Source organism: Salvelinus alpinus, chromosome 9, assembly GCF_045679555.1.
Source record: "Salvelinus alpinus chromosome 9, SLU_Salpinus.1, whole genome shotgun sequence".
NCBI classification, from domain to species: domain Eukaryota; kingdom Metazoa; phylum Chordata; class Actinopteri; order Salmoniformes; family Salmonidae; genus Salvelinus; species Salvelinus alpinus.
The window spans coordinates 81,755,136-81,816,083 of NC_092094.1; the positions used below are offsets into that span (position 1 = coordinate 81,755,136).

A 60,948-nucleotide genomic window follows, 5' to 3' on the forward strand; every position below is an offset into this window, starting at 1 on the left:
TATTGGGGTGTTATCTGATCATAGATTTCTCTCTGACTGTAAGAGTACATGAGATGGACAGGTCACTCTCAGAACACCAGAGGATCACAATTAACTCAATTTCCAAAGTTCTGCCATACTAGACAACAAATTTAAACATTTTATTTCCTCGTCTCCTAGAAAACTAAATTCGATGACCAAGTGATCGTGTCCAAACTGACGTCTGGGGTGTACAAGTTCCAGCTGACCGTCACAGACTCCAGCGGGAAGTCCGATCAAACCCAGATCACCGTCCTGGTGCTCACCCCTGAGCAGTCTGAGGGTGAGTATGCTATAGTCTATGTGAAACACCTGCAGAACTCACCTAGCTACACAGTTTAACACAGCTGTGTTGGGGGTGAAGGGAAATTCATGCTGTATATTGAATTTCAATGCACTTCTACACAGTAAGTTGCATGTGTAGGAAATCAAACTAAAGTGAAAATTATGTCTTATAGCAGAGAAATGGTTGTTTCTTACGTGGTGAGACATTCCTCTTTTATGTTATATGTGGGATTGCATGTTAGTGTTAGTGTCAGCATGATGTGAAAACCACTTAGATCCCTGTATAAGTTAACTAGAAGTTTCCCTTATGCAAAGTCAAATGTCACCTATTTGACTGCCTGGCTGTGCTCCTCCATTCTAATGTCATAATGTCTTCTTTTATTAGTCACAGTTGGTTTATGACATTATTGTTTTGATCATATCACTTCTAACAGTCAATAATCTGCTTCTGCATTTCACTGTGCTGAAGATACTCAACATTAAGGTCAAGTTTGATTCCAGAGAGTGTGTGTGTGTGAGTTTTAAAGATGAATAGGTATGCAGTTTCTGAGTACTCATGTTTTGTTCCTGACTCACATTGTGTCATACCAGACATGACTCACGTCTCCTCTATTTGTTTGTCTTTAAAGTGGCCTATATCAGTGATCTGTCATGTGTTAAGAATAGGGACACTGTGATAAACTATGTCCTTGAGGTGAGAAGGACTGATGCCCTTCTGACTATATTTGACACTGAACACACAATGCAAGTGAATGCAATATAAGGAATTACTTTGAAATTCTATTTTTTCTTCAAGTCGAGGTAACTGACTTTGCAGTTTGCATTTTGCTGTGAAGAAGAAATACCCCATTTCAAGTATAGGTGGCATGTTAAGTTCATAAATAATTTCTATGGCTTTCAAATGCTTGTTGATTACTTTTACCGGTTGTACTGTTTTAAGTTGGGTTTATTACAACAAGACTTTATCATAATCATCACCTTTTCATGCCAACGTGACAGGATGTAGTCATATTAAAATGATAAAAATCAATTTCCAGGTAAGCTCCTCTGATTCCCGTAGAACAAAATCTAGATTTTCAGATTTTAAAAGGCACCATTCACAAGTAGATTTGACCCGTCTTAGACATCTATATGTGGGCTCAAGCGCTACTTAAAACAGCTTAGCGTTGTTATTTTCCTAGTACCCGTTTCCTCATTGGTTGTGAGTTTGACAGAAAAACGGATATGTCCTCCATGAATGACGGTATGAGGTCATAACAGGATGACAACTCATTATCACACTGGCTTATACTTGGTAGATCAATAGTGTTGCCTGGCTGCTCATTATAGATTAACAGGGAATACTTAGGAATCAGACAATGGAGGGGTTATCTCTGCCCTACCCAGTAACGTGAGAGTGTATATGGAATGGATAGACACTTCCTGGAAGTTCAGGAGAAACAGGAAATGAGGATGGCTGTGGTTGGCATGTTTTGACTTCACTCCCCCCCTTTTTAAAACCTGTCTGTCTGGTTTGAGCTTGGGTTTCACAAACACAAGCAAACTCTGTTACTGTCTTGATAAAGACAGACTCTTGATACTCAAACACTTTGATGTTATTTCTAATGAGTCAGTTATACATTTTTGGAGCATGTTGGTCTCGCTCACAGTCTTAGCAGACTGAGCAGAGACTATTAACCATTCATTGATTCAGTTACCCATTAACAAGTCTCTACTCGGAATGGTGTAAGGAACGTTCCTCTGAGGAAAAGACCAATGTATAGCAGTGATCCCTGACGTGAGCCACCATAATACATTTATACCGAAATGGCTGCCTGCCTCAATGCTGGACGAATCACAATTAGAAATGCTAGAATAATCATAATTAAAGATACCCTCCCCTCTCAGCAAAACGATATGTATACCTTGACTCGTTCTCAACCTATAATGTTATTCTTAATGCATCAATTCACTTTCATATTGTAATGATGGAATGGCAGTGTAATGTAATGACTCATATTGTTTTTTTAAGTAAACAGGTTAGTTCTAAAGCATCAACCAGCTTGTCGTGAGATGTAAAGCTTGGCGTTGCACAAGAGGAATCACTTCCTCTGTCTGTGTTATATCAGTCATGTCTGCTTTCTTCCAAGATGCATCCAAATGTATCTTCAGTGGTTGATGTAGGCCTAATTTGAAGGAAAATTACCTAGACCCCCCCCCCCCCCCCCCATCACCTCTGATGCTTTAGTTGGGGTGGCAGGTAGCCTAGTGGTTAGAGCGTTGGGCCAATAACTGAAAGGTTGCTGGATTGAATCCCTGAGCTGACAAGGTAAAAATCTGTTGTTCTGCCCCTGAGCAAGGCAGTTAATAACCCACTGTTCCCCGGGCGCCGAAGACGTGGATGTTGATTAAGTCAGCGCCCCGCAACTCTCTGATTCAGAGGGGTTGGGTTAAATGCTGAAGACACATTTCAGTTGAAGGCATTCAGTTGTACAACTGACTAGGTATCTCCCTTTCCCTTTATCCTCCAGATCACTGCCTGGTCCCCAAGAAGGTGGGTCCCTGTCGTGGGTCCTTCCCCCGCTGGCACTACAATGCTGCCTCAGAAAAGTGTGAGGAGTTCCTGTTCGGGGGCTGCAGAGAGAACCTAAACAACTACCTGTCCCTCCAGGAGTGTACCAATGCCTGTGATGGTGTTTCAGGTACTGTACAGATCCCTCTTGCCTCTCTAAGAACAGTTGGTTGATTGGTTGATTGGTTAATTGATTGGCATTTCCTTTCATGTAGTTATGTCCAGCGTTGGCAGTGGCAGAAGTGGGCCACTTCCAGCCCCTAGAGGTAAGACTAACCTGCATTTCATTGAATGTCTTCAGCTGTAGACCTTTTGGCTATGCATCCCACACTCATTGATACATGCTTGCAAATATACAGTGCCTAGTTAAAGTCTACACACCCCTAACCTTCAAATTTTGCTGCCTTAAAATAATAATAAATGCTATTTTCATACAGATCGACACAACGTACTCCACATTTTCAAAGTTATAGAACATTAGTAAAACATTTAATAAAATGTTAATTTAAAAAATGTCTCGATTGCGTATGTCTTCACACCCCAGAGTTAATTCTTGGTCTAAGCACCTTTGGCAGCCATTACAGCTATGAATCATTTGGAATAATATTCTATGAACTTTGCAAAAGTCTTAGGGCAACATATGTCCATTGTTTCAAGCTCAGTAAATTTGGTTGGGGATCATTGATGGACAGCAATATTCAAACCTTGTCTCTGCTTTTAAAGTACATTTAAGTCAGGACTGAGACTAGACCACTCATGAACACTCAACACCTTTTGGAAAGCCATTCTGGTGTGTCTTTGGCATAGAAATGTGTGTAATTGTCTCGCTGAAAATAAAACTCTGAGGTAGGTTTTCCTTTGACTTTTTACCTGGGCTTTGCTCCTTTCATATTTCTTTTGATCCTGAAAAACCACCAAGTTCTTGCCAATGACAAGCATACCAATAACATGATGCTGCCAATATAATACTTGAAAATACAGAGGGTTTCACTCTGTTATATTGGATTTGACCCAAATATGTAGTTTTAATTTAGGCCAAAAAAATTAATGTCTTTGCCATGTTGTCTTGCAGTGTTACTTAACGGCCTTGTTTCAAACAGAATGTATGATTTGGAGTGGAGAATGTATGATTTGGAGTGGAGTTTTTCTTAACACGGGCTTCCTTTTCATTTTATCATACAGGCCTGTAATGTGGAATGAATGGAATGTTGCTGATCCCTTTGTATTTTCAAGTATTGTGGTTACAGCATCATGTTATGGGTATGCTTGTCACCAGCAGGGACTGGGGAGTTTGTTAGAATCCAAATAAATATATAAAAGGCTCAAAGCTCAGGTAAAAAGTTAGAGGAAAACAGGTCCCTGAGTTTTAGTTTTCCACGGGATAATTACACAAATTGTAATGCCAAAGACGCACCAGAATGGATTTCCAACCGGTGTTGAGTGTTACTGATTGGTCCAGTCTCCGTCCCAACTGAAAGTTGTTAAAAAAATCTTAGACACAGTTTGAATATTGCTATCCATCAATGATTCCCATCCATATTTACTGAGCATGAGCAATTTTGACAAAAACAATGGATATATGTTGCCGTAAGAGTTTTGTAGAATCTTATTCAAAATGATTTACAGCTGTAATGGCTGCCAAAGGTGCTTCCACCAACTATTAACTCTGGGGTGTGAAGACATACACAATCATGACATCCTCATTTAGGTTTTTTTTTGTAATTTTTTGTTGTTGTAATTGTGTGGATCAATGGGAATGTTTTGGGGGGGATTTTCATACAGATCTGTTTTACCGTTTAGAAATGAAAGCACTTTGTGAATCTATTCCCTCCTCCTTATGACTTCTTCACAAGTATTTGGACAAATTTGCTTATAGTGTATCAAAGTAGTCAAGTTTAGTATTTCGTACCATATTCCACACAGACTACATGAAGCTTGTGATTCTACAAACGTGTTGGATGTTTTTGCAGATTGTTATGGGTTATATTTTGCCCAGTAGTAACTGAATAATTTCCAAGTGAGTAGATTAGATGTTTTTGACCACTTCTAAATGAATCCTGATAATGCCATGATTTAAGAAAATGAATGAATCATGAATAATGATGAGTGAGATGCCGTTACGAGGCTACAACAAAACATGCTAATCTCTCACCATTACCAATAACAGGGGAGGTTACATTTTTTTTGGGGGGGGGGGGGTTTCACTTACAATACTTACAATTAAAGTGACTTCAAAATGGCACAAGACATTATTCATCATTCTGTTCCTATTGGGCAAAACATAATTTAAAACACAAACAAAACACACCGCAAATGCAATCAACAAGTTTGTAAAGTCACAAGCTTAATATAGTCATTGCATGCACTTTGATACACGAAAAATGACATCTTCAAATGGGGGGACTAGATACATGAAGTGCATTCATTTCTAAATGGTAAAACAGACATGTATGAAAATACCCTTGAATAAAAGGTCCCATTATGTACTGTCGCCTGATATGAAACATTCTATGTCAAATCTAAAATGCTGGAGTATAGACACACAATTAAAATATTTAACTTTACTGTCCAAATACATATGGGGGGGAATGTACCTGTTCATTGAGACTTATCGGATGCATGGGTTAGCTGTGCACTGCATCATGTTTCTCTGTATTGAGTAAAGGTTACTCTCACCCTACCTGTTCTGTTCAACTGTGCTGTTGTGTTTAGAGGTGTGTGGGATCCCCTGTGGGTCAGGCCAGTTCACCTGTGCCAACGGCTGCTGCCTTGACCAAGGCCTGGAGTGTGACAAGGAGCAGCAGTGCAGCGACGGCTCAGACGAGGAGAACTGCGAGTACTGTGAGTGCAGGCTATGGCTATGCAAACCAACCCTAATTTACATAACACTTAACTGGCCTTACCTTACCACTGATCTTACATTACCAGTGTAGCCATGAAGTGATACTGCTGGGCTGCTCATTGTTTGTTGACATGTGAAGTTGCTAAACTCTTGTTTTCTTCCTTTCACCAGTGAACGACAAGTTCCGGATTCTACTGCAAATTCCTGTGGATGAACAGAAAGGTTATTTGAGTTTTACTGTTTTGAGACAGTAATAGGATCAATCTAGGATATTGTTTTTGAGTTAACTGGTCACCTATGGTGCTCCTTACAAACACTGATTTGTCTCACACACATTCTTTCAACCACAGTTCGCTGCACAGAGCACCCCAAAACGGGACACTGTCGGGACAGTTTTACCAAGTGGTACTACAACCCTCTCTACGAGAAGTGCTTCCGTTTCAACTATGGTGGCTGCGACGGGAATGACAACAGATTTGACACTGAGGATTCTTGTATGACGTCCTGCAAACTGGTAACAGGTGGGTTTGTTTTCTGTAGCCATTACAACACTTTCAACTGATTTTAAAAATGGTTGTAGTGTTATATTACCCTTTGAGACCATAATGATGAGAACTGAAGGGAAGGTTTGAGAGCTATGCTCCCATGTCAGCACCCCTACATTGTGTACAGTTGAAGTCAGATGTTTACATACACCTTAGCCAAATACATTTAAACTCATTTTTTCACAATTCCTGACATGTAATCCTATTAAAACTTCCTGTCTTAGGTCAGTTAGGATCACCACTTTGTTTTAAGAATGTGAAATGTCAGAATAATAGTAGAGAAAATTTATTTATTTCAGCTTTTATTTATTTCATCACATTCCCAGTGGGTCAGAAGATTACATACACTCAATTAGTATTTGGTATCATTGCCTTTAAATTGTTTAACTTGGGTCAAACGTTTCGGGTAGCCTTCCACAAGCTTCCCACAATAAGTTGGGTGAATTTTGGCCCGTTCCTCCTGACAGAGCTGGTGTAACTGAGTCAGGTTTGTAGGCCTCCTTGCTCGCACACGCTTTTTCAGTTCTGCCCACAAATTATCTATAGGGTTGAGGTCAGGGCTTTGTGATGGCCACTCCAATACCTTGACTTTGTTGTCCTTAAGCCATTTTGCCACAACTTTGAAAGTATGCTTGGGGTCATTGTCCATTTGGAAGACCCAATTGTGACCAAGCTTTAATTTCCTGACTGATGTCTTGAGATGTTGCTTCAATATATCCACATAATTTTCCTGCCTCATGATGCCATCTATTTTGTGAAGTGCACCAGTCCCTCCTGCAGCAAAGCACCCCCACAACATGATGCTGCCACCCCTGTGCTTCACGGTTGGGATGGTGTTCTTTGGCTTGCAAGCCTCCCCCTTTTTCCTCCAAACATAACGATGGTCATTATGGCATTTCTCCAAAAAGTGCGATCTTTGTCCCAATGTGCAGTTGCAAACCATAGTCTGGCTTTTTTATGGCGGATTTGGAGCAGTGGCTTCTTCCTTGCTGAGCGGCCTTTCAGGTTATGTCGATATAGGACTTGTTTTACTGTGGATATAGATACCTTTGTACCTGTTTCCTCCAGCATCTTCACAAGGTCCTTTGCTGTTGTTCTGGGATTGATTTGCACTTTTCACACCAAAGTATGTTCATCTCTAGGAGACAGAACGCGTCTCCTTCCTGAGCGGTATGACGGCTGCGTAGTCCCATGGTGTTTTTACTTGCGTACTATTGTTTGTACAGATGAACGTGGTACCTTCAGGTGTTTGGAAATTGCTCCCAAGGAAGAACCAGACTTGTGGAGGTCTACAATTTTTTTTCTGAGGTCTTGGCTGATTTCTTTTGATTTTTCCCATGATGTCAAGAAAAGTGGCACTGAGTTTGAAGATAGGCCTTGAAATACATCCACAGGTACACCTCCAATTGACTCAAATTATGTCAATTAGCCTATCAGAAGCTTCTAAAGCCATGACATAATTTTCTGGAATTTTCCAAGCTGTTTAAAGGCACAGTCAACTTAGTGTATGTAAACTTCTGACCCACTGGAATTGTGATACAGTTAATTATAAGTGAAATACTCTCTGTAAACAATTGTTGGAAAAATTACTTGTGCCATGCACAAAGTAGATGTCCTAACCAACTTGAAAAACCCACAGTTTGTTAACAAGAAATTTGTGGAGTGTTTGAAAAAAACGAGTTTTAATGACTCCAACCTAAGTGTATGTAAACTTCTGACTTCAACTGTATATCAAGAATACTGTAGCAGTGTATACTAACTCGTATTGTCTGTTATCCTTACTATGTGTTCAGAAAAGGATGTCTTTGAGAGAAAGGAGTCCTTTGAATACCAGGACACTCAAGGCCATACAGGTAATTCTCTTTATTCAGCATTTCTTCTGTAGTTACCTCGTGAAGATGGGGCCTTTGTCCCTTAGAATGAATTGTGCTCCTTTACAATCACTCAAGTCCATGGAAAAGACACCCTGACAATACTCCTTTTTAAATCCAATTCTTCCACCCCATCAATTTTAAGGGACCTGGGGGTCAAAGCTGGTCACAAATATCTTGAGGTGATGATGAAGCTGTCTGCTTCCCTGCCCATTCTCTTCACTTAATTCAGACACCATGAATGTTGCACATGATTGATCGTGTCTGTTGTCTAGCTTTTGCTGCCCTGGCAATGCAGGCTTCTTTTTATATAGTTATTGGCTTACTGGTGTGTGTGTCTTCATGCCCATCCTCTCTCAGGCATCATAGCGATAGCCGCACTGCTTGGCCTGGCCATCATCATACTGCTGCTTGTTCTATGTTACTGCTTCATGAAGGGCAGGAAGAAGCAGCCTCAGCGGGTACCCATCAACGGCACCCAGGTCCACACCAAGGAGGACACAGAGCGCCTTGTCTACAACAGCACCACCAAGCCCATCTGACCCCTAACCTTTGACCCCACAGGCCAGCCATTAGTGTTACCTTGCAAAGGTATTCAGACCCCTTTGATTTCTTCATTTATTATTATTTTTTAAATTCTTCAAGCTCTGTCAAGTGTTGCCATTTAGTATTTCAAGCAGATTTAAGTCAAAACTGGAACATTCACTGTCTTCTTGGTAAGCAATCCCAGTGTAGATTTGGCCTTGTTTTGTAGGTTATTGTCCTGCTGAAAGGTGAATTCCTCTCTTAGTCTCTGGTGTAAAGCAGACTGAAGCAGGTTTTGCTCAGGATTTTGCCTGTGCTTAGCTGTATCCCGTTTATTTTTATCCTGAAAAACTTGCCAGTATTTGCTGATGTCAAGTATGCCCATACCATGATGCAGCACCACCATGCTTGAAAATAAGGAGGCAGTTAGTTACTTAGTGATATGTTTTGTTGGATTTGCCAAAACATATGGCTTTACATTTAGGCCAAAAAGTAGGTTCCTTTGCCATGCTTTTTTTGCATTATCACTTTAGTGCCTTGTTGCATACAAGATGCATGTTTTGGAGTATATTTTATTTGCTATATTGATGTTATTTTCACTGTCATTTACGATGTTGTTGATCCATCCTCGGTTCTCTCCCATCACAGCCATTGAACTATTTAGCTGTTTTAAAATCACCTGTTCTGCAGCTCAGTTCAGAAGGATGACTATCTTTGAGGTGTCTGGGTAGTTTAATACATAATGCCCAGCATAATTATTAACTAGACAATGCTTAAAGATATATTCAATGTCTGATTTGTTATTGTTACCCATCTACTAATCACTGCACTTTTTATTAGGCTTTCGAAAAGCTCCCTGGTCTTTGTAGTTGAATCTGTGCTTATATGGGGGACAGAGTAAGGGTTAGCCATAATTACATGGACAGAGTCCATGTAACTTCTTGTGATTTGTTAAGCCTCATTTTTCTCCTGAACTAATTTAGGCTTTCCTAAACAAAGGGGCTGAATACTTATGCAACGACTATTTTAATTATTGCATTTTTATATGAGAAAAAAAAGCTTTTTTCTTCCACTTTGATATTAGAGTATTTTGTATATATTGTTGACTATTGTTTTTATTAAATCTTTGAATCCCATTGTAACACAAAATGTGAAGAAATCCAAGGGGTCTGAATACTTTTGCAAGGCACTGTTATGTGAACCTTGGAGGGTTTTTGTGTCGGAGTATAGTCTGTTTTATTTTCCACAAATACAGGCTTCTCTGTTTGCTAAGAGCTTTTCCTTGTTGATGTTGTAATGTAGGCCTATGAGATTTTATTGGCGCTTGACACCACTCCGGAAAGATAAAGTGGCAGAAATTCTTCAAAATGTGACGCTTGTGTTTTGCCATTTAAAAAAAAAAAAAAAATTTGCATTAGCCTTTCAGAATTCAGATGGTTGGTCACTAATTCTGCACTCAGGGTATAATGGTCCAATGATTAAATCAACAAATCTGACTATTATTCATGTAAATTGTTGACAATGATGATACCTGCCGCTATTGCTAACTAAATATTAATTTGTTATTCTTATGTTTTATTGTATTTTAGGCATTTTTTGTTTGTGTTGCTGGAAATATTGTACATGGTTAACACCTTTTGTCTTAACTGTTAGTTAGAGGAAGTTATTTTACTTTTGGAGTTTATTTTCTGATGATGAAAACGGATATTTCAGAAGGAAACAAGAGGGGAAACTAAAGCCAGTTTGTGCCTCATGATGGTAGTAACATGAAAAAATATACTCCTTTCAACATTTTCCCCCAAAAATTGTTAACACCTTTTTATATATAGTTTTATCTATTTTACCATTAGGTCTCAAATCCTATATAAAATTATACTAAGGTTACCAGTATGTGTTTGTTCTGAAGATGAGGCATGCTAGTCTGAATTTGTTGCTTTTTCAGCACATTATGATTAGTATCACATAATGTAACTGTACTTTGTTTAACCCTTGCTTTTACTGTAATTTCACATTCCATCATCTGAGATTAAACGGGCAGTGCCCTTTTGTCCATAATAATCTCATCATAGGGCAGGCTATACCCGCACTGTATCTGCAAGCTGTTGGCTAGAGTCCACGAGCCAATTGTGAGAAAAACAGAGTTAAATGCGATGGAAACCCATTTAACTTGTATTTTTTATTTGGGACATGGGAATTTAAATGCAAAAGGAACTTTTATGTGCATGACATCATCACGCACAGCCTTTTATCTGCAACAAATATATTTGATTGGAATTTAGCTCTGGTGGGAAAATGTGCATATAGTTTTTATGGAGATTCTGTTTTGTTTTTTCGCATGAAAATCTTTCACCAATTGGATGGAAACTTCCGAGGTCGAAATAACTCTGAAATTGTGAAAATGATGATAATGCCCTTTTTGTGTATGAACTGTTTGAAAAATGACTTGTATTTCAGCCTGTTCAGGTGGAATGGGACTTTTGGCCCACATCATGTCACAATGTGATGTGATTTATAATAGACCAATGACTGTTTATCTGGGTAAGGAGGTAGGTTATAGACCACCATCCTATCAGCCAATCAGTGTGTATGTAAATATCTTCGAATTTGTTTCATAAAGCCCACACAATCAGACAGAGTATTTCAAGGGCCAAAGGAGGTGCAGGGAATTAAATGATAAAAAATATTTTGATTAAATAATCAGTGATTTATTAGACATACAGCGATGATTTGAAAAATACAATTACGAAGACTGCATGAGGGCTTTAACATACAATATATGTAATCATGAAATTAATACTGTTTCTCCACACTCGCACATTTGGTAAATGTTTGTAATGAACTTTAATAACCTGGCAAACATTCCTGAATCAGAAACAGTTCAACTAGTTTTGTGTCATAAGCGGTAATATATGATGGGCTCTTACCTATTTACCCAACCATTACCAGCAGATGTAAACACTGACTTTAATGCACAGCCCCCCCTGTAGGACTAAATCTAGTCAGTTGTAATTTCATCAACTACCAGAGTGAGGTGCACCATTTATACAGTCCCTGCTGACAAGATGTCCATTTTAGGACAGGACATCCTTAGTCATTGTTATGTAGATTAGCTCAGTGGTTACATTTCTCAATAGAAGCTAGTCTGACAGGTTAAAGGGAATTCTGAGGGGAATACAGAAAAAAGTACATCCCTTTACTACTAGCCCCAAGTGAGTTGTTCCTTCAATTGATTCACTCCAGTTATGTCTGCCATTCTTTGTAGGGATCTTTTACAGTATAGGGAGGGACTGGATACCCTCATCAAAAGATCATAAGACTTAGTGATGGTGTGTGAAAGTGGTTTATTAACTTGTCATGTTGCCTGCCTGGGCCCTCAGGAGTAATCCACACAATTGACTGAGAGGAAGAAAGAGGTTGAACATGCTCTAAAGTGTGTCAGTTTACAATGGGCGGATAAGGACCGAGTTTAGGCCTAAATATTAGCTTGTGTTAATTTGAATAAGGGGATTGGTAGAAACTTGAATTTGTGACATTTTCCAGATGCACATAAACAGTGATGACCTGACATTAAAAGAACACATTTATTTCAATACAGAAACAATCGGATAATATTCACTCACTATTTGAGGCAAATAACACAAATAAAGACAAATCCTAAATTGGACAATTTGAGACGACAAATTTTACCACTCTCCCGTTTAAGATAGCGTGCTCTGGAAGTAGGCGGTCTTTGACCATCGCTCGCTGTACTTCGCTATGCGTTCTGCTCAGCTGTGTATAATCAGTAGAGGACAACTGGGGATGTGCGGAGTATTTCTGTGTTTGACAATGTGAGTTGATCTATGGAAAACAAGGACTTGGAAAAGTAAAACCAAATTCATAATATAGTCTACTGAAAAACTACAGCTACACTTTCAGAAGTTCACAGGGAGACGATTACACACTCAAACAATTGGTAAGTGTTTTTAATGAACGCTAATAACACTTCTGATCCTGAATGAGAAACAGTTCGACAGAAAGAAAAAAAAGTCGGACCTCGAATTTCCCTATGATGAATACAGCATACGAGTGTATGGCCGATACGTCGATTTTAGAGCGCGTGTATTTTTTGCATGCCCATCAAATTATTCAATCGAAGCCGCAATTGTTGTGGTAAATTCCTGCACCTCAAGACCGTCCTTGTATTGCTTCAATTCCATAACTATGCAGACGGGGCCTTCATGACACACATCTGCCAACCTGTTTTGACAGGATGAATGTTGGAAGAGTAGAGTTTTATGCTTTAGGCTATAAAAACCAAACCTAAATAGTCCACTTTACATGAGAATTTCAAATTAAGGCTCCTATCCAGTGTCATGCCAGTCGTCACCCCTCTCTCCAACAGGTAGGTGGACCCTGTGGAACTTCACAAGATTTATGCAAATTCTGAAACATATGTCTTAAACTCAACCGGCAAGGGTAAGAGTTTCGGGAACTGATCAGTTATATTTGTTCTAAACACTTTCTTTTTTTTGACTGAATTTTGACCAGCTGTAGATATCTGTAGGCTTTCAAAAGTCACCTTTACTGGATGGAGACATCTGAGACCAATATAGCGTATCAACTAGATTTATATTTTGCACTTGGATGGGTCTTAAACATGCCTACTATTTTCCTAGTTTATTAGTTGTATTGAAATCGCTTCTTCCCAAGTTACTCATTATTGACAATCCTTGACCCAGTGAACCCAATTGCTTCAGCTGATGGGTGTTACAATGGAACAAAGAGGTCCTGATTGCAGGCTGTTTATAATCAAAGGAAATTTCCCAGCAGCAGTTGCACTGGAATTAAACAACATTAAGGTTAATGAAAAGTCAATTTGACTTGTTTGGGCAAACATTTTTTCTAGAGGCAAGCTGAAGTCTACGCACCTTCGTCAGTGATTGGTCAACAGTAGGGATTCTTCAATCAAGTCTTCGTCATTCAACGAGGTACAACTCGTTTTCATGCACATTTTTTCATTGAGAAATACTACACCAAACATAAAATTGCATGACTAAGATATCCTTGGCAAAAACTCAAATGTCATTAATTGATGTTAAATTAATTGACTATTTTGAGGAAGTGTACACAGGCTACGCTGTCTCAAAATGGACAAACAGAACTATTGCTCTTTTTTCCCCCTCGTTTGTAAGCACACTCTTTCGGTTCGCCTAGATGAATTTGGCTAGCCGCCAGCCGAACTGAAGTATGCTGACGCCTTTAGTGGGCATTTCTTTTTTGCCAAGATAATCCATCCAGCTGACAGGTGTGGCATATCAATAAGCTGCTTTAACAGTATGATCATTACACAGGTGCACCTTGTGCTGGGTACAAAAGACCACTCTTAACTGTGCAGTTTTGTCACCACACAATGCCACAGATGTCTCAAGTTTTTAGGGAATGTACAATTGGCATGCTGACTGCAGGAATGTCCACCAGAGCTCTTGACAGAGAATTTAATGTTAGTTTCTCTATCATAAGCTGTCAACAACATTGTTTTAGAGAATTTGGCAGTACGTCCAACCGGCCTCTCAACCGCAAACCACGTGTAATTGTGCCAGGCCTGGATGCACATCCAGCTTCTTCACTTGCGGGATCGTCTGAGACCAGCCACCTGGGCAGCTGATGAAACTGTGGGTTTGCACAACTGAAGAATTTCTGCCAAACTGTCTGAAACAGTCTCAGGGAAGCTCATCTGTGTGCTCGTCGTCCTCGGCAGGGTCTTGACCTGTCTGCAGTTCGGCATCATAACCGACTTCAGTGGACAAATGCTCACCTTCGAAGGCCACTGACGCACTGGAGAAGTGTGCTCTTCACGGATTAATCCCGGTTTCAACTGTACCGGGCATATGTACGACAGCGTGTATGGAGTTGTGTGGGCGAGCGGTTTGCTGATGTGAACTGAGTGCCCCATGGTGGGGGTGTGGGCAGGCATAAGGTACGGACGACAAACCCAATTTTACATTTTCTCTATGGCAATTTGAATGCACAGAGATACCGTGACGAGCTCCTGAGGCCCATTGTCGTGCCATTTATCCGCCACCATCACCTCATGTTTCAGGATGATAATGCACGGCCCCATGTCGCAAGGATCTGTAATCTGAAAATGTCCCAGTTCTTCCATGGCCTGCACACTCGCCAGACATGTCACCCATCGAGCATGGTTGGGATGCTCTGGATCGACGTGTACGACAGCGTGTTCCAGTTCCCGCCAATATCCAGCAACTTCGCACAGCCATTGAAGAGGAGTGGGACAACATGCCACAATCAACAGCCTGATCAACTCTATGCGACTGAGATGTTGCGCTGCATGAAGCAAATGGTGGTCACACCAGATGCTGACTGGTTTTCTGCACCATCCCCCTACTTATTTAAATTTTTTAAAGGGATCTGTCTTCTCAGTCATGTGAAATCCATAGATTAGGGCCTAATGAATTTATTTCAATTGACTGATTTCCTTATTTGAACTGTGTAACTCAGTCAAATCTTTGAAATTGTTGTGTTTTTATATTTTTGTTCAGTATAGATGAATGATCACTCTATGGAATGGACAACACTCTTCATGGGGGTCCAAGTAGAAAGCACTTAACCTACTTCCATTGAATATCTTCAGTACTGAGCATCAAGGGCAACACTGGGTGAAGTGTCTTATGGTTCTTCTGGGAGGAGATGCACTGTTGTTCCTTGTCGGTGGCACAGACGGGTACGTCTTGTTCTCCACTAGCCTGTTGTACACATGCAGCTTGTTGTATGTACACATTACACAGAACACTGGGTTGCTCTAGCTCTCTCTCTGCTTCCTGATAGTCGCACTGATAAGGGCTGAGCTGCAGAGAGAGAGAGGGTGACTTTCACACGTCTCTCAACTCATGCCCCTTATCTCACTCACAAAATGACTCAAGCATTTACGTCTACAGATATCTTAGTAAACCACCAAGAGCCTTGCACAAGTCTGTTCCTGGACAAACAAACCTCGCATGTTATTTGGTGGTCAACGGTAACTTAGTTTGGTGTTGCATGAAAAAGTACAAAGATGCACTTAGCCTTGTCCATGGGTTAATGTTGGATAATAGATTTTGGTCATGTCTGACTGAACACCTTATCCAATATATTTCAGGACTAAACAAGACTGCGTTGGTTCTGAATACACTTAATTGAAAATGAGAACTATCACATGCAATGTCAAAGTGGAAAACATTGAGGGTTTTCCCCTCCTGGGCTCCAAAGTTACAACAACCACTGTAAGTTTGAGCTAGGATTACGCACAGAGTTAGAGGTCAACGTAGAAGATAAACATTAGCCTGCTTTGAAAGTGGAGTGTGATTTAGGACTGGAGATCTGAGGTCAGAGGGAGTGTTTGTGCCATCATAATGTTGACGGTGCTATAAAACTGCACTTAAATCAGACTCTATCTCAGTTTAAGGACTTGCCCTTTAAGTTTGACCAGCAGGCTTCCCCTCGCCTCTCAAAACCATGGTAAAGCTCAGACAGAGGTAGGATTGTTAAATGTTTGCCTGCCGACAATACTTAGCACCTCTGACTACCGACACTGTTCAATCGCTTTTGTGTTCAAACAGCAAAGACCTTGAAAGTTGTCAGCCACTCAGCCTTGTAAAAATACTCCAAACCAGAAGGCGGCAGAGGTGGTGTTTGACAATGCATATCCATGAGTATTGCTTAAGGTCTAAATTCAAAGCTATTTGTGATAATGTTGCTATTTTGTAGAAAGGCCTTGTTGATACTAGCCAGATGGCCACATCCTGTACTGCCAGTGCCAGCACATAGCCAAATTCTTAGGTAGCTAATGTTAGCATATTCACCAGCTAGCACAACATAGCTAGCTAGCTAAGGACACTGCACTAACTTGGCAGCTGTTTCATGAAAATTAAATCACAATGGATTAGCAATGGATGTCAATACTAGCTACAGTGGTTAGCTAGCTTGGAGGAAGTATTTAGTGTTGTGTGCATTGTCTGTGCAATTAGCTACCATCCCATAGCCTACATTGTATATGAAGTGTGACTGGCTCGTCCATGGTGTACTGAGATTCAAAAAGAAAAATGTATGGCTCAATGTCGTGGGGGTTTGTGCTCTCTGATTGGCTCAAAGTCAAGTTGTTGGCCACGACAAGCATTGTGATTCCACAAGTAGAATCGATAGGTTTGTTGCTACTGGGTCGGTACGTAGCAGGTACCACTTTTGTTCTAGCAAGAGAAGGAATGGCCTTCCACTGTGAGATGTAGCTATCGGCAGTCATATTCTTGGTAAGTTTCATGCTGCAGAACATTATGGGCGGCCACTTCCCTCTGTGGCATCAGACAGTGAAGCATACAACCATTAAAAAGATTGCGTACCTAAGTCCAGTTCATCACCAGTAAGGTCCTAACTTGCTAATGACGAAGACAGCATTTTCCACTCGTTAGGTATGTTAATTTACCTATCTAAACCATAAATGATTTGAACCCGTTTTCAATAGCTTTCAATACCTCACCTTGCGAGGATAATGGCACTGAGAAAAAGTCTAAGGTGGATGGATTATCTTGGCAAAGGATAAATGCACACTAACAGGGATGTAAACAAATCTGCACAATTTGAGAGTTAAGCTTTTTGTGTGCGACTGGAACATTTCTTGGCTCTTATTTCAGCTCATGAAACATGGGACCAACACTTTACATATTGCATTTATATTTTTGTTCAGTGTACAAAGCTGCCCAAAGTAAAGAGTTCGTATGGGTCGTGCCATGTCATTTCAGCAAGCCACGATGCCCACAATCTCAGATTATTCACTTTTTTCACATAATAGCAGGAACAGAACTTGGTAGTATCAGAATGTATGATTGGACATAAACCTAATAACTTCAAGGAAGAAGATGCAGGGGTGAAAGTAGATTTTATTTCTTACCAGTATGGACTATCCCCCCCCCTTTTTTCCCATTTTTTTTTAAATAGTCTAGATGCAATCATAGAATCTCTGTGGGGCTAGTAGTCTTAACTTTTTACATGTATTACCATTTTAATGTGGCATTAGCACAACCAGTCATGTTTTCATCTGATTGTCAATCACTTTAAAAAAGCGCTCCTTGTAGGCTACCCTCGCAAAATAATTCCAGCATCCAAACAGTGCACTGTGCAAAACACCTAAACGTGTATTGTAATGACGTTCTGCGATTTCGTCATTAGGCCTACACTTGTAGCTTGAATTGACGTGTCCAATGCTGTCTGTATGTGTGTCTCGGTATCAGCCACTCATCTGTTTTTTTTTTTTCTCTCCCCAATTTCGTGGTATCCAATTGTCCTATCGCTGCAACTCCCGTATGGACTCGGCAGAGGAGAAGGTCGAGAGCCATGCGTCCTCCCCCGAAACACAACCTAGCCAAGCCGCGCTGCTTCTTGACACAATGCCCGCTTAACCCGGAAGCCAGCCGCACCAATGTGTCAGAGGAAACACCGTGCACCTGGCGACCGAATTGCTAGTGCTCGACGGGACAAGAACATCCCTGCCGTCCAAACACTCCCCTAACCCTGACGGCACTGGGCCAATTGTGCGCCGCCCCATGGGTCTCCCAGTCACGGCCGGCTGCGACAGAGCCTGGACTCAAACCAGGATCTCTAGTGGCACAGTTAGCACTGAAATGCAGTGCCTTAGACCAGTGCGCCACTCTGGAGGCCCTACAGCCACTCATCTCTGCCTTGGCAAAATGTATGTGTTCTCATCAAACCACAATGCAATTTGGAGCGTATACCCCCCGGTTTCAAGTCAATTCGCAAATGTTTAATGTGGCTGACATGGTAATGTTTTTTGGGGGGGATTCCTAATGTCTTACTCATGTTTAGGAGGAAGTTTGGTCTAAATCGGATGTTAGGTACTATATTTATTGAAAATTATATTAATCTTATTTCAATAGCCCATTTTTAAAGCAATCAATTTCCTTTATTTCTTAGATCGAAATAATATTGCATGAATGCTATTCTTAACGATCTGAACCTTTTTTCTAGAGCTTTTTGAGGTGGAACGACCCATATGTTAAATGTCTGGGAGAAGTCGAAGGTTACGAAGATGCTATTCTAGAAGGAGCTGGTTTGACTGAAATTGAGTGAGAGTATGCGTCTGGTTTATTGTGTTCTCCTGTGAATGAAAGGCCGTTGGTCTCTTGTGGGCTGTGTCAAGGACATGGTGCAGGAGTAATGTGGGAAAGAGGGTCATTCTCTGACACTGAGAGAATTGTGAGTGTTTTTTTCCCCCCTCTGTGGGTGTAGACAGGGGTAAGCGAGAGGTCAAGCAAGATAAACACGGCCCTAACACTGAAATAATAAAGGCTCTGTCTCAGTCAGCTCGGTTAGCTTTTTATTTTTCACTTTCTGAATATAAACATCCTGACAGTGTTCTGTCTGAATGAGGACATCCCCAGAGACTTGTGTAGTATTCCCAGAATCCCTTGAGACTTGTTGGGAAGACAGTTTGGGGAAGAGGGAATGTGATGTAGTCTGACTGTGAGAGAGGTGGAGCAGCCTACAATCTACTGCAGTATTCTCAGCCTGCCCCCTCTATTATGCTTTATTGATTCATGTCGCACGCAGAAACTGTTAATTTGCCAAGTGAATTGTACCCCACGATGAATTCGGGGAGGGGACTGTGGATCTGTCTCCGTCCATTAGTACGTTCGTACATTAGTCACACGTGATATCTCAGGCAGAACTGGCACGATTTTGACTAAACTTGGGTGAATGATGCGTCTTGCCATAGAGATCCGGCATTTACAGAATTACACTGATTGGCCCAAGGTGGGGGCTACAGTAGTTAACTGAAATTTGTTAGTCACACGCGATCGCTCAATTGGCCTGGGGGGGGGGGGGGCGCTGCATCATTCATGGGGGACGACATGTTTACAGTTGCCTTGTTGCATGTAATAGGGAGCAGGTTCTCTACATGATTGAGCAACTGAGTCACTGAGATATCTTCTAGCCATGGAGGCCAAAATAATGGGGAACTGGGCATTTATATACATGATCCTAAGCCTGATGGGATGTTCATTGCTTAATTAACTCAGGAACCACACCTGTGTGGAATCATCTGCTTTCAATATACTTTATATCCCTCATTTACTCGAGCATTTTCTTTTATTTTGCCAGTTACTTGTATATGGAACAAGGAAATTGCTCTCTGACACAGCAGCCAAAAGTGAAGTAATTTCTCCCTCAGACTCGGCTGCTATTCACATACAGAGGGGGGATTCGCACCTTTCGAGAAAGATTAGCAAAATGTCAAATGCTGAGCTATATTGTATGCAAAAAGAAAAGGGGGAAATTATTTTATACTAAGATTTTGTTTAACAAGTGATGTTTTTTTCTCTCAAAGGTAGGGATCACAGTTATTTGAACCCCTGTTTTCAATACCTCACCTTGGGAGGATAATGGCACTGAGCCTTTTTCTAATGTGGAGGGATTATCTTGGCAAAGGATAAATGCTCACTAACAGGGATGTAAACAAGCTTGTGTGAAACTTGAGCGAAATAAGCTTTTTGTGCTTATGGAACATTTCTGGCTCTTTTTTTTTTTTTTTTTTTTATCCCATTTTCTCCCCAATTTTTCGTAGTATCCAATCGCTAGTAATTACTATCTTGTCTCATCGCTACAACTCCCGTACGGGCTCGGGAGAGACGAAGGTCGAAAGCCATGCGTCCTCCGAAGCACAACCCAACCAAGCCGCACTGCTTCTTAACACAGCGCGCCTCCAACCCGGAAGCCAGCTGCACCAATGTTTCGGAGGAAACACCGTGTACCTGGCCCCCTTGGTTAGTGCGCACTGCGCCCGGCCCGCCACAGGAGTCGCTGGAGCGCGATGAGACAAGGATATCCCTACCGGCCAAACCCTCCCTAACCCGGACGACGCTATGCCAATTGTGCGTCGCCCCACGGACCTCCCGGTCGCGGCCGGCTGCGACAGTCTGGCTCTTTTTTTATTTCAGCTCATGAGACATGGCACCAACACTGCATTTTATATTTTTGTTCAGTATAATATAATTTCCTACTTTTTTAGAGTATACCATATAGCTTAGTAATTGAATTGTTTAGTATAGTCATTAATGCTCATCTTTATTAGGGTTGTTAATAATTTCCAACCCCACTGTATTTCATTGCCTCTGACAGATACCTCCCCCAGGCACTATGGAGTCAGTAAGTCATATGAAATTATTCCCTATGGTTCAAAATCAATATTATTGATGTTATCCTTGGTGCTCAATAGGAAATTCCCAGGTTGGTTAAATGTCACTTCCTTTCTGCTCAGTCTGTGCCCTCTGTCTGTAAACCTCTCTGGAGAGACGTAGAGTGGCATGTCTACCCAGAGGAGATGCCTGGGCTTGTCTTACCCTCCATAGTCTGCCCTCTGTTATTAGTTCAAGGTTTTACTTCCCTCCCAACACTGGGAGCTGTCAGTTGTGAATGATATTCCCCAGATAGTAATCACTCCCCAAGAATGCCAGGCGTTGTGTCTCAAGTACAGGGAAGACAGTGTCGGCTGCTTGTTATGGTTATCCGTTTGTGGTGGGGCATTGGACACACAGTTAATACAGTGACCTAATTAGAATTTTCATTCTCTCCCTTTCTCCAACTGAGCACAGTCTATTATCTCAGGGCAACATGTGCCTGTCACAACTGTCGACTGTTAGGAAAAAGTTTCCAGTTGGAATTCAAGCTTCAAGCTAAGATCACAGGAACAAGGGACATTATCTACTCCGCTGAAAGGGATATTACAGACCAAGTGATCCATTGTAGCGCTCTAACTTAACAACCATCAGATTATTTGTGGTGGCATCTGGGTCCACTTAGAGAACAAGCTCCAGATCTCCAGAAAGGAGGTTCAGGTTGCGGCTAACACACTTATCAGCTGTGGGAACAAATGCTATCCATTTGTGTGTAACGAAGGCTGGCTCCAGCACAAGGGGCCCCCTTCACATGACTGTGTCAGCCTGGCTAGTGTTTTCCTAAGGATTTGAAGGAAGCTGTGCTTCCCACCTTTAGGAAAATAGTGATTTACAGTTTTCATAGCTCAGCAAACCTGAGATGATGGATAATAGAAGTTTAAAACGCAGTAAAACTAGGTTGGGGTGTGATAAATTGCTCTGCTGACCTTGTTCTTGCTAGAAGACCTCTTCATTAATATTACATTTTTCCATCCAAGTTTGTTTTCTCTGGTTTTTGTACATGGAAAATTTCACGGTAATGAAGTTACGCTGTGAATTTATAGTTTAGGTTGTAGCAAGCCTAACTAGGGTTTTCTAATGATCAATTAGCCTTTTAAAATTATAAACTTGGATTAGCTAACACAACATGCCATTGGAACACATGTGTGATGGTTGCTGATAATGGGCCTCTGTGTAGATATTCTCTGTGTAGATATTCAATAAAAAATCAGCCGTTTCCAGCTACAATAGTCATTTACAACATTAACGATGTCTACACTATATTTCTGATCAATTTGATGTTATTTTAATGCACATGTGCTTTTCTTTCAAAGACAAGGACATTTCTAAGTGACCACAAACTTTTGAACGTGTGAGTGTCTTAACTTCTTTGGGACAGGGGGGCAGTATTGAGTAGCTTGGATAAAAAGGTGCCCAGAGTAAACTGCCTGCTACTCAGTCCTACAAGAGAGAATATGCATATATTTAGTAGATTTGGAAAGAAAACACTCTGAAGTTTCTAAAACTGTTTGAATGATGTCTGTGTGTATAACAGGACTCATATGGCAGGCAAAAGCCTGAGAAAAAATCCAACCAGGAAGTGGGAAATCTGAGGTTTGTAGATACAGTGGAAATGGGGTCATATTGCACTTCCTAAGGCTTCCACTAGATGTCAACAGTCTTTAGAACCTTGTTTGATGCTTCTACTGTGAAGGAGGGGGGCAATGGGAGCTGAATGAGTTAGAGGTCTGCCAGAGTGGCATGAGCTGGTCACGCGCGTTCACGTGAGGGGTAGCTTGCGTTCCATTGCAATTCTACAGACAAAGGAATTCTCCGTTTGGAACATTATTGAAGATTTAGGATAAAAATATCCGAAAGATTGATTCTATACTTAGTTTGACATGTTTCTACGAACTGTAATATGACTTTTCGTCTGAACTGTCGCCTGGACCTGCCCGCGCGTCGTGAGTTTGGATTGTGTACTAAACGCGTGAACAAAAAGGAGGTATTTGGACACAAATTATGGACTTTATCGAACAAATCAAACATTTATTGTGGAACTGGGATTCCTGGGAGTGCATTTTGATGAAGATCATCGAAGGTAAGTGAATATTTATAATGCTATTTCTGACTTTGTTGACTCCACAACATGGCGGATATCTGTATGGCTTGTTTGGGCTCTGAGCGCTGTACTCAGATTATTGCATGGTGTGCTTTTTCGGTAAAGCTTTTTTGAAATGCAACTGCTGTCAGATTTTAAGGAGAAGTTTATCTAAAGTACCATGCATAACACTTGTATTTTCATCAACATTTATGATGAGTATTTCTGTAAATTGATGTGGCTCTCTGCAAAATCCCCGGATGTTTTGGAAGCAAAACATTACTGAACGCAACGCACCAATGTAATCTGAGATTTTTGTATATAAATATGAACTTTATCGAACAAAACATACATGTATTGTGTAACATGAAGTCCTATGAGTGTCATCTGATGAAGATCATCAAAGGTTAGTGATTCATTTGATCTCTTTCTGCTTTTTGTGACTCCTCTTTGGCTGGAAAAATGGCTGTGTTTTTCTGTGACTATGTACTGACCTAACATAATCGTTTGGTGTGTTTCGCCGTAAAGCCTTTTTGAAATCTGACACTTTGGCTGGATTCACAACAAGTGTAGCTTTAATTTGGTGTATTGCATGTGTGATTTCATGAAAGTTTAATTTTTATAGTAATTTATTTGAATTTGGCGCTCTGCATTTTCACTGGATGTTGGCCATGTGGGACGCTTGCGTCCCACATATCCCAGAGAGAGGTCTACCTTCGAGCCATTTTTTTTCTTGTCTATCCACTCATTTACCAGGTGAGGGTTCAGAGATTAGTGTAGTCGTGGTTATGCAGCTGGGTTAGCTCTGAGGTCAGAGTTCCAGACCTGTCGGAAGTGGATTTGTTCAGTAGCTCAATGCATTAGGCGCTGCAGGCACATTTCTCACTGTTAAACAAGTGAATATAATGTGTTGAGCAGGGGACTTGTTTTCTCCCAGCGTTCCTGTGCAACATAGTTGACCAACTCCCGAGGCAGTGGGCTTGGCCTCAGCGAGTCAGCTTGCTCGGGGCAATGGCCACAGATTGCACTCGGAACAATGCACGATACTAATCCCTGACAAATTCCTGCCTCTCCAATCTAGCTGCGGTGAAATATGTGATTGTTTGAAAGATGGAGGCTTACTAGGAATCACAGGAGACGAGTTCTCAGGCCCAGTCTTTTGTATTCATTTGATTTAAGGAGGGAGAGAAGCAGTGATGTGGGAAACTGGCAGGGTGGCTGGAGGTGACACTCCTCATCAGTAAGACCAAAGTACTTTGGCGAGATGAGGGCCTACCTTAACTGCAGGCCACTGTGTTTGAACTTCCCAACCATAGGAGGTTGGTGGCACCGTAATTGGGGAGAATGGACTCTTGGTAATGGCTGCAGCAAAATAGGTGGAATGGCATCAAACATATGGTTTCCATTTGTTTGATGCCATTCCATTTGCTCCATTCTGGCCATTATTGTGAGCCGTTCTCACCTCAACAGCCTCCTGTGTCAACCTGTGTAGCCTATGAACAATTATGCCTGAAAAAGAGCTTTAGATGCATTTAAATCCTTGCCCTTACTAATTCAAAGGGCGATTTATGGAAGAGGGTAGCTAGTTATTGGAAATGTTTTTGTGGTTTGGTTACTGTAAGGCTTCAATTTGACTGAATTTCACCATTCCCGTCAACCTTTTCTTCAGGTGGTTGCAGCATTTGGATGTCTCATCCCAGCTAGGACCCTCCAGCTCTGTCTCATGTCACTCCCCCAGACTTCCAGTCACTGGTCTGGTATGAGCTCATGTTGTAATCTCAGGAATATACAAAGCCCTCTAGAGCCCCATACGTCAGAGCTTGTGCCAGCCACTCAAACACAGACTAACCATGCAGTAATCAGTGGAATGTGAGGAATTTCTCTATTAAATGCTGATAAGAATCCAGCTATTTTTCCCCATACCTGTGCAAGCTTAGAGGAGTGGGGAATGAATGTGTTTGTGTAGCATGGTACAGATTGTATAAGCACACAATACGATGGTGTAATAAGCACATAACTGGGGCAGCTGGGCAATGGGAAAGGTTTACAGCTGTGATGAAGCTGGTGATCATCTTCTGGGAGATGCACATACTGTGATCAATACTACGGAATGTAGAATCTAGATTGAGGTGACTGACAACAGGGCATCACAACATTGGCCATACATCAGAGGAACAAAATGTTTTGTTCTGTTGCTGTTTAACAGAGTTGCATTATTATGTGAAAGCTTATGTTTCATGTTGATTTTACTACAATGAGTCCACTTGTGCTGACTTGAGACCTGACTCTGTTCTGTCTTGGCAGGTCCTGAGGCCTGAGTGCCATGCCAGAGGAGTCCCACAGTACTCTCCATAAGGGCCCAATGGGGGAAGGTAAGACCAGCCTTTTAAAAAATCTTATTGACCTTTTTATAGTTAGTCGTACAGTATGTGACATCTCAGATGCACTGGCAAACAATGATCACTTGGCAGTCTTCAGCTCAAAGTCCATTACTAACCTCCTTTGACTTAATGTAATGTTTGTTTGGCGTCCTGGCATTGGAGAGCTAATGTAACATTGATAGAAGGGCATTCTAATCCAAAATTGCAGGTTATTTGCCGTCAGCCAAAGTACTGCATGGGTAGGTGGAAAGGGCTAGAAATCTGCAGAATAAAGGACATCTGAAGGATTGGAAAAGCAGAGCTCAGAGACCCATGAATTCCCTGCCCACAGTCTGTCAGGGCTGACCTGGCAGAGCGGTGCTTTGTGTGATTCCGGAGCTGGACTGCCCCTTCTGCATAGCTCGGACCAAAACAAGGATCAGGATGTGTCTGACTCTAAAACAATGATTATGCTTTGGCCAGCATATGTAGCTGACCTGCATGGTGGGGGGTGCTTCCTTAAATTCTATGTTATTTCAATTGCTAATAATCTTCAGTAAAAGAACTTGCCTGTGTCCACAATACCCCCCCCCCCCCCCCCCCCCCCCCTCTCCCCTCTCCACTGAATAGATTTTGGCACTGAGCTTCCACTCTGGCTGAAGAATGCCAATGTGTCAATGGCTCCCTTTTTCCTCCCCACCCGTCCCTTTGCCACCACCACGGCCAAATGAGGCCAGTGGCTGGGAGGGGGGGACGTGTGCCGCCCTCATGAAGAGTTGTCTCGTTCCCTCAGACTGCCTATAGCTCAGACTGCATTCAGACTCCCTTCACAATTGAAGCCTCTAAAACAAATCCCAACTTTTGATTTAGCCTGCTCTCAAATTGTAGTTTAAAAAAATGATGTCTCTCTCTTTTGAGGTAATGATTGGACGAAGTGAAGAGTCAAGAGGAATGTGTGTTGAAAGGTAAACAATGAAGTCTGTCATTGTCGTGACGATCCAGCTCAAATTCACCTCTGGGGTCAAAAGAGCCCAAAGGTTTATAACATGACCACTCAGCTGAAAGAAAATCTGGGGGATTGGTTTTAATGGTTACAGCCTTACAATTACTGTACACCTGACATGGCTAGCATGGGACAAACCCTGGGTTCAATACTCTGCTTCTGCTCCAAGGTGGCTTTATTTCATTTGATATATCAACTGAAATGTTTTAATATACACAGTCAGGCTGTGGTGGATTAGTACCCCCCCCCCCCCTAGAGTCATTTAATACATTTTGAATTGACTGTTGGCTGAATGGAGGAAGTAAAACAACATTTTAGCATTGTTTAAGCTTTCTTTGGTGTTTTATCTGTGTTTTTAGATCAATTGTTGGTGCATTATCCGCACCAATGCAAACTCTGACTTCTTCTAAGCAAACGTCAAACCAAATGGGTATGAGTCAATATCGCCATGCTGTATGAAAGCTAAAGCACCGCTGTGTGAAGCTGCTGATGAAACAACATGTTTGAACCCAGTACCAACACACCTCAGGACCAGGGTGCCAAAGATAAGAGCTACCCCTGACCTACTTAGTAATGAGGACTGGAATTGGAATGTAGCTGTGTTTGCAGAATGTATGGAGCTTTAAAGGGGTAGGAGACTGAGGAATTCAATGGGAACCAGTCCAAGCAGCAGCTTTTCCAGCCCAGTGGGCCTGGGGCTACAGACTGTGGCGACCTGGCCAGGCAGGGATGACTGCTCCTCTCTGAGTGCTGCTTGTTAATGGGGGCCTCCAGAGCTTAACTCTTTTACCCCTCATTCTGCTCCTCTATCAGTCAGCCATAGGTTAGCTGGCTGCACCAGATCCGGTCACATGCATACTGGTCCCATGTGGAGACTGCTTAGAAAGGGTTTTAATGCTAGTGGCATTCAGTGGCACTGGCAGTGACTTTTAGTCTGACCCAGTCCAAATCTGTATGTGCTTCAGCCAACTCTTCTATTGCTGTCATGCCATGACCTATAGACTGCATATACAGATCTGGGACCAAGCTAAGCAACACAAACTGTAAGATGGACACTGGACTTCTACAGAGACAACCTCCTATTCATCAATGTTTTTGTGCAGATGGTGAAAAGGATCAGGTCTGAGCTCTTTTGTTGCCAAGGCATTTATATAGCACCACATTCAATGTCTTCTACTGCATTGTTCAGGACCATGCCTCCCACTCCCCACAATCAGTCACATTGATTCATTTCAATGTGAATGATTTTACTGCCCCTTACAATTACATTCCACCCAGAACTCTTCCAGTAGATTATGCACATTAGTCATAGACTCTGAGTCTCATTCCAAGGTCTGGGGAAGTTTGCATTGTTATTGTGCTGTCTGTTAAAAGTTCTCCAGAATCTTGTTCCATTTAGAAAACCCCACATTAGTTTCCTCTGTGATACGATGCTGCTTGTATTTGGAGTTGTTTTCTTTTCCTGTGTAATGTCTGTCAGTGAACCTCAGTTGAGAACATATGCTGCATGTCCTGGAAGGGCTCAAGGGAACTCCCAGGACATCCCTCCCTGACCCCCCCTCAACTCCTCCTCTCTGCCCAGCTGTCCCCCAGAGTGTTGCCCTCCCTCTGTGGGGCTCACTCTGCAGGGAAGTGCTAATGGGCCATGGGCCTGTCTGTGGACACACAGCCTAGTGGTAAAGTTTACAATGTGCTCACACCTCGGACCTCCATCAGACCCAGATGGCGTGTGTTGTCCAGAGGAAATGGGACTTTAAATAAACCCCAGCTGAAGTGGCTCTTTGGGGGTTATGTTGAATGGAGTCTTATAAGTGGATCATCACATGCCTGTGTACTGAGGTCAATTTGGCACTGCTGGATCCTTCACCCCTCAAACGTTGCTTTGCAAGTAAACTAACAGGATTAAATCAGAGTCTTTTGAACAGAAGTGTCTTTCAAAACTTTGAATCTCAACCACTTTCTCCTTCTCTTATTAGTATTGGAATGGTGGTTCAGAGGTGCAGTGCAGAGAAATGTTTCCCTTGTCCCCCAATTTAGTCTTATCACTGTAAATTACAAGGTTTGTTTTTGAGTTATCAGGTCTCTAGTCCAGAATAAATTGGTGGGAAATTATAGTGTGAATGTATATAGTTGACAGTTGAGCTTTACCTGTTTCCTCGTCAGAAACCAGGCAACTGAAATGGAAGAATGCACATTAAACAAGTGTACAGTGAACTTTCAAATATTTAAGAACAGGTCTGAAGGATAGAATATTCACATTGTCATGGCAAATAAGCGTTGTCAACCACAAACAGTTTCACTTGTTAGCACAGGAGTTCCTCAAACTTCCCAACAACTAGCTAGATCTCTGACCTTGACATTTTGTGTGGAATGCAGGTTCAGGTTATGTGTGCTCAGCCTTAGTCACTGCTGCTATTCGGGTGTATTTACTGACCTCCAAGCTAATCATTAACATCCACTTTAATGTCCTTTTAGAGGTAAAAGTAAAGTGTAAATAAAACAGTCTAGAAGCAAGAAAGAGATTGCTTACTGGTTAACTCCCCTCAACAATGCAGTACGATATTCAATTCTTAATACAAAAGCCCAAATACAAAATGTAAAAAATAAGTTGTAATAAAAATTTGAAGGAAGAAAATTCAGAATCATTGTCTTGTCACTAGTGATGATTCATGGCAATGATAGGGAGTTTTTCCTGTCCTTTAGTTGCAATGTGCACGATGATGGTGTAGACTTATGACTAATCCTCAGCTTCAGCCTCTGTGCATATGCTGCTTCCTGGGGAGGAGTCTTTCACCACAGCCAAGTGGGGAGGAGTCTTTCCCAAGGGGATAAACTCCAGACACCCCATGTTCCTTTTGTCTGATCTCTGTGGAGGAACTGATAACCACGGCCAGGGTTGTAAGGGTGTGTGTTAAAGGATGGAGGAATATTGGGGCATTGAAGCGGTCATTGAGATGTAGAGAGAAATGCCATTCTTGGCTTTATCCTATAGCAAAACAGGGTGATGCCAAGCCCTTGACTCTGAAAGGATAAGTTAACCGATATAAGGGGCGCCTTCGGATCCACAGGAGATTTTTCCTGTGAGTGAATGACAACATACAAAAAGTAGTCATCGTTCAATTAGAGGGTTGGATTTTCCAGCTTATGTGGCTTGGGGAGGTCCCCTTTATGGCTAGCAGGGATTCTCCGCTAGATATTCAGATTGTGAATGCACAGTCAAGAGAAACCGATGTAAAGAAATCAAGAATGCCTTGCAGCAATTATTCAGGAAAGTAAATAGCGTGCTCATGGACTGTAAATTGCTCAAGTATTTCTACAACTTGTTTTGACAGGGTTTAACATGATCTTGGATTATAACTATTCTTATGAATCAAGGCATAACAAAGGGAACAAAATGTTCAAGTTCTTGGGATTTTACAACAAAAAGGTTGTATAACAAGCTGTCTGGGATGGCAGTTTGCCATTTTGTGAACCCCTGCCTCAACGGTGTGAATAAGATCCAATATGAATTATGTGTCCAGCAGAGTGCTCTGTAGTTTCAGTCAATGTCTGGTACAAAACAACAAGGCCTTGTTAGACATGATTCGCCATCTTCAATAATTACGCAGCTTCATTTGATACATGAGTCAGGATGATTAGAAGAACAGCTATGTGAAGCAGTACTAACAGAATAAGTGGGGCCACATTGGTGCCTGCTTGGGAGGAAGGACATTCACAATGAAGGGACTTTATATATGGTTCATTTTCATCCTGGTGAACACCATGCCACTTGCATGCAAATATCAGACCGCAACAGGAAATGAGTCCAGGGTTCAGGAGAACTGTATAACACTATGGTGTTGGAGACAGAGTGCCGCCTCATGCTCTCAACCTCTTTAGAGAGCGAAGAGGACATATTCCTCTGTTTTCAAAGGTGCCCCTGCAACTAGAGGAGGGAGAGGGATTTGCATTCTGGGTGTTGGAGACGGACACTCATGTTCCTCTTTCCTAGCTCCTGATTTGGTTAGAACATTCAAGGATGAAGATGGGTCACTTTTAATGGAGAGGGTTTCCTATCAAACAACATAAGGATTATGATGACTACCAAGTATCCATTTTGCCATCCACTTTTGTTCATAAGGAAATGTCTGACTGGATGTGAGGGGTGCAAGCTGCAGATGTAGAGTCATAGGGGTGTGTCTGGCACAGAGGAAAGGTGCTCACTCATCAGATGAAAGTTTCCCCGACTCTCTACTGCGGTTCAGTAGATTGGAGGTGAGCAGAAGGGAGTTTATACTTACATGCCTAATAAGGGAGGGATGTCTCAGACTTAGATAGGACAACAGTGGAATTTCTCACCTTCGTCATAGTGAGGACCTGGGTGGTGAGGACCAAGTCACTGCACTCTTTTGTTAAAGGTATGTCCAGAGATTTTACAAAATACGTTTCATTTGAATATTTGTTCTGAGGTGTATTTTTTAATTTAGAAGATATTATTAGAAACTCTATCAAAAGCATAATTGTCATGGTTTAATCCCAATTTTAGTTTAGTTTCAACATCACTATGGATGGATTTAGGCCCTTCTGTTATCTTATGTTTTTTTTTATACTCTTTTGTTGTTATTTATTATCTAACATCTTTGCATTGAGTCCTTTTAACCTATGTAATCAGTTCCTCCTATGGAAGGCAGGACATGTTGTGTAATGTGTCTTAGATAGAACTGGCTAAGAGCTCTGAGTCTCTCCATAGCAACTGCTTTGACTGGGCTGTAAATATAGCCCATGAGGAAAAACAACTCTTTGTCCAGTGTAGAATTTACATATGAACATGGAAGCCAGAGCAGGTTGGTTTGCGTTACGTCCACATGTCAATCTCGCAATGTTTTGAAACCGACAGGTAATGCAGTCTTCTCAGTATTGTGACCAAAAGTTGTTGGAAAAAGAATATAGCTTCCTGATGGGAATTAATCATATTGTATCACAGGGACCATGAGAGAAAATTAGGGATTATTTCTCATCTTTGATTTATAGTGCTCTTTAACAAGACAGACAAATGTCATACTGTCAGTGAAATGTCCCATTGAGGGATGTCTTTACTGAGAGACAATTTGCATGCTCGGTGTGGAGAAGGTGAACAACAAGGTGTTGTCAGAACTACAGTACATGTCTACCTTACTTGGTACTGTATGTCGTTGACATCAATCTTCTCATCACAAACAGATGGGGTCATATGAGTTTTATGGTGTCAACCTCTGACGAATGAAAGCTGAAATGGAACCATCTATAGATTACATCTGTTCTAGACTGTCTGATTACTCAGTGACCCTTCAGAACGTCTCGCCTTCATCTCAGGCTGTGGAAATACTATACTAGTGTTCAAAGCCAGGGGCTGCTGTACTCATCATAAATTTCCAGGGCCAAAAGTATCTTAAGGATAAGTTGTTTCTAACAATGAATTTAGCATTAAGATGCTTTCAGGAAAACGGGCCCAGAGCTCCTCTTCCAACTAAACCTGGCTTGGCTCAAAGGGAAGTCTCATGGACCTGGAATTCTCATTCGTTAAGATGCCTGACATTGTTCAGTAGTCAAAAACATGCAGGCCCCATTCCCATAGATGATACTGTTGAACAATGTTCTTCTAAGTTGAACTATAGCTTCCCAGGGGCCGGGCTGTGGACTCCAGGGAGTAACAGAGGTCATGCTTGTGGCATTTACATTCAGTAGTCTGTGAAGTTTAACTTTGGTTTAATAGGCTGTAGCAACCAGGAATTCAAATAATTACAACTAGGGGTTCAGAATGAATACAGCAGGCATGTCAGCTATTTTACCTCAACAAGGTGATTAAAACAGCCCATAATACTCCGTTCAGACATTAGCAGTTGATCTGATGAAATCCCTTGTACTGTGTGTTACAATGTGACTTATTTTTTACTTATTCCTCTGTCATACTGTAGCTATTTGAAACAGAGATCATACTTTGTGTAACTCTGTATTGTTGAAGGTGAGGCTAAAATGTACTCCAAATACTATACTCTGTTTTTAACCTTGACTTGGTTAATACTTCTGTTTGACTATGTTAATGATTGTATTCAATTGGTAGCCTCAAACAGAATTGGACTAAAACGACCTTGGGGCAATTCCACGATAATGGAATTGCACTGACTAAGTTTTTCACAAAAAAATGTATGCCAAATTTAAAAACCATTGATTTCAGAGTTTTAACAAATCCTACAACTCTATGCACAAGGACTACTTTTAACAAGTTACACAGAACATTTGACAAAAACACATTTAATGGAATAATTGCAGATTAAAAGTTAAAAATAATTTCTGTAAAATCTCCATCAGTTTGTGACCATGTTTTCCAGAAACTCTGTTAAATATCTGCTCCGGATTAAGATTCATCCATGTCTGCAAAAAGAATGGGGTGACTTTGAAAGTCTATTTTGGTTATTGAACTACAAAAAGTGAAGTGGATTTACACCCAGTAACAGTATTGCGGTAATTTCAGAATTGGGTCTCTGATCTGTACTACACATAAATGCATAATTATGAATGTCATTCTATTCATGGTGATGTATCCTAAATAGGTACACAAAGATGGAAATATGCAATATCCTCCTCTGCATATCTGGGTATTATTCTACACACTGGCTATTATTTTAATGACCTCCGACAACAAACTACACCAAATTTGGTTGGTCTGTACCAATCAGACGTACAGTAGAATACAGTACATGAATGTACTCAACTCTAGTGTGATCTACTATTTCCTGTACTGAACTACTGTACAGGTCTGTCCTGTACTGAACTATGCTTTGCTTTACTGTACTGTCCAAACTTGTGAAACATACACGTCTATGATTTGGTCCGGAATGGAAAAAATCTGAACCACTCATGGATGCCTATGTTTGGGCCAAATTAAAGGCCGGTCCAGATGTCTGTGGACGTTGAAATCAAGGCCAGGGCGGACTGACCACATTTAAACTATTTTTCAACATCCATGGACATCCGGTGTCGGTCGGTGCTCAGTGGGTGAGGATTCTGGCTAGAGTAAATGGAAAGGGAGGGGGCTCATGGGTAGGTGTCAGTAAGAGCCAGGAAAGGTGACATTAATGAGAAAGAGGGAGGGCTTGTCCATACTTTACACACTCTTGCTTTGACCACCAGACGATAAAGAGAAAGAAAATGGTTATCAGCTGAACATAACAGTATACCAGTGGAAGGGAGGACAGTAACAGGTGACCCAACTGTGGTTTGTGACTACTATGATTTCCCATTGTAGCCAATTGAAATACAGAAGTTACGTTAGATTTTTCAGTAATTCTGTTACTGATTTGGTAACAGAATTTCACATTTTAATCCCTTAATAATTCCTAAACAAAATTGATATCAGTAAAAGCAAGAACTAATCAATAGTCCTATCTTTACGTGTTACTTCTGTGAACTTTCAATGACCTCCCTCCTAATGAGGGAGAGAAATTAGAAAATATCTTCGACATGTGGGTTTTTGGTAACGGAATTTCAAAGCAATGTTTGTTAAACTTACAGTAGGCAGAAACAAATCTCCTGAACTAAATATGTGTTGATATAAGTTGGCAAGGGTCTTTACTTCAACATTGTGTTTTGATGTATTTCTAATGCCTTTTAAGACTTTTTCTGGTAGATGGTTTCTAAGACTCCTTTTCCATCTGTTTGAAGAAATCAAAGCCTTTGTTTGATTTTCTTTGGATGGAAAAGGGTTGACACATGACCAAAAATATTAACATAATATGTAAGTGTGACTGGGAGACCCATGAGGCGGTGCACAATTGGCCCAGCATTGTCCTGGACGGTTTGGCAGGCCAGGATTTCCTTGTCCCATCGCGCTCTAGCGACTCCTTGTGGCAGGCCGGGCATCTGCAAGCTGACACCGGTCATCAGTTAGACTGTTTCCTCCTACACATTGGTGCGGCTGGCTTCCAGGTTAAGCGAGCAGTGTGTCAAGAAGTGCGTGTTTAGGAGGATGCATGGCTCTCGACCGTCGCCTCTCCCGAGTCCATAGGGGAGTTTCAGCGATGGGACAAGACCGTAACTACCAATTGGGTAAAAGTACAACAAATATAAACTCTGCATGAGGCAAATGGGGGTCACACCAGATACTGACTGGTTTTCTGATCCATACTTATTTTTTTATTTTTTTTTAAGGTATCTGACCAACAGATGCATGTCTGTATTCCCAGTCATGAGAAATCCATAGATTAGGTCCTAATGAATTTATTTCAATTGACTGATTTCCTTATATGAACTGTAACTCAGTAAAATCATTGAAAATGTTGCGTTTTCTATTTTTGTTCAGTGTATATATACACTGCTCAAAAAAATAAAGGGAACACTAAAATAACACATCCTAGATCTGAATGAATGAAATATTCTTATTAAATACTTTTTTCTTTACATAGTTGAATGTGCTGACAACAAAATCACACAAATTATCAATGGAACTCAAATTTATCAACCCATGGAGGTCTGGATTTGGAGTCACACTCAAAATTAAAGTGGAAAACCACACTACAGGCTGATCCAACTTTGATGTAATGTCCTTAAAACAAGTCAAAATGAGACTCAGTAGTGTGTGTGGCCTCCACGTGCCTGTATGACCTCCCTACAACGCCTGGGCATGCTCCTGATGAGGTGGCGGATGGTCTCCTGAGGGATCTCCTCCCAGACCTGGACTAAAGCATCCGCCAACTCCTGGACAGTCTGTGGTGCAACGTGGCGTTGGTGGATGGAGCGAGACACGATGTCCCAGATGTGCTCAATTGGATTCAGGTCTGGGGAACGGGCGGGCCAGTCCATAGCATCAATGCCTTCCTCTTGCAGGAACTGCTGACACACTCCAGCCACATGAGGTCTAGCATTGTCTTGCATTAGGAGGAACCCAGGGCCAACCGCACCAGCATATGGTCTCACAAGGGGTCTGAGGATCTCATCTCGGTACCTAATGGCAGTCAGGCTACCTCTGGCGAGCACATGGAGGGCTGTGCGGCCCCCAAAGAAATGCCACCCCACACCATGACTGACCCACCGCCAAACCGGTCATGCTGGAGAATGTTGCAGGCAGCAGATCGTTCTCCACGGCGTCTCCAGACTCTGTCACATGTGCTCAGTGTGAACCTGCTTTCATCTGTGAAGAGCACAGGGCGCCAGTGGCGAATTTGCCAATCTTGGTGTTCTCTGGCAAATGCCAAACGTCCTGCACGGTGTTGGGCTGTAAGCACAACCCCCACCTGTGGACGTCGGGCCCTCATACCACCCTCATGGAGTCTGTTTCTGACCGTTTGAGCAGACACATGCACATTTGTGGCCTGCTGGAGGTCATTTTGCAGGGCTCTGGCAGTGCTGCTCTGGCAGTGCTCCTCCTGCTCCTCCTTGCACAAAGGCGGAGGTAGCGGTCCTGCTGCTGGGTTGTTGCCCTCCTACGGCCTCCTCCACATCTCCTGATGTACTGGCCTGTCTCCTGGTAGCGCCTCCATGCTCTGGACACTACGCTGACAGACACAGCAAACCTTCTTGCCACAGCTCGCATTGATGTGCCATCCTGGATGAGCTGCACTACCTGAGCCACTTGTGTGGGTTGTAGACTCCGTCTCATGCTACCACTAGAGTGAAAACACCGCCAGCATTCAAAAGTGACCAAAACATCAGCCAGGAAGCATAGGAACTGAGAAGTGGTCTGTGGTCACCACCTGCAGAACCACTCCTTTATTGGGGGTGTCTTGCTAATTGCCTATAATTTCCACCTTTTGTCTATTCCATTTGCACAACAGCATGTGAAATGTATTGTCAATCAGTGTTGCTTCCTAAGTGGACAGTTTGATTTCACAGAAGTGTGATTGACTTGGAGTTACATTGTGTTGTTTAAGTGTTCCCTTTATTTTTTTGAGCAGTGTATATTCCTTAATTAAAAAAAATATATAGACTAACCTTTCATTTGACACCCAATTTAACAGGCTCCTATGAACTTCACATGTTGGTGCTCATGGGTCCTCTTTTTAGATGGAAATTAACCTTACCAAGCCTTTATGTGACTGAGCTAAAGCAGGAGGGTGTGGGAGTTTGACTGCGCCACCATCTCTTGGATTGAATAATATTGTGGATGTAAAGAAGTCTTTTTTAAAAGCTGTAACCTGCAGACCATCCAACTGAGAACAGGCCGCAGGGAGGTCAACACATGTAAATCTTCTTGCAAATCAGCCTCCAAATATTTACACAAAGCTTTGAATACTCTAACTATGTGAAAGTATCTGAGTGTGTGTGTGTAATATGAAGTCTCAATGGTGAAGATGATAAACCCCCTATGAAAAGTCAGCTGTTGCTTTGTCATGGTGTGTTGGTTTTCCTGTGATGGATGTGCATACTGTACATTTTCTAAATATCTCCTGCATCAAAAGCTGCGGAGGAACACATGAGTTCCCCCTCATGAGTGAGGAAATGAGTGGTTCGTTCTGACACTCTCAGAGAAGAATGTACACATCCGTCTGAAGATGTTATGTTTTGAAAACCTCAGCTCAGTAACCTACAGTTCTGTCAGGACCACATGCATCACATTAAACTAGACTCAGGGCATCTTCCCACACACTTCTCCCCTTCTGAGTATTAACAGGTCCCAGAGCAGTTATTTACCTGCAGCTATTGGCTCAACCAGGCCCTGTAAATGGGCTGTTCAAGGATCCCCAGCTGACTCTGTATCTCAAGAGAATTGTTGCTATAGTATGCTAACGTATTACTGGAACTAAATTAGGTTTCTCATTGTAAACACTTTTTATAAGGGATGACATCTGGTCACCACCTGTATTCAGATTAAGTCAAATCGGTGTGTGTGTGTGTTCAGAATTGTGAGGTATCTCCTCTGAACATCTGTAGGGCTGTGTTTACTGACATATTTGTCTTGTTTCTCTGTTAGTGAAGGGACAGGTGTTGGTGTATGGCAGTGTGGGGGTGGAATCACAGTTGTATCACCCAGTGTGGGAGTTTATTGGTCATGGCAGTGCGGTGTGCATGCAGGCCTGTGCCAGGGAAGATACGTTGAGCCTCTGGGATCAGTACTAAATGTTTGCAGATGCTGGAGAGACTGAGGCACCAGGATAGACCAGACACTGCCTTAAGTTCTGAGCGGGAGTCTGATAGTGTCAATACATTATACATACTGTATTGACACTATGTGAGGATTTCAATTCTGAGGTACATGAGATGAATGCCTATGGCCAAGTCATTAGCCGTCTTTTTCTTTTTTGCTATTTTGTCAGTCATGGTTTATGCCTGTGATGTACCAGAGATGGAGGTCATCATTGTCCTCTCTGGTAATCCTGCGTCTGACTTCCTTATCCACAGAGGCCCAATGGAAACACTGCCCTGCGTCACAGTAGGCTTGCTAATTTAGCGCTAACCTTATTTTCAGACCCACATGTTTACCAGGGCTTTTAATTTGCATTTCTTAGCATTGCCTGCTACAACGAAGCCACTCCGCGTGTGGTTGATGGAATCGTACGGAGGACCTCAAACCAATGGAGTGTGGTATCAGGCAAATATAGACTACCTTATATCTTCAGTGGGTACTCCGAGCAGGGAAAGAGAGAAGATTGATGGTACTAGGGCAGTTAGTGACCGTATTACCGCCACACCGGCGGAGACATGACCGCAGTCAATTTCCATGTGACTGTTTAGTCAATGTAACTAAGCTTCTCTAAGCTCTGATTCTGCTGATGGTCATTAGTAGCCTACCAAACTTGCTAACTGTCTGGTACTCTGCACTATATTGTTTCTCTAATCCCTCTGACAGCAATGCAGATCGATCAAAAATCAAACACTTCATGAGAGCTCATGATGCGCAACATTTCTATAGGCTATGCCTGTGTCAGAAAACAGCGTGATAGAGGCCATTAAAAAGAGGATCCCATCAGATTTCTTTAGAATATGCTTACTATATTTATTTCTCAACTTTCCTAATATTTAAGCACATTGCTTGGCTTTACAACAGGAGTATAGCCTACCTGACTGGCATGAAAATAAACCACAGGAAAAGCGTCCTCCATTTGCTATTTAAGTGCATAGATGACATGTATATTTTTGCCCCTGGTGCATGATAATGCTTCATTCTAAATAAAAACAAATTTCACACGTATATGTAAAGACGAGGTTAAATCAAGAATAGTCTGATGGGTGACAATATTAGCCTATCGCTTGTGAATAATGTATTATCACTAGTGAATGATGCCCAGGTTGTGTGCAGTAAGGCAGACAGCTCATGCCTTTTTTTTATGACTTTTTCAAATCATAGTCCCACACCTCATGTATCCTGGCCAATATGTTTTGATGAGGTTTGTATCACAACTAAAGTGGCCAAATAACTTCTTCAAATGAAGCACATTAATCTACTTTACAACCGGTGAAGAGCCTAACTGGCATACATAGGTGGTGCATGACTTTCACGTTTGGGGAAGATCATTTTCACCATAAAAATGCACCTTTTATAATAAAGCATTACATGCATAATCACATTTGTGGTAACTTATGAGAATTGTGTTATCCCGCTAAATGATTGCATTTTGGAACATTCGCCCTTATATCCTACTGCCGTGTACGCATTGCTGCGCTAATAATGTGAAGAAATGGCCTAATAGTTTATCAAAATTAAGCTAAATGTTCTGATCTGTTGCAACAGCCTCATTGCTTTAAAAAAATAATAATTAAAATGGATGCGAGTGGTGGTATTAATTTGGGATCTACCGCATCCCACAACTGTCCCAGAGTATGTTTGGAATATTTATTTCTCGCACAGGTCAATTGACCAATGGAATAAGTCAACTTTTGTACTATGGGGGATAGTAGATTGAAATAGGCTAGTGCTTTTGCTGTTCGTTAAGCCTACTCATCTTGTTGTGGACAGTTCTTCGAACATCTTCAATATGCACCTCGGAATTAAATAAGGACGCGCACAGTTGCGTGTCTGTCTTCACTTGTAGCCTACTTCAGAGTAGAGATGGATGCCTGTGAGAAGAACCCGATCAGGTGATGGGCATTAGCTCATAAGAATTGAGATATCTGAGCGAGATGTGAGAGGTTCTTCGGGACATGCAGCCGGAAGAAGGGAATTATTATGTTCTGCCCAAGGGCACAACGGCTACTGGCCGCAAAAGGCATGGCTTTTTTTTTTTTTTTTTTTGAGGGCATTACGGGCACACTAGGGGTATACCGTCGGGAAATTCGAGGCATTGTCAAGTTGTGTGCAGCCTATGCAAGAAACAAAGCAGAGCTCATGCCTTTCATGTGTCTTTTTTCAAATCATCATTAGTCGCGTCATGCAGCCTTAGAATGTATGGAAAATCTAAACATATAGCCCAATGTTTGTAACACAACTAAAGTTACATAAATAACTCTAAATTAATAGGAGTACCTATTTCTTTGTTAACCGCACTCCCTCAAATTGTTTGGAGAAAATATCCTTTCTATTTTAATCAGCTTTGTTCAATTGTATTCTTCATACTATAAAATAATGCCATGGAATTCTAAACAAATCTTATCTGCTTAATTATCTAGTGTAGCCCACAGTCATTTGGCATAGCCAGATCAGGACCTAACATAAGGACAACTCAGACTATTCTGTTCTTCTGAAGTAGACTACATTTTCTTCATATCATGTTTCTTTAGACCTGTCTAAATTAAATAATGGATTTATTGTGAAGGTGTAGGCTATATTACATGGCTTTATTAGACTTTTTCATATGTAGATGTTCTGAATGTCTGCATCAGTGGCTTGTAGGTTGTGTGTAGAAGCCAGGTGATGCAGTTATTTTGCTTGACAATCACCGGTTGACAATTTCATGACTGCCACAGCCCTAGGTGGTGCAGTTTACTGTTGCTGGCTTTCTCTCTTATCCCTGGTCCCGGTACTAATGCCCTAGACCTTCAGAATTTCCGGTTCCTACCTTCCCCATCTCTTACATCATTTTGATTATTTTATGGCCCATCTTACTGCCATGGCTTGTCATGATGTTGATGATCCTAATGTTGAGTCACCATTATTTAATAATTCTGTAAAGAAACGTACAGTGTAAAGATTTAATTAGCCTAGGACAGGTCATATCATTTGCGCTCCACTTGTAGAACTGAGTGGCTAGGAGACTCATTAGGGTTTGTTATTAGACCGGGAGATGTTTGGACTGTCATTACTCCTCCAGTCATGACAGTCTGGGCATTGACGTCAGCACAGTGGTGATAGGGAGGGAGAGCGGGAGGGAGGCCTTGGCGGCTGGCTCTTAGAGCAGGCGAGGTAGTCATTTTCCCAGCCCAAAGTAAATGGGGGAAAGGAGGAGCTTCTGTCTGAGTAGATACTACAGCAGAAACTCCTAGTGGTCTGAGTTCAACAGCCTACTGTACTATTACTCCCTGTAAGTAGTACTATTTCACGGTTTTGTAACTACTCTAAACAGCTTTTATGAAGTGGTCAAGGTCAACCCTTGTTTGCATGCTCATCCCCTGCTTCCTCTGAGACTTGGCTTGAGTCTGGTGTTGTAGACGAGCCCTGCGGTAGATTGTAGAGGCTGGCGTATAGCACAGAATGACTGCACCAGCATTCTAGGCCTGATGAGCTCACCCCTGATTCATGGAAACTTGAGGATGCCAGGAGGAGGAAGGCAGTGTGTAGAAACCTGTGTGTTTGCTCCTCACTCACTCCTACAGTGACAGTGTGATTCACCAGAGTTCACTGGTAACATCCAGCTGACTGTCTATATATAACCTATGTAGAGGGAGAGACACTTGTTTTGTTTCCTGTATATGTTGATTCCACAAATTTGACTTATGACCTCAAAGAGCTCTTCTTTCATCTCCAATACTTTCTAATCTTTTTTTTCTACATTTATTATACCTCAAAGGGGAAAGCTTCAGAAATGTTAAAGTATATCACTTTTGTGATCCCATCCTTACTATATAGAAAGGCCCTCCCTCAGTTCTGAAGTCATTGTGGTCATTGGTAACAGATCACATCTCCATTCAAATGGCCTGCTGCCCGCAGTGCCTAGTGACAGATTAATGTTATAAGATGTGGGATGTCTGCTAATGAAGCATATTTTATGACTGCCTTATCGATTTTATAAAGAATTTGTTAACACAGTTGACTCCATGAAATAAGACTGTATTAACGCCATCTCTCTGTCCTCATTTGGCAATATCCCTGGCCCAATCACTGCTGTGACCAATAAGGGGTTTGTTCTCCAGACGGCTCAGTTTATTGGTTTCAAGTTCAGTGGCAAGAATATCATATAGTTTTAAATGGTGTAAAATGCATTTTGACCTTTTACCTTCCAAATACTTTCTGAAATAAACCACAGTGACTTCATGTATTTGGGGAAAGTTTGTGGGGAACATTCCCAATCCGGACCGGAAGGATGTGAAACTGAATATGAATTTAAAAAAAATTGGTTTGAGAAGTAGCTCCATAAACAAGACTCTGGTTCCCACTCCCCTATTTTCTCCCGATCTGTTTTTCCTCCATTTTTTTCTAAGCCACTACCAGTCAGGGAGGGTGGAGGAAATGGCTGGGTTTTCCAGAGAATGTGGAGCGCTGTAACTGGGGCAAGTCGGTAATGATTTGAGAAATCCCCTTCACAGTAAAGCACTCATCCTCAGGCTGGAAGGCTGGACACTGGGTTCATAATGTCATGGATCATTAATCACTCATCTGAGTACAGTATTTGATTCAATGGATCTAAAATGTATTGTAAGGTCCCGATAACAATCTTGTTGATCTATTTTCTGCCCATGAACCCTGCATATAACTCACCTTTTTCTCTTCTCTATCAGAATCTCCTCGGTTGTACTCTGCCGTCTCCGTCAGTGGTTGTCATGAGCGACCAGACGGCTACAGCCAGCTGTGTGCTGACCCTTCGGAGGGAGAGGCTAAGCGTCCAGTGAGCCTGGTGTCCACTCTGTCCTCTGGCTCCTCCAGGGACAGCCACAGCCTCTACGGCAGTACCACGGCCCTCCCCTCCACACCACCTCCCCCCAGTAGAGAGGACATTGACCTGGAGCTCAGCCCTGCAAAGGGAGCCAGGGAGCAGCCACAGGCCCAGCTGCAGGGCCTCTACCAGGGGGGGACCAGAGATCAGTGGCGGAGCCACAGTCAAAACAGGTCCCAGTCCAACACCTCCAACAGGAGAGCTTTTGCACCTCCGACCCCAACCTCACCCTTTGCCACTGAAGCCATGGCGCCCAACCCAAAGCTCAGCTACGTGGACCGTGTGGTCATGGAGATCATTGAGACGGAGCGCATGTATGTTAGGGACCTTCGCAGCATCGTGGAGGTGAGTCGCCTTGAGCGTCCATTCAGTTCTAGTTAATAGGACTGAGGCTTGACCTGAATCTATGCAATAGTGTTTTCACTATAGGCCATATGATATAGTGGAAGTTAATAGGTATTTCAGAGTGTTTCTCTTGGAATGGTATGTAGCAATGACTTAATGTCTGTACCTCCCTAATATGGAGCTGATTTACTGGAGTTAGCCAGAGACTAAGGAATGGGAGAGCAAATAAGGTTCTCCATTTTCCAAGTGACTGCTTGCCTTGTAGCCACATGTGTCTGGTACCTATAAAATCTTCTAGGGTTGATTGTTTTACCAGGATGTAGTTTTATTTCCTGGTGAAACAGTTCCCTGTGTATTTTGTAACTGGCATTTTCAGTGGTGGAAAAAGTACCCAATTGTCATACTAAAAGTAAAGATACCTTAATAAAAAAATTACTGAAGTGAAAGTCACCCAGTAAAATACTACTTGAGTAAAAGTTTTAAAGTATTTGATTTTAAAAATCCTTAACTATCAAAAGTAAATGTAATTGCAAAAATATATTTAAGTATCAAAAGTAAAAGTGTACATTTCGAACCGCTTATATTAAGCAAACCAGACGGCACAATTTTCTTGTTTTTTTAATTTACGGATAGCCAGGGGCACACTAACATGCAGAGATTATTTACAAACAAAGCATTTTTGTTTATTGAGTATTGGTGATCTCTTGATAAGTGTGTGAATTGGACCATTTTCCTGTCCTGCTAATTATTCAAAATGTATGAAGTACATTATTTTCTTTAGGAATATAGTGAAGTAAAAGTTGTCAAACACAAGTTAAGTACAGATACCCCAAAAAATGACACTTAAGTAAGAATACTTTAAAGTACTACTTAAGTGCTTTGCACCACTGCATTTTCATAATTGGATAGAAAATACCATGTAGCCTGTAAAACCAGCGGATTAGGATTCTAACTGACCTCTTATCATGGCTGCTGGCTTTGTAGTCTGAAAACAACTGCCAACTGTGCAGATCAGCCTCACCTATTGGCCCCTTCAGGTTGGGGTATTTCTCCTCTTTGGATTAGTACTGACCAGAGGGATGGTGGCTTGAGAGCCCTGTAGCATACAGGTTATAATGTCTTAAACACATGACGCAGACAGGTCAGAGGTAGTGTGTTACTGGCTCTCTTCACCTTGTCTCTGTGTGGCTGACTGCTGCTGGCGCCTGGCCTAGGAGGTGTTGGAGGGTGATATGCTCTGACTGAGCCCTTGCAGCAGTAGCCAGAGTAATCACGCAGTCCTGCTCCTGACAAACACTCCCACACTGCCTCAGGACTTCCAACTAGCCCTGCCTAGCTGCCTGCTTCATTGCAACCTAAACTAGGATACGGAGCTTTCCGGCCCCTTACAGGCAACAGCCAACAAAAACACAGCCATCACAATGCCAACTGAAGAAACATAGCAGAGTAGCAACTGTTTTTTCCCCCCCACATACTGTTGTGGTGGGGGAAACTCTTTGAACAATCCCAAATCTAAATTCAACATTTCAATGACTTGCTCTGCAGTGGCATCTTGTCGTGCACATTTCAGTACCAGGATCTCCTTTTCCAGGATGTGAAGCTTGGCATTTCAGTGACCATATTTGATGCATCTTATTGTCCTGCTACTGTCGCTTATGATGTCGACACTACACCCGGGAAGCTGTTAGTTTATCTGCCGGAGAGCAGACACTATCCAGGAACATGCCTCTCCACACCACCTACTGTGTGCCACATCTGGGGAAAGCAGAAACCTCCTTATCTCAGCTCTTAGAACAGTTGTGTGACACAGGTGGAATCGGATCTCCACTTCCACCTCAACAGATATGCTGAGGGTCAAAATCTCTCTGTTTGGAGTACTGCTAGCATCCATAGTCTTCCTCCCATCATTTCTCACTAGGTCATCTCTATTTCATTACATGTGCCACTTATGACTGCCCAGATGTCACTCTAAATGCCTATTCCCCTCCCTCCAGGGTGCACTACCCTTTTATGGGTCACCCACCCATAACCACAAGCCTAGACCTAACGTTGTTCTGACAGCAGGCTGTACATATGTTCGCAGGCTGTGTGTGTGGTCAGTAGGGGACCTCTTGAGGCCTCGGTGTGGCTGGTGTTAGTGGTGCTCAAGACTGGGACTGTGAGACGCCCTGCTGAAAGCCAGTTGGCATTGCTGTCACTGGACGGGAATGCTTCCACTATGAAATGGTTTAGTTCAGTGTGTGGTGAGAAGGGATGACTACTTCACCCTGCACTGACGGGGCTCGGGTTCTGTGTGTGCACGCACACGTGTGTTTGCGTATACGAACAATCGAACACTATGTTTGTGATTTTTCTTCTGTGAGTGCGTGTCTGCTTGCAAGACAGTTGAGTTATGTAGTTGTCTGTATTTGGTGTGTTTCTATAAGGAACACCAGTGTGTAATTGTGTGAGAGGAGAAGCATCAGCCATTCCTAGCATATACTCTATGACTAATGTGCCTCTGTTTCAGTTATATTAATATCTACTCCAGAGTAGTCCTGCAGCCAGATGGGAGAGGGGCCATGGGAGGAGAACACTGTGTGCTGGTCTGATGGACTGGGTTTTACAGAACTACTGCCAGAGGGTCAAACTACCCTCCAGTAACAAGGAATAAATCCTTAAAAGGACCATTGAAACATTACATCAGAACCACTTGGATTTGAACACATTGATCCTGAGTCATACAGTGTTGTTGTAATGGACAGCAGATGGGCATCATCCTATGTGGTCTTTTTTAGCCTGGTCATAAAAAGTGCAAACAGGATGTGCAATAAACTGAAACATTGAAGCCAACAGCAGGCGCATGTTACATTTTCTCTACACAAGCTCCCTCTACTGGAAATAATCTGAAATTGCAGTTTAGACTGAAAATATACACAGCGCACACAAACACAAAGGATATTTGGTTTTTCATAGGGCAAATTGAACCTGCAGTATAACCACAGTCTTGTTTATTTAGGATTACCTGTCTCACATCATAGACATGGACAACCTTCCCATTCAACCAGACCAGGTTTCTTCATTGTTTGGGAATATAGAGGACATCTATGAGTTTAACAGGTAAGCCTCAGACACCTGTCTGTCAACGCCCCGTGTTCCCCCAAAATGACAAGGCAAATGAACTGCAACTGTAACTGCATGTATGCGTTTTCTTTTTACAGACCGTCTACACAAAAACAACTTGGTACACGTTTAACACTCATTACACTCAACTTGGAGCATACATTGGGAAGACATTGCCATTTTAGTGAAATGCTGTTTTGACAGAGATGGATTCAAAGGCTTCCTGGCAAGAGCTCTGTTTTTATGACTGTGTTGGAGAGTTTGACCTCAAAACAGATTTAGACCAATAGAGAAAAAGATGGCTAACCAACACCAAACACACAGATTGGCCCAGAACACAGCAGATTGGGATCAGTTACGCATTAGACAAATTACATTATGGCTGTATGTGTCCACTCTGCTGCAGATGTTATCAGGACCATCACCCACTCTGTGCACCCGATAGGATCATCCAAACAACAACATATGTTGTCTATGTAAACGTATCATGTCAGCATATGCTCACTAAGCCTCATGCCTAAAGAGAAGAGCCACAAACATCCCTATGCTCTGTCAGGTTCCTCCCCACACGCTTCCCAATCATAGTGTAATGCCATAGAAACCAAATGGTGAAAAAAAAGGTTCCGATGCCTTTTCTAATGCAATTTCTACCAGCGTAGACTTGTAAAATAGACGTTTTGATTAGTGTTTGTTGTTTCATCTACAGCAGGGGGAGTTTTCATATACGTCCCCCTGACTCTCCTACAGAATCAATATACAATGTGTTTACACTGGAGTGGGAAGTTTGCTTTTGTATTAGAGTCCTTTAGAAAGTAAATGAAGTGTGTCTGTTAGAATGGATTATTAGGATGTTGTCTGATCGAGACACTGCACACTATGCATCATCTCGGCTAAACGCTGTGACTGAGTCGTGCCAATTAGCAGGAAGTGCCCAGGGGGAGCAAATTACTGATGTGCAAGAGGCAAGCGTACTTCTAAAGCACTGGTTTGAAAACATGTGCAACACTGATGCACTCTCCCAAGGTGATTGAGGACAGATTCATTCAAGCAGAAACTGTACGAACCTCTGCATAGACATGGAATGGCATTCTGTTATCTGTATTGTATTGGAGACTGACGGTCTCATGCAGACACTTCATTGTCATACACAGGGTTTTCAGACGGTCCTAGACTTGTCATTCAGTTTAGAGATGTGTGTGACTAACTAGTGACTGTCTCTGGGTCATGTTGTGATTTTAAAGTTCCCACTACAGTACTGGTCTGACCCACAGTGACACACTGCACCCGTTTCAGGGTCAGGTCACCACACTACTCTGCTTGTACCCCTGAAACAGACCATCTTTCCCTGCCACTAGAAGCCACATAATGGCTTGATGAAAGAATGACTTGGAACATTTTAATGAACATTATCTTTAGGCAAAAATAAACCTCAAACAAAAAAGCACAAAGACATTACATTGTACTCAGAGCATACTGTGACACATTGGTATGTTTTACCTTTATTATTTGGTTCAGCCCATGCAGCTGAATGCTGTTAATGTTAGATGTTCTTTGATTGGGCATGTGTGTGGCCAGTGACCACGTAAAACACCTTTTTGTGGTGATGTTGTGTTGTTTTTGTACTCCTTTATGTTTTGCAGTGGTGACCCCTCTCTCCTTGTGTCCACTCTGGTGTGGGGAGACCTGACTCTCTGGAGTCTATGGAAAGAATGAGGTTAACCAGAACAAACACATTCAGCCATGCATATTCTATTCAGTTGGGTATCGCCACAGGCAAAACATAAACACGTTACCTGACATAGTACCTGAATGTACAGGTAACTGCCAAAATAGAGGAAACGCCAACATAAAGTGTCTTAATAGGACGTTGGCCAGAGCAGCTTCAGTGCACATAGGCATATATTCTACAAGTGTCTGGAACTCTATTGGAGGGATGCGACACATTCTTCCAGAATAAATTCCATAATTTGGTGTTTTGTTGATGGTGGTGGAAAACGGAGTCTCAGGCGACGCTCCAGAATCTCCCATAAATGTTCAATTGAGTTGAGATCTGGTGACTGAGACGGCCGTGGCATATGGTTTACCTCGTTTTCAGGCTCATCAAATCATTCAGTGACCACTCGTGCCCTGTGGATGGGGGCATTATCATCCTGGGGGCTACCATGATGGGTTGTTAATTGCTTAACTCAGAAACTACACCTGTGTGGAAGCAGCTGCTTTCAATATACTTTGTATCCTTCATTTATTGTTTCAAATATTTTGGCCGTTATCTGTAGTTTACACTGAATTCCTCTTCTTGATGTCTCTGACAAGACCTCAGATGTCTGTATAGTTGATGCTGTGCATGTCTGTATGTCGTTCTTCCTCCACAGTGAGCTGCTGCAGTCTCTGGACATGTGTGAAAATGACCCTGTGGCTGTGGCCAGATGCTTCGTAGATAAGGTAAGTGGAGGCCACACAGACAGACTGAATTGAACCTATCATCAGGAAGCTGGACAAGCTAGTGTTATTGATCTGATTTTGGGTTCTTCCTACATTTATTTTTATTTTATAGAGTGATGATTTTGAGATCTACACGCAGTACTGCACAAACTATCCCAAGTAAGTAGAAGGAATCATTTATGGTTTTCTGGAACCTTTGGGTGGTACTATGGACATTTTAAAATAAAAATGATAGTCATCTGTACGATCCATTGGCCTGTTTTTTTTTCTTCTAGCTCTGTGGGTGCACTGACAGACTGCATGAGGAGTAAGACCCTGGCCAAGTTCTTCAGCGATCGCCAGGCCTCTCTCAAGCGTTCTCTCCCCCTGGGGTCCTACCTGCTCAAACCTGTCCAGAGGATCCTCAAATACCACCTGCTTCTGCAGGTACATTGGTCCTCACTACCTACTACCTTTACTACGGGTAGAGATGGTCTAAGAAAACTATATAGAATTGTCCTTGTGCGATTGCAGGTTGATTGTGGGGTCCTTTGATAGAAGGGCAAAAAGTAATGCATTCAACCTTTAACCTAGCAAGAAGATGGCAAAGCATTGTATTGCATATTACAACAACACAATCAACCCCACTCCAGAGGTCTTGACTCTTCATGCTGTTTGCTCTCTTTCTCTCTCGCTGAAAGGAGATTGCTAAGCACTTTGACCCTGATGAGGAGGGCTATGAGGTGGTACAGGAGGCCATCGACACCATGACCGGGGTGGCCTGGTACATCAATGACATGAAGAGGAAACACGAGCACTCTGTCAGGCTGCAGGTCAGTATGGCTACTCAGGGTGGGGTGAAGGGAATCTGACCCACCCCTTTTCACTATTATGATATACTGTACCTGCATCATTGTGTAGTGCCGCAATGACATCTAATTGAGGTCATTTTCTGGTGGCTATGTTTCTCTAGGTTTTTATATCAGATAATGAAGTGTATGCTGTTTCACTGTGTTGCTGGAGGTCTTGTTGATAAGGCATTATGTTAGTCACCCAGCCTCCTAAACTGTTCCAGGTTGCTGTCCCACAGTAACTCCCTGGCTGAGTTTAATGTACTCTGTGTATGGAGAGAGGCCATTCACATTTTGATTTCATTGCAAAGTATTTGTTCCAATAAAGCAATAAACCTCTAACTTCCACCACCAACCTTAAAACATAGTCTAAAGCCTAAATCTTTAGAAAGAAATTGGCCTTGTAGGGACCCAATAAATCAACTCCTAAACACTAGGCCCCTCGGGATAACAGAACCACCAGGTTCTACAGGGTCACCTTGTCTGCTGCGTTAGGGTTTTGTTTTAATTCCTGCTTTTAATTGGATGGCTAGTTCACTGCCCATGGTTTCCCTTGCCTAAATGTGTTTTTTAATGTTACAACTAAAAAAAACAGTTCTCTACGCTGACTTTGCACCCCTTGTGCATGCGTTCATGTACAGTTTTGCCAGTGTAGTGTACCCGACCAATGTTTAGGAGACCTAGATACAATCACCGCTCATATAGGAGTGTGTGTGTGCAGGAGATCCAGTCTCTCCTGATCAACTGGAAGGGCCCTGACCTCACTACATTTGGAGAGCTGGTCCTGGAGGGAACTTTCCAGGTACAACGTGCCAAGAATACCAGGATGCTGTTCCTCTTCGACAAGATGCTCCTCATCAGCAAGAAGAGAGGAGAGCACTACGTCTACAAGACCCACATCTCGGTACGGAGCAGGCACAGTCGACCAGTCTAACCCGAATGGCATGGGCTTGCTTTGTCAGGTTGGTTTAACATTTGTGTAATGTTTCTGTATGTGTTTGGTTTCAGTGCTCAACTCTGATGCTGCTTGACAGTGCCAAGGACCCCCTGCACTTCAGTGTGATCCACTTCAAGCATCCCAAGCAGCCTCACACTGTGCAGGTGAGTTTGGCTCTACCACTACATCATACGCCTGTCCTCTCTTGTAATAGTTCTCCAAGAGCTCATTATAATTGACAAGTGTCTATTTCAGGCCAAGACTGTAGAGGAGAAGCGCCTCTGGGCTCATCATATCAAGAGGCTGATTCTAGAGAACCACCACACCATCGTCCCACAGAAGGTAAACCTAACAGCAGGGATTCATCTCCACTTCTTTCAAGTATCCTACAGTCTTGCACCATCCACTCACATCAACTTATTACTAATGCTTTCTTCTGATTTCTGTCTTACAGGCAAAAGAGGCCATCCTGGAAAAGGATTCTCTCAGTGAGTATTCCAGATAAATGAATAGGGTTGCTATTAATAAAAGGTAGAGGCACTAACCATATCTCTGGCTGCAGCTGTTACCAAAGCAACATAAAATGCCATCATTGAGTGCAAGAAGATCAACTCATTTACTGGAAATATATTAGCTTCTTTGTAAACCTTTTGGAACAATTATAAACTGTTGTGTCCCCTGTAGATGAGTAGAGAATGATTGCTTTGACTGGCTTGGTAGTGAGTGAGTAGTAGTGATGCTGTGTGCAGACCCAGGATCAGGGAGGTACCGTTACAGCCCAGAGAGGCTGAAGAAGGCTGTATCCTGCCAGGCTGAAGACTTCCCTGCAGAAGGACGGCACGGACGCAGGAGATCAGGTAATATAGTTCCCCTGCACATAGTAAAACAATGTTTTTGTTTTATGAAAACAACACTAAAGCCATCTCATCAGTCTCGATTAGTTACTTACCCACAGTCCTACGATTTTGAGGTAAAAAAAAAAAACGTTTTAAAGAGACTCCTTGGTTAGACGTTTGGTTTTGTCTTAAAAGCTCATTGTTTGTCTGAGAGTACAGTATATTTGCCACAAATATGTTCACTATGCTTCGACCATGTCTTTTTTTCTTTTTTATTTAGAACCAGCGAAACAGATTGTGAGGACAACCAAAGGTATTAAAGGCAACAATTGTTATTCATAATAATTATCTTAAACAGCCTGTTGGAGGTCTTTGTCGTTCATTATCATGATGAGATTTGAACATTGATACCAGACAGACAGCTGCTTATTACACTGGAGCCACTGCTGCTATGATTCAGGTTCTCTGTCGCTCGTACCAAGTCTCTGTATTCACCCCATACTTTCATTCTGCCCTAGATGACCCCTGGACAGCCAGATCAAAAGGCCAGCCACCCCACTCCACTCTCTCACCCCCACACACCCCTCTGCCCTAGCTCACACATAATGATGTAAATTATGGGCCATATTACTGAAAGGCTTTGTCATGCTCAAGCTCTTTTCAATAGTCAAATTCAGTCCTGGCTTTAGATCTGTTGCTCGGGCTGCTCTCATGCATTTTAATTATCCAGTAATGAAAGGACTAAACTAAGTACCTCTGTCTTGTCTCTTTGGAGTCTTTACGCCCTCTCAAATCAATTTAGCTACAAACCTAATGAAGTTATTTTCTTGTTCTTTATCCTCCTCGGTCAGAGTGGACTGTCCTGGTGAATTGCATCATTTCTGAGTCTCTGAAAGGAGGCATTTCTCATTCAGTTTATCCAATTAACTTGCTCAGATATTATTACAGTATGTTATATAAATGGAGTTTGTTGTGTTGGCAATATTGTTGACATTCTCCTTTTTTAAATTTGTCTCCTCTTCATTATCTACTCCTGACTTGCAGCCATTCTGAAGGTAAGCTTCCCTATGATGAAAGTACAATTTCCCCTGCCATGTTTTGTCTCCTCTGTGCAGAAAAAGAGAAATCAGTTGACTCTGTTCAATGTGTCTAGTGAGATAATGTTGTTTGACCCTGACTCAGCAGGGTCAAACAATTTCCATTCCATTTAGAGAGAAATTAACCAAAAGAGAGGAACTGCTACTCTAAGCCCTATTGGGCTAAACTGTGGTAGTTAAAGGTTTCTGTCTCAGGGTTTTCAGTGATGTAATGTGTTCACAGCGTGGAATGGACATCATGCTGACTTGGACACGTTGTGCCTTCATATCTCACACTATACTAGAGCAGTCACAGTGATGCCATCATTTTAAAAACATTGCATTCAAAACACGTCTATGCTGGCCTCGCAGTAACAACTCAACTCTCTGTGACTTCACACTACAGCATGCGGACAGTGAAGGTGCTCTGCTGGGGGACAGGCGTTCCCTGCAACCCTCTGCTAGTGTCGGTATGCTGGGCTCCAGTCTTGGCAAGCCCAAGGCTGAGAGGCCTAGTGTACAGGAGGACCTAAGTCCCAGTGATGGTGAGGACCCTAGGCCAGGGTCCCCGCCCCTCCAGAGGGGCACTGAGCAGGAGGAGGAGAAGGGGGAGATTAACATGGATGATATTCTGATGGAGGACGACCAGGTAGCCGACTTTGCCAGCTCTATGCTGGCAGCCATCTCCTGCTGGCACTATAGGGCCAGGGCTTTGCTTTCCGCTCGGTTCACAACGGTGAGGCTCACTGCCACCAAGGGGTTTCCTATTTCCTCTGCCATTTCATTGGCTTGCCAATCAACAATCTCCCTCTCTCTGTTTACCTCGACCTTGATGTAATTCACTAACACCCAGCTACCATTTGCCATACTCATGGAATGCTTCTGGTTTGCAAACTCACACAATAATAACAGCATGTACTAAACCTTCCAGGAATGGTAACAATCAGTAGCATGAAGATCTGGTCACTGGTGATCAGATTTATGATTAATCACGTCTTCATTTAATGTTGGTGAAAGGTGATGGTATTATGCACTTTATAAGTATAGATTTTCTGTGTTCAAGTCATTAAAAGGCTTCGTATGTTCCCGAATTTGAGGGGGGGGGGGGGGTTAAGTGAAGGATTAACACGCATACTACCATGCTTTTCTCTCTTATGTTGCGGGGAGTTAGACCCAAAATCAACATTGTAGAAATGACAAATTTAGAGGTTAGCAATTAGCCTTGTGCGTAGTTGGCGGTTGCATTTGCATTGAGTCAATGGATCCACAGAGCTGATGTATGACTTCAAAGGTGAATTTGCCTGTCAAATCGGGGAGTCAGGATAATAGGTGCTTTGGTCTTTGGCAATCACATTAGTTAAAAGGTTTCTCTTTTGATTATTCCGAAACCACAGAGGAGGTTTTTAAAGGTTAATTGCTCTAATGGGATTAAAATGGCCTGAACTTTGAATATCTGTAATATGAATGGCAGCTGTCTATATAATGTATGTACTGTCACACAGGTGCTTTACAACCCCATGCTAATCATTATTGTGACTGTCTAGAACCAGAGTATATAGCAATGTGATACTCCAATGTATGGTTTTTGGCCATGGTACCCCTGTGTAAGGCACGGTGTTCAACCTAAATGTCCTGCAGTCCCCTTCATATTGTGTTCTGCTGTCCCAGGATGAAGAACACTGTGAGGTTGTAGATGAGAAGAGACCAATGGGGGCGAGGATGGATACATTAACCCAGGAGATCAGTGAAATGGCTACAGTGGAGGCCTTCACTGACCAGGTATGCAGAGTTTGGACTGGCTGGGTCAAAGTTAAATGATTTAATATTTTGAGGGGGATGGGAATTTTGAAAATATCCAGCAAGGAAGACTGGTAGTTGGTCCAAAAGATGAGCACTGTTCCGTTCAGATAATCCTCTTGGCATCTTAATAGGCTACAACCAGCGGGCATAGCTGCGGGAAGTAGGGGTGCTGCAGGACCCACTGAACGTAGTGCACTGGTGAGCCATTCGATCTAACAGATCCAGGGAATGTGTAACGGATGTGAAATGGCTAGCTAGTTAGCGGGTACGCGCTAATAGCATTTCAATCGGTTACGTCACTTGTCTGAGACCTGAAGTTGGGTTTCCCCTTGCTCTGCAAGGGCCGCGGCTTTTGTGGAGCGATGGGTAACGACGCTTCGTGGGCAACTGTTGTTGACGTGTGCAGAGGGTCCCTGGTTCGCGCCCGTGTCGGGGCGAGGGGACGGTTTAAAGTTATACTGTTACAAATGCATGATATTTTGTATGTGCAACCTGTCAAAATAAGATGAGGAATGATCTGAATACTGTTTGGCTCTTTAGAAATTCATTTGCCGACCATCTTCGTGCATAGGCCTACTGGCATATTGTTCACCACCTGGGGAAGTGGAAACTCAAAACACTTAGCTAGATATGATCTTATTGCTAGATAGCTATGTAGGCTAATCGATTAACCTATCAGTAAATGTAGGCCGATGCCCTACAAAACCTTTCCAGTGCTAGGTCAAGGCTACTTGATGTAGGCCTATTCAAGCAAATGGCGCGCTCCGCTCCACAGGCATCAAAACCATACTACATAGACTAGCCTACTCCGATTGTAAAGTGGTTCCATGAACTCATTGAATTAAATTGTATACTCACAGAAAGCTGTGACTCCTCCTCATCCTCTCTATAACTAGAACAACAGTAATGTAACATAATTACATTTTGAGCAACGGTCAGATGCGCTTAGAATGCATCTCTCCCTCTGTGCGCACAGTGGGGAGATGGGGTGGTTCGCTCACACATCAGCTGACAGCTAATGAAACAGGGACAGGCACATACTATCATAGCAGGAATCAATATAATGCATATGCTTTTACTGTTGAGCAAATTTTGGTTTTAGAACAACAAAAATTGCAGGTACATTGTGTAGCAAAATCACTGACTATTAGAACCCTAAATAAAATGGTTCGGTAAGAAGGCGGTGTCGGTAATTTTCGGGTTTATCATCCGAGCTCTTGGGGGTTGTGTATTTATGTCCTGTAAATGAGAACGTCCCCTCCTTCATGCTGTTGCCGCCTGTCATCTCTCACGGTGAGAAATGCAACATTTTGATATTGGGACGGGGAATATTTTTGATAGAACCTGCGTCTCCTGGGTGCTCTGTGGGACGGCTGGTTCCAAGCCGAGTGTGACAAGTTATTTTCATCCCTCCCTTATCTCCTTCTCGCAGCTCCCTGCTGCATTCCACTACACACACACACACACAATCACAGCCAGACGGCGGTTGGAAATTAGTCTGTTATAACTGCACACTAGAGTGAAATTGGTGTTTTCAACTTTTTTGAAATTGCTACATTTTAATGCTGAGTTCAGCAGGGGTGTATGGCATGGCCCGTGGCAATTGTATCTGAGGAATTAGTTGTAAAGCTAAAAATGGAATCAAAATGTCCCACTATCCATTATACTGTCCTTTGACAGAATATTAGACGATATGTGCTACTATCAGAGGTCGTGGCTGCTGTAACAGATTAGCCTGATCATTTAACTCGGTTCATTGGTCAAATGCCAGATAATGACTTCGGATTTTAACATCAGCACCTGATGGCTTATCATATACATATTGCCTTAACCATCCTGATGTTAATATAGACTCTGTCCTCCTTATCCAGGTGTATGTGAAGGAGGTGCTTCCTCAAAGCAGTGCTCCTAAGGTAGTGGTGATGGAAGAGAGTGACGAGAACCCACCCCTATACACAGAGCCTGATGCCTTGCCCACCCTGCTTCCCAGACAGCTTGAGACATCTCAGACACCGGAGCTTGAGAAGAGGAAAGAGGAAAGGTACAAAGAAGGAGAAGAGAAGGAGAGTGACTGCTCTGCCCACCAACAGGATGTGATTAACTCCTCATCAGCGACCAATGGAGAGTGTTCAGAGTTGGATGGGGCGGTGCGGACTGAGCCCAGCAGCATTCTACCTGCCTCTGTGTTGGACCAGGCCAGTGTAATTGCTGAGCATTTTGTCAGCAGCCTGTCCCGGAGAGGCAGCCTGGTGGTCTCAGAGGAGCTGCGTTCCCTGGGCTGCCCCTCACCTCAGCCGGGCAGCAGGAGCAGCAGCAACCCCTGTCTGAGCACCATGCTCCAGGAGAAGGCCCAGACTCTGGTCAACTCCACCCCAGAGCCCCCACTGCTCCTGGAGGCCAACACCTCAACGCCTGACCCTAGACCAGACCATCTCATGGAGGTGGAGCGCCAGTTCACTCTCTCCAAGCAAGACCGGATACTCATCCACAAGATCAGGAGGTACTACGAACATGCTGAGCACCAGGACGCCAGCTTCAGCATCACACGCAGGGAGAGCCTGTCCTATATCCCTGCAGGCCTGGTCAGACACCTGAGCCGGCAGCTTAACGGCAAGGACCAGGCGGTTCCAGGGCACCGGAGGAGCTCCCCGAACATCCGGCCCACCTTTTGGTCAGCTTTTGACCTTCCTGGCATAGAAAAGGAGCAGAGGACTAATAATACCCCTGTGCTGGAGCCACAGAGAGCTGCAGACCCAAAGCCCAGGTCCCAGAGTGTCAATGATGCTCCTGTTGGAGATGAGGAAGAGTTCTTCAGACCCTCCTCGGACATGGTCCAAGTGTGGCAAGAGATAGATGTCAATGGGACCTTTGAGGAACCCAAGGGTTCCAATGGTACAGAGGAAATTTTCCATCCCAGATCACATCTATCCCGGAAGGGGGGAACCAGCAGAGATAGCCCTGAAGCAGAGTACATCGAGCCCATGAGGATCCTGGAGGAGTCAGACACGGGCAGTGTCTCAAAGGAATCCCCAGTCCCATTACCTGTCATAATCACCCCAGACCCCTTCTCAGGGCATGAGTCCTGCCAGAATAAGATTCCCAAGTCCTGGGAGAGTGGCGGGGTCAGTAGCGCTCCCATCCCCAGTATAATCAGTCTGTGTTCAGAGGTAGATGAGGACCTGATCCTGCAGGACATGGAGAAGATGAAGAACAAGGTGTTCCAGCTGGCCCGCCAGTACAGCCAGCGCATCAAGAACAGCAGGCCTGTGGTGAGGCAGAGGAACAGGGAAGCTGAGAAACACCTTGCCCCCAAGAACCTGCCAGCTGTCTACAAGGAGAAGGTCCAAAAGAGAGACTGGGGTAAGCTTTTTTGTTTTGTTTTTTTGATCAGTTATGATTTGATGTGATGCTCTAATCTGTAAAACTGAAATTATAAAACCGCTGTCCCTTTTCTATACCCTGTTTTTCTGTGTATGCAGGTAGAGCTAACCTGATGCTGTCACTCAACTCTTATGAGCAAGTGGTCGTGCATGAGCTGAGGACCCCAAGCCCAGCCCCAAGCCTCAGTTCTGGGGCCAGCTCACAGGTCACGTCCCCTTGTCCCAACGGTCCTCCGAGCCCAGTGCAGACAGAGATTTTCCACTGGCCACATGTCCAGGAGCTGCGCTCTAAATACACTGACCCCAGGCTGGACCCAGGTTCCTCCCATGCCTCACCTGTCAGCCGTAGCTACTCCGTCCCTGAGAGGATGGAGAGTTGCACTGAGGGGTGCAGCACCTCATGGAGCCCTGCTGGCTATTCATCCAGCTGCAACGGCTCCACAGAAATGAACAGTGCCCTAACAGACTCCCTTGAGACTACGTCATCCATGGCCCACCGGGGTGTGGGCTCTGTGGGGAAGGCTAAGCCCCAGCCCCCGCTGTGTAGGTGGAACTCTTTGGATCACATGCTGGGAACACTGCCTCTACATGAACTGCAAAACCTCCAGGTGCCCACGAGGAGCTGTTGCGTGGCTGGTCAGACCACCCTGCCCAACGAGAACAAGGTAATTATAGTGGAGAGGGTTCCTGGCGCAAGGCCTGTGGAGACTGGAGGGAAGGAGAGTGTAGAGGAGGAAGGCGCTAAAGGAAAGGGCCAACTCAAAATCCTGAAAAGCCTCGACTACCAGTACTGTGCCAAAGGGTCTCCACTGACTTCAGGCAAAAATACTGAGGGTAGTCTGGTAAAAAACTTACGGGTGAAATTCCAGAACTTGGGTTCAACACATGAACACTTGAAAACTGTGAAGACCATGCCTATTTGATTGCATTCTGTATATCATGAAACAAGCCTTCTCTTACCTAAAACATGAAATTGACATTGATACATATGAATATTGTAATTTAGCCAGTAACTACTGCCACTGTTTTATGATTTCAATTTGGTGAAATAATTTTCTACTTCCTTTTTGTTGGTATTTTCTCACATCGGATACTGGTATGATATGTGGTTATGTAACTTCTGGTGTTATTGGGGATATTGAGCTATCAAGAGCACCCCATGGGAAATTGTGACTTTGTAAAATGTGTAAATACGTGTACATTTCTCTGGTTCTTACACCACCATGTAATGTGTATATGTAAAGAGAATGAGTATGTTTATATGGAAAAGGGTTTTGTTTTATGTTTGAGGGAAAAGAATGTTAGTGTTAGAGTGTAAATCTGTCCAGATTACCACTTTTCTTCTTTCTTTTGCTGTATCACTTAATCTTTTCTCCCACAATGCAATGGTCACCCTCCATTTGTGATTCAGTTGTGAGGGTCATAAGCAAGGAAATGGTGAAAAGAGGATTCGGGAAATGAACAATTAATATATAAAGGGGAGTAAATCTGGAAGGCTGTGCCACCATCTAAGTGATTACTGCAGATTTACAATCAAGACGGCGCCATTAGGACTTGCTCGTCCCTATTTGACCTTTGACCAAAGTGTTTTTCCCTTAGTTTTGTCATAATGGGAGAGAGATGGTCTGTGCTGTTTACTATTCAGCCCACTGTGCCACATTTAGCACCATCATTGTTTTCATACATCACTGGAACTGTTTTTCTGATTATTATATATTTCCTTTCTTGTTATTTATAAAATGATCCTCGTCTTCATACGAATATTGACCAATACAGTCGTAGACTTTTCCATTCCAGAAACTACACAGAATAATTTAATGCTTGAAATGGCATATTCTCAATAAAATCAGATATTAAACATACCTAAATTTGTGGTTTCTTTGTCAGTGGGAAAAATGATCTAATATGAAAAATTAAGGAAACTTTTTTCAGTTGATTGTCGCTCAGAAAGTCCATATTTGGACATAACTGTTGCAGAGCTGTAATGGGAGTTCGAATCTTAGCTTCCTGGGCATTAGAGGAGACAAGCCATACTCATCGTAGACATCTTTAACAGATACCGTGGCAGATGGAAACCTGGTTTGTCTGAGGTCCCATTAGGCTGTGTCTAGACTTGACAGTTCATGCCTCTTTAGTATTCTGATCATGGAATTCCGAAAGCGTCATGCTTCTATATACACCTACATTTACACTGAACAAAAATATAAACGCAACATGTAAAGTGTTGGTCCCATGTTTCATGAGCTGAAATTAAAGATTCCAGAAATGTTCCATATGTTCAAAAAGCTTTTCTCTCAAATTTTGTGCACAAATTTGTTTACATCCCTCTTAGTGAGCATTTCTCCTTTGCCAAGATAACCCTGACAGTTGTGGCATATCAAGAAGCTGATTTAAACAGCATGGTCATTACACAGCTGCACCTTGTGCTGGGGACAATAAAAGACTACTCTAAAATGTGCAGTTTTGTGTCACAACATGATGCCACCGATGTCTCAAGTTGAGGGAGCTTGCAATTGGCCTGGTGACTGCAGGAATGTCTACCAGAGCTGTTGCCAGGTAATTTAATGTTAATTTCTCTACCATAGTCACCTCCAACGTCGTTTTGGAGAATTTGGCAGCACGTCCAACCGACCTCACAACCGTAGACCATGTGTAACCATGCCAGCCCAGGACCTCCACATCCGGCTTCTTCATCTCCGCTGTCATTTGAGACCAGCCACCCGGACAGCTGATGAAACTGAGGAGTATTTCTGTCTGTAATAAAGCCCTTTGTGGGGAAAAACTAATTCTGAGTGGCTGCCAAGTGGGTGGGTCTATGCCGTCCCAGGCCTACCCATGGCTGCATCCTGCCCAGTCATGTGAAATCCATAGATTAGGTCCGACTGAATTCATTTCAATTGACTGATTTCCTTATATGAACTAACTCCGTAAAATCATTGAAGTTGTTGCGTTTTATATTTTTGTTCAGTATAATATACACTGTGTCCACAGTGTATCCAGATTCCCTTTTCCCATGCTACATTCAAATGCCAGTATACATTCTACAAATAGTGGAACAGGCAAAACATGATATCACCACATCTAATGGCAGTAGCTCTACTGTAGCTAACAAGCCAGCTAACATCTGTAGCTAGCAAGCAATGCTTAAGGTATTGCAAACGGGTTAGCATAACTCGTTTCTAAATACTAGCTAGCATTTTGAGGCCACCAAACACGTTCCTCACAAGTTAGGAACATATTTTCTCCAACATTATAATGAAAAGGTGCCTCTAGGTCCCAAAACACAAGTTTTCTGGAGACTTGTGGGAGGAGTGCCGACTACGTCGCCCACTGGATGCGCTTTCGGTAGCCTTATTGCGTCCAGAAATCCTCCATGACCACCACCTAAGGTGGTCAGCCAGATCTGAACACAATCAGACCACAAAGTGATTTTTGTGCGTCTCGACCTGTCTTTTCAATGCAATCGCCATACTCTGATAGCAGAAGTCACGTGTCAAGTGTAGACATGTTACACGCTAGACACTGCCATGGAGAAAAACTGAGCATAGATTTGTGACTCATGGTATTACCATTACTAAAAACTGTGTCTCTAACCTAAACCATTCAAAATATATGAATTTGGGGAGTTTCTCCCATTCTTCTCTGCAGATCCTCTCAAGCTCTGTCAGGTTGGATGTGGAGTGTCACTGCTCAGCTATTTTCAGGTTTCTCCAGAGATGTTCGATCGGATTCAAGTCCGGGCTCTGGCTGGGCCACTCAAGGACATTGAGACTTGTCCCGAAGCCACTCCTGTGTTGTCTTGACGGTGTGCTAAGGGTCATTGTCCTGCTGGAAGGTGAACATTCGCCCCAGACTGAGCACTCTGGAGCAAGTTTTCAATCAAGGATCTCTCTGTACTTTGCTCCGTTAATCTTTCCCT

The 60,948-nt window shown here is 42.7% G+C and overlaps 2 protein-coding genes across 2 annotated transcripts in view; both read left to right on the forward strand.

Moving 5' to 3' along the window:
- LOC139530791 (kunitz-type protease inhibitor 1-like) overlaps positions 1-11,431 on the forward strand; it is a 13,712-nt gene extending 2,281 nt beyond the window's left edge. The window contains exons 4-11 of the mRNA XM_071327489.1: positions 160-301; positions 2,814-2,984; positions 3,070-3,120; positions 5,567-5,695; positions 5,868-5,918; positions 6,047-6,217; positions 8,035-8,094; positions 8,473-11,431. Coding sequence (XP_071183590.1) covers positions 160-301; positions 2,814-2,984; positions 3,070-3,120; positions 5,567-5,695; positions 5,868-5,918; positions 6,047-6,217; positions 8,035-8,094; positions 8,473-8,654 — 957 coding nt within the window. The 3' untranslated portion in view covers positions 8,655-11,431. The remainder of the gene's footprint in view (positions 1-159; positions 302-2,813; positions 2,985-3,069; positions 3,121-5,566; positions 5,696-5,867; positions 5,919-6,046; positions 6,218-8,034; positions 8,095-8,472) is intronic.
- Positions 11,432-12,390: 959 nt separating this feature from the next.
- Positions 12,391-58,891, forward strand: LOC139530792 (pleckstrin homology domain-containing family G member 3-like). Its single transcript, XM_071327490.1, has 19 exons — positions 12,391-12,592; positions 25,246-25,313; positions 42,127-42,626; positions 45,625-45,725; positions 48,101-48,170; positions 48,283-48,329; positions 48,446-48,596; positions 48,851-48,982; positions 49,722-49,904; positions 50,009-50,101; positions 50,193-50,279; positions 50,392-50,425; positions 50,687-50,794; positions 51,054-51,086; positions 51,818-51,828; positions 52,256-52,585; positions 53,518-53,628; positions 55,521-57,009; positions 57,129-58,891. The coding sequence occupies exons 2-19, from the start codon at positions 25,265-25,267 to the stop codon at positions 57,950-57,952; spliced, it is 4,353 nt and encodes a 1,450-aa protein (XP_071183591.1). The 5' UTR covers positions 12,391-12,592; positions 25,246-25,264; the 3' UTR covers positions 57,953-58,891.
- The last annotated feature ends 2,057 nt before the right edge of the window (positions 58,892-60,948 follow it).

Excerpts from the sequence above, each read along its gene's own strand:
- LOC139530792 (XM_071327490.1), top strand. The coding sequence starts at position 25,265 with ATGCCAGAGGAGTCCCACAGTACTCTCCATAAGGGCCCAATGGGGGAA. Across the intron at positions 48,983-49,721 it reads AGCACTCTGTCAGGCTGCAG|GAGATCCAGTCTCTCCTGAT; the intron begins GTCAGTATGGCT and ends GTGTGTGTGCAG. Across the intron at positions 53,629-55,520 it reads TGGAGGCCTTCACTGACCAG|GTGTATGTGAAGGAGGTGCT; the intron begins GTATGCAGAGTT and ends CTCCTTATCCAG.